The 72,089-nt window shown below is 42.6% G+C and overlaps 3 protein-coding genes across 5 annotated transcripts; 2 read left to right on the forward strand and 1 right to left on the reverse strand.

Annotated features, from left to right (window-relative positions):
* Positions 1-15,859: 15,859 nt before the first annotated feature.
* On the forward strand, positions 15,860-18,191 carry LOC127774932 (LRR receptor-like serine/threonine-protein kinase ERECTA). Of its 2 annotated transcripts, none has more exons than XM_052301221.1 (2): positions 15,860-16,488; positions 16,592-18,191. In XM_052301221.1, the coding sequence occupies exon 2, from the start codon at positions 16,626-16,628 to the stop codon at positions 17,808-17,810; it is 1,185 nt and encodes a 394-aa protein (XP_052157181.1). In that variant the 5' UTR covers positions 15,860-16,488; positions 16,592-16,625; the 3' UTR covers positions 17,811-18,191. The 2 variants fall into 2 exon arrangements, with proteins under 2 accessions (XP_052157181.1, XP_052157182.1); XM_052301222.1 differs by having other exon boundaries at positions 15,860-16,372.
* A 7,647-nt stretch (positions 18,192-25,838) lies between these two features.
* Positions 25,839-33,979, reverse strand: LOC127773855 (LEC14B protein-like). 2 transcript variants are annotated; one of them, XM_052300058.1, is made up of 10 exons: positions 33,821-33,979; positions 32,382-32,844; positions 32,152-32,271; positions 30,500-30,577; positions 29,975-30,151; positions 29,775-29,852; positions 28,316-28,488; positions 28,075-28,230; positions 27,903-27,963; positions 25,839-26,328 (listed from the first exon to the last, which is right to left on the reverse strand). In XM_052300058.1, exons 2-10 carry the CDS (start codon positions 32,760-32,762, stop codon positions 26,161-26,163), a joined length of 1,392 nt encoding a protein of 463 aa, XP_052156018.1. In that variant the 5' UTR covers positions 32,763-32,844; positions 33,821-33,979; the 3' UTR covers positions 25,839-26,160. The 2 variants fall into 2 exon arrangements, with proteins under 2 accessions (XP_052156018.1, XP_052156019.1); XM_052300059.1 differs by lacking the exon at positions 33,821-33,979 and having other exon boundaries at positions 32,382-32,473; positions 32,563-32,711.
* A 14,687-nt stretch (positions 33,980-48,666) lies between these two features.
* Positions 48,667-51,450, forward strand: LOC127774104 (gibberellin receptor GID1). The gene is made up of 2 exons (XM_052300383.1): positions 48,667-49,142; positions 49,789-51,450. Exons 1-2 carry the CDS (start codon positions 49,104-49,106, stop codon positions 50,812-50,814), a joined length of 1,065 nt encoding a protein of 354 aa, XP_052156343.1. The 5' UTR covers positions 48,667-49,103; the 3' UTR covers positions 50,815-51,450.
* The last annotated feature ends 20,639 nt before the right edge of the window (positions 51,451-72,089 follow it).

Raw genomic sequence — 72,089 nt, forward strand, 5'->3', positions numbered from 1 at the left:
GCGGTTTTGGTTGACGTGGCGCGTATGTGGCTAGTTTGACTCGGTCTTGATCTGACGTGGTGCTTACGTGGTAAATTGATCCAGAAAAATAATAAAACCCGTGGGACCCACATGTCAGTTTCACACAAATGATAATAATAAAATGGTGGGACCCACGTGGCCCCCATGTCATCCTCAATCCCGGGTGGGCGGCGAGCTCCAAGCTGACGGCGCCCGGAGCGAGGCCGCCACCGCCGTCGAGGCGGAGAGGACGTGGCCCCCATGTCATCCTCAATCCCGGGTGGGTGGCGAGCTCCAAGCTGACGGCGCCCGGAGCGAGGCCGCCACCGCCGTCGAGGCGGAGAGGACGTGGCCCCCATGTCATCCTCAATCCCGGGTGGGTGGCGAGCTCCAAGCTGACGGCGCCCGGAGCGAGGCCGCCACCGCCGTCGAGGCGGAGAGGGCGTCAGCGGGAGGAGATCGCGACGGCGTCGGAGCAGCCGGCGAGGAGGTTGGCGTAGACGTGGTCGAACCCGAGGAGCGCCTGGAGCATGCACCGCCTGCCGAGGCGTGTCGCCACTTCTGCGACACGGTTGAGCGTGTCGAGCTTCTCGGCGAGCGTGAGCGCCAGGAGCCACGAGTCGTCGCCTGGCACGAGCGCACGCACGGCCTGGGAGCCGAGGCAGAGCAGGTGAGCAGCCGCGCCGCCTCGGTGTCCGACAGCGAGCGGATACAAGTTGGCGGCGCGCGACATGGCGTTGGCCACATCGAATGACAGGATGTCGACCTTCCTGTCATCCACCCCCTCCGCCGCCGCCGCCGCGCCGCGCCGCCCTTGCCGCTACTCGTCACTGGCTTCACCTTCCTAGACGACGACGTCGCCATGGACAACACCTTGTGCACCAGCGACCGGCCTCTATGGCGATTTCTTGATTTTCTTCTTGGATCAAACAAAGACTAACCAAAAGGAGGCTAAAAAGTAGTAAGAAAAATATCTCCGCTTTTGCACCAAATCCAGCTAAACAAGAAACCAACCACGAGCAGTCAAAACAGACACACCGATTTTTTTCAAATCCCGTCGATTTGAAATTCAAACCTAAATCCTCTAATTTCTTCGTTGTCTCGCTAGTAGCAAGCAGCAGGAGCAATTAATGGCGGGGAGCAGAGCTAAAGCAAACAAACAAATTAAACAACCAAGTAACGAGAAATGGAAAAACAATGGAGAAAGGTGACCACGAAGACGATCATGGCCTCTCCTGCCGCCGCCGCGATCTCCTCCCGCTGGCGCCCTCTCTGCCTCGACGGCGGCAGCAGCCTCGCTCCGGGCACCGTCATTGCAGCGCTCACTGTCCACCTGGGCCCAACCGCCTCGGTGCGCCTCGCCTCCGCGCACCTGGCCTCCGTAGATCCTAACGTGGCCGGAGAGGGGAGAGGAAAGAGAGAGGAGCGAGGATGAGGGGAGAGAGAGGAAGAAAATGAGGGGATTGGGGATGACATGTGGGCTAAACTGACACGTGGGTCCCACGGGTTTTATTATTTTTCCAGATCAAATTGCCACGTAAACATCACGTTAGATGAAGACCGAGTCAATCTAGCCACATAGGCGCCACGTCAGCCAAAACCGCCAAGGGACCTTCTTTGCACCGATTTTGATAGTTGAGGGACATGTTGTATCTGATTTTTCTGTTAAAAGATAAAAATCGGATTCGTTGACAAGTTAAGGGACCTAGATGAACTTTTCCGAGTATTGATTGCCACATTAAGCCTGCCACTCCAAGCGGCAGTATGGTCGGTGCCATTGGCTGGCCCATCATCGTACCAGCCAGTCCAGCCATATACGAGCAAGGAAAAAGTACAATGAAGATCACTGAACTTGCCATCAAGTTAAAAAAACTTCCTCAAACCGCAAAACCAGATATCTGACGTCTCTTAACTAATCAAAACCGGTCACAATAGGTCCTATGACAGTATTGCACCTGATTTTGTTCTACGTGGCAGCTGACTCAGCGTGGGTCCTACATGTAAGCCTCTTCTTCCTTCCTCTCTCCTCCCCTTTCCACGGGCGACGGGCGTGCGCGGGCGGCGGGGACGGAGAGGTTGGGCATGGTGAGGTTGGCGCGGCCGGTGGGGGAGGAGCTGAGCGCAGCCGGCGGTCAGCGGGGCGGGAGAGGAGGAGGGCGTCGGCGGCCGAAGACGGGCAACGCGGCGGCGGTGACGGCTGCGACGCAGCGCCGGTGATGGCGGCGACGGGCAACGCAGTCGGGTGCGTCGCGAGGAGGGAGGGGACGAGGCGGGACAAGCAAGCCGCCGGGACATCCTCTTCGCCGCCGCCGGGGGGCCGCCTCGTCGCCACCACGGCCAGCGGCAGCAGGATGGGAGGAGGCACAAGTGCAAGGTGGCGCCGGCTGCGACGGGGTGCGTGGCGACCGACAGCGGGGGAGAGGAGCTGGGCGCAGCAGGCGAAGATGGGCGGCCGGCTCATCCCCGCTGCCGCCGCCCACGCCCGCGGCGAACGGTGAAGGTGAAAGGGGTAGAGCTTGTGGCGACGGAACTTAGGGAAGCAAGAGCGGAGGGCGACGTCCTCGGCGGCGGAGGAGGAGAGGCTGGCATCCCCACCCGCGACATCCCCGTCGACCTCGTCGGCGCCAAGCTCCTCCCCCACCAGCCGCGCACGCCCGTTGCCCGTCGATGTAGAGCACCAAGTTCATCTCCGCCTGGCACGGCCCGCCGCAGAACGCCTCCGCCGCCTCCGAATCTCCGATGGCACACCGCACACCTAGCGCGCCCTCCGGACAAGCCTGTACTGCCCCTGGCACCCGCTGTAGATCTTTACCCGGCCACCAATGCAAGAACACACACATCCAAGATTGCAGAACGTCAAAAACAGAGTCTATTTTCTACTTGAACTCTTTTTTCTTTCTTTTTTGGCTGAAATTGTTTCAATTACTGCTCAAGTTTGATTACGAACTATCAATGATGTGCTTACATATCGATCGTTGAAGCAGATGATGGCCCTGGCAATGATGTCTTCAGTGTTTCTTTTCTGACCATGGAAGGGTGTTGCTGCCTCGTCTGCGACGGCGATGGCGACATGCATCTAGATGGGGCTGCGAGCAGCACGATGGGCAGAGCCCGGTCGGGAGGAGGAGGACGGCGCCGGAGACGGCGAGCGTGAGGAAGCCGACGACTTGGGTGGAGTTGGGCGCGTGCGTTTGCACCGCCGGAGCGTCGATGACAAGTCCGCCGGCGCGGGCGCTTACCTTACCCATGGCGTTGCGTCGGACGTGCGCGTGCTGCTGCCGATGGGAAGAAAAAAAAGAGAGGCTGACATATGGGACCCACATGGTCCCACGCTGAGTCAGCTGCCACATAGGATAAAACCGTGTGCAATAATGCCCTAGGAGCTATTGTAACCGGTTTTGATTAGTTAAGAGACGCTGGATATCTGGTTTTGTGAATTGAGAATATTTTTTTAACTCGATGACAAGTTCAGGGATCTTCGGTGTACTTTTTCCTACGAGCAATTTACTCCTCGTGATAGGCCTTCAATGGTGACACTGTGACAGGCCAGACCAACCGCCGCAATCTAATCCATCCCACCCAAACCATTCGGGCCCGTGTAGCAAAGCCACCGCGCTTTTTCACTCGTATAGGTGGATCATCATCCCGCTTTATGCATTGCTATTAGCAATGGCGGAGCTAGAAAACTTTTCAAACATAGACAAACTTAAATATACCTAATATTCGCTATAATTTTATAACTTTATTTAAAAAATAAAATTTCAATGGTGTATAGTGGCGAGCCCAGGCGGCTACCTGGCTTGCGGTGGCTCCGCCCCTAGCTACTAAAGTACCTCACAATTAGTAACCATATATAGTCTCTCGCTAGTGATAAAAAGACACAATACATGTCTATACTACTTAAAGGTAATAGTAATAGTGTCACCATTAAATCACGGCGCCAATGTCACTGGCGCCCCACTCCTGCCACGTCAGCTTGGCTCACCAACGCAGTGCCACGGTGGCGCGAGGACGGTGCCAAAGGTGTTGGCGCCACCATGTTAGACGATGGCGCCAGTCTTTCTGTTGTAAAAAAGGATCATTTTTAGAATAAGTTTTTCCAAGGGTTTATTTATAAAATAAGTTTTTCAAAATAACTAAAATGTAAAAAAATATTAGCTTTCTGTTGCAGTGCTTTTGTTAGAGTGCGCAGCCCAGCCCACCCAGGTCACATTGGGCCTGCTCTACTACACAGACCTAACTGGAGCCACAACTTTAGGTCTTGAGCCTACACAACCAAAAAGACTAGTCTGATGGGTAAGGACCGCTCTCACCTTTTAAGTCGTACTCACACATCATCAATTATCGATGTGGGACTAAACCCAACAGCTTTATCTCGATTAGAAAAACCATAAACTTGCAAGCTTTTGTAGTAATTTTAAATGAGATACACAATACAAATTATCACGAGCCATTGACCGAATTTTTTATTTATAATAATTAATAATGTTTAAATTAAATAATTAGTAATTCCTTGTGAGTATTTACCAAAATAAGAAGGACGCTATTCTAAATAGCTTCCGCATCAGGACGCTCCTGTAAACCGCGTCCGCGGATGGACGCTAATCCAAACGACGTCCAGACCGGTGTAGCCACTTCAAATGCAACGAACCGAGCGAAAGAAAAAAAAGGAAGAAAAATTATGGCGGCGCTAGGGTAGGTTGTCGCCGCCGCCGTTGCCTCCTTCCACCGTTTGCCTCAACATCGGGAGGCTGTAGCAGACGCCCGCCCCCGGGAGGCCCTCACGACCGCCCGGGTCGATTCCAGAGGACGCTGCCATTGGCAGCTTCCAATTTGGGAGGCCGAAGGTTGTTGTCCTCCCCGGAGGCTGCTGCTGCTATCTGCTCGACTCCTGGGAGACCGTTGAATTCCATTATCCTGATAAAATCGTATGAACACAATGTATATAGCAGCTGATCAATGGTAATTAGCTAAACGTATGCATGGGCACCTGTTGCCTCCCACCGAAAGACATAAGTAGATCAATGTGAAAGACATGCATGTCTTGCAGTTCATCTGTCGCCGGCGAGCAGCCAACGAACTTGCCGCTCAAGACGCAGTGACTGGATTGATGGCGCTGAGTAATGGACAAATCCAAGGCGCCGGCGTCGACAAGGACAGTAACAGTGGCAACGTGGTTTGCAGGGTGAAGCGTACGGAATACAGCCCCCCGACCGATGGCGAATACGACGACACCGGTGATCCCTGACCCTAGCTAGGTTGAACAACTTTTGTTTCAACTAGAAAGATAGCCCACGCACATGCGCGGGCACCTTCTTATATAATGAGTGAAATTTTATTATGAATATTTATGTGTGAGTGTTTTTTATTAAAATATTTTTTATTATATTATAAAGTTAAATGTATTTTGTGTGATTTGAGCCCTGATTATTTTCTTATAATTACCCTTGTAACATTTAAATTCTAAAAAAAAATTACTCGAGAACATGCGTTTTTGAATTGATGAGAAAATATTGTATCGAAACAAAGGAGGTGGTTCCTATAAGAAAATTCAGGATATTTAACTCCCCAGTAGGATATCTTACAACCAAAAAAATCCAATAATATCAATTTTTTGATTGATTGTATTTTACTTTTTATATATTTTTTCATTCAAACAGAACTCGTAAAATGTTTGAATTTTTCTATTTACAGTGGGTTTTAAATCTAGCAACATTTGCTCAATTTCTAATTGTAAAGGTTGCCTCGAGGTTGTTTCACTGTTAAGTTTCCTAGGTGCAACCCACATGCTTATTGGTATGATGTTCAACTGGCCACACATTTATTTTTAACCTATTGTCTATATTGCTAGATGAATACCTATTATGATTAGTGACTTCATAGATCATATGTGTAATTGGGATGCTATGATCATCTTTCTTATGAATATTTATTTATCTCCTAATAAGATCGTTTTAAAAGTATCAAGGTCAATTTGTATGTACATAGCCCTCATAGGCATGTTAAGAGAAATTAATTAAGTTAGTAGAGAGTCGTTAGACGCCTGACAGGATATAAGTAAGAGATGGAGGTCCATTTGTGTCTTTTTTACATATAGATAATTTTAATTTCAGTTGATAAGGAGATAAAAAATAGAGAGAAAATAATGGCGCACGCTGTACGCGAGCCGGGAGGAAGGGAGATTTCAGATGTTCTTTTTTTAAATGATTAATCTAACAAACTAAAATTATGTGTCAGATGTTTAAGTCGAAGCTGATGGTTGAATGTTTTGTTTCTTGTCAGAATTTTTACGATTTTCTCTTATTTAAGAGAACGACATAATATCTTAAGAGTGTATTTTCTCCGATTTAAGAGAACGACATAATATCTTAGAAGCATTTATAAGATGCGTACTTTTTACTGTGTTACAATGTGGTGGCTATTTTTTTAATATTACTCATAGATCTGTTCATTTTACTTTTATTAGATATAATTTAATTATTATCAAGTTATATACGATGAAAAAAATATATATCATTAATTTTTATAGTTTTAAAATTGCTTAAATGACACGCAAAAGTCAGAAAATGTAGCCCCAATTAATGTGATATTTCTCTCTTTACAATTGAATTAAAGAGGACATGAGTTTTAAAATGTAAAATATCTAAAGACATCAGCAGATCAAATATTAGCATTATAATTTAGATGCTGCATTTGCTTAATTGTTTGGCATACAATTTTTGCTTTTCTAAAAGAATGAAAAGAGGAGAAAAAATAGGTGAAAAAAGGGGTGAAAGAATTGGGGGGGGGGGGGGGTTGAGCAGACGTAAGTACGTACGTACATGCAATTGCCAAACAGGCCAAGGTGGGCCTAGGGATAAGGATATGTTTTTTTCTAATAAATCTAATGGTTACAAATAATGGTCCACAAAATTTAATAAAAATCAACAGTTATACGTTGTGTCCTTTTAAGAATTTCTCTAATTTATAGGATGCCACGTGGCGGCTTAGGAGCATTTATAGGATGCCATGTGGAGGCTAAGGAGCGTTTGTAGGAAGTTTAGTGTTGATTAATTTTTTTATTATAAATCCTTATGTGGAAGACTTTTAAGGAAAAAGTCTGAATTACACCCTTAAACAATAAGAACGGTACGAATTGTCCCGGTTATATATAATCTGATCTCTCACCACCATCGTTCGCAAACATATAAACTAATATATTTTTTGTTTTGTTTTTTTCTTTTATTATACATCTGATTTACCTATGTATGTTCATGGGTAATATACGATGGAATAATCTATATTGTCAAAATTATTTGTCCTAATTATTAACATTATATAGATAAGAATGACATAATTAAAAAGATATAATGTGGTTCTATGCGGCATTTTCGATGATATGTGTATATGTTTTTTCTAGCAAATACTAAGCACATACTTTTTCCTTTTTTTGGAGACAAATATTTTTTCTCTTAGGGTAGGTGTGTGTATGTGTATTTATATGATGGGTGAGCACACGTTTATATATGCGCTCGTGATTGCTTTTTTTAAGGAAACATGATTGCCTTATACATCATTAGTAAAAAAAATACTTTCAAAAAATTTAGCGAGATGGCGTGAAGCGGTGCTGCGGCCGCGTGAATTCTTTGACAAACTCGCCAAGGGTGGTTGCTACTCATATGCACAATTTGAGGAAAATCTTAGAGCTACAAAGAAAGAAAGAAAAAACTACTCGATGGAGCTGATCTTGTACACATTCTTCTTTTTTTTTCCTTTATGACATCTCTTGCGTAGATATAGATATAAAATAATGGTTGAAAATAATATATCCACGGGTTATGTATAAATAAGTAGCTAGATTTTGTTTTTTATATATATGATGACCCTTATATATATACAGTACGTACTCCTGGGTGTATATAACCATTTTTCTATATATTTTTTCTTAGATAAGCACGGGATATGCAATAATTGATACTTAATTAATCTTACGTTGATGGCATGCTTTGTTTCGTGTGTCCTAGATAAGCTCATCCAATGAGATAGACCGAATGAAGCTTAAGAGATAAAAGGGCATCCATATGGTGTAAAAAATATATATGGTTGTTAATTTTCCAATATATATATATATATATATATATATATATATATATATATATATATATATATATATATATATATATATATATATGAATACAGAAACATAGAATATATGAAAATACATTCTTGATAAATTTAATAATGTCATTTGGATATATCAGTATTACACAATAGGGAGTGAGTAAATTTTTAAAATGCTACTCAAAATTTAAATTTTTTTTAATTATAAGTCCAATTTAATTGTGATATACAATCATATAGTCTATAATGTTAATTATTAATATTTTTTATGGATGTTTCAATGAGATGCGCTATTTAGAATAAAACTTAAAATAACATATATTTTTACAACTTAAAACATATGGTTAACATGAACTTTTTAGTTTTTCATCTAATCTAAGTATATAAGAAGGAAAAAGAAAAGGACATAGAGGGGATATGTACGTACATAGGACATACGAACGTACAGGTTCAGGGGACACGGCCGAGTAACGTGGGATTTTTTTTTAAATAGATTGATTTGTTTTTTCTTAAAATAAAGATCTAGTGGTTAAAAATAATGGGTCCACCAGATTAAATGAAAACCGATGGTTGGATGTTAAAGCTCCACGTGCCGATCTAGGAGCGTTTGTAGGAGCGCCACGTGGCGGCTTAAGAGCGTTTGTAGAAAGTTTAATGGACTTTTAGTATATAATAGATAGATAGATAGATACTTCTGTTAGCGTATTGGTGGCGTAGTAATGGTCTGACTGCACCAGGAAGGTGGACGTTGTTTCTAGTAGCGTCCATGTCTGGACGCTGTTTCTACCCGCGTCCATCCTATTTTGGTTAATCCTCCTAGAGAATTACTAATTATTTAATTTAAATATTACTTATTATTATAAATAAAAAATTCGGAGCCATTGATCTATACTTAAGTATTGGAAGCTATATGTGTTTGCCTCACATTGAGAATTGCAATTTTAAGCATGACATTTTTCATTTTACTTTTGAAGGCAAACGACACCCCCCCCCCCCCCCCCCCCCCAAAAAAAAACTCAATTTTTGGTTTTCTCAATAATCCGTTGTAATTATATAGTATGTAAAAAGGTAAGACGCATCACGTTGGACCACTCCTGTAGGTAGATCGAGCCGTATTGTCATTCCTTTTGCCTTAGCTCGTCTTGATTCAAACATCCAGGGCACCGGCTTGCACGGCCTCGCCCAGCCCTTGTCATTGCCACATCACCACGCTCAGCGCGCAAATGACACGGATAAGGTGGGTCTCTCCTCCACCGGATCGATCGTCCTTGCATGTCCACGCTGCTTGTCGGTCCACATGGCGACACACCGACGGCGCGGTAGCCTCTCGACCCCGGTGACCTGGACGGCCAAGCGGCACACGTGCAAAGGCGTGACCGAGTCGAATTGATTTCGCGCCGGTTCGACGGAGATCATCCGGGGACCCGATCACCCAAAGGTGGCCGTGCTCGTGATCGGAGCGTGGATTTTAGCCGGGCGGGTACGGCAAGCGAGCAGCGGATTTGCGCGGAGTTGGGTGGTGCCGGGTTCACAATTCCAACGAAATTCAGTCCCATTTTGCCAAAAAAAAAACGATATTTCGACGTGGCTAGACAGCAGTTCTCCTTAGAAATTTTGATAGGTTTTATTCAAATTCAAATTTGAATTGGTAATATATATATTTTTTTTACAAAAAAGTACGATATTAGTAGAACCTATTAGTATATCATTTTTTTTAAAAAAAATATTGAATTCCGCATGTGTGAACCTTGTTCAAAAAATGTTTCAAGAAAAACCATGGAGGTGTTAGCATGCTGGGGGCAAGAATAACCTAGTGTTAACCTTTATATCTTATGTCCCATATTCTAATCTTGTACGGAGTACTAATGGACTTCAATTTAGGTGGTGGGCATTTTATTTTGCCAATGTTCGGTGAGTGATGCCGAGATGCATATTGAATTGTGCGTGATATGTCATATGTGTTCTAAATTATTGCCTTTTATGAATAATATTGCATATCGTGTGTATCTCAATGTGAAGTTATCAAAATTATAGGAGAAGGGATTATCCAATTTTTTTAGCATTTTTTGACTACTTTCTACATTTTTAGGAAACACAAATAAATTGGAAATTTCTCATCGGTTTCTCGACATAATCGATTGGTTTTCGATACGAACCAATTGATATTTTCACTTTGCTTGCACTTTCAATTGCCGATCGGAATTTCAATGTTTATGTTTGACATTTGGATAGAGTCGATAGAATTTCGACACATGACCGATCCACTTTGCTTGCACTTTCAATTGCTGATCGGAATTTTAATGTTTATGTTCGATATCTCGGTAGAGTCGATAGGATTTCGACACATGACCGAACGAAACCGATAATTTGAATTTAAATTTTTGGCTACAAAATTTGTTCGGAATCTGTCTCGATCGGATCTGGCAGCATACTGCTAGCGTCCGGTATGGAAGGTGTTTCTGAATTGTGAACCCTGGTGGCGGTGGCCTCGCGAGGCGAGAAAGGCCGGGTCTCTAGTCTCTACGAGCTTGTGTTTTGGGTGGATCCACACAGGAGTAGATAGGTTCTTCCGGCCTGAGTTCGCAGCGGGCGCGGGGGCGCACCGCATGCCCCGCGGGAAAACTACTTACTGTCTGACGTCCGATACAATCACAAATATCGAACGCCTCCACTCAATGTTAGTAGTACATGTGTTACACTGTGATTTTTTTTCTTGTGCTCAGGTGCACCTACGGGTGATGTATACGCTTATAACAACTTTATTTTTAAACTTTAAACAACTTTTTTTTCTGTTTTACTTATCTGGTCAATAATTTGATCGTACTATTGGATTCTTTACAATTAAATCTTTACAACAAGATCTCACTCGATTATATTCTGATTATTTTTTAAAACTTATTTTTTAATGTTGCGCATAGTTTTACTCAGTTGTTTCAATAAGTATTTCTTAGTATTTCACTATTCCATTTATAAATGTTACACATATTTTTCCCACAGTCTAAAAAATGTTTTAGCAAATTAATTATTCTTGTGAATATATTATGTTTCACATGACTTTTTTAATGTTTCATTAGTTAGGACTAAATGTTTCATGCAGTAATTGTCGATGTTGCAGTCAGTATTATCGAAATGTTGCATCTCTTTGAAACACATTTAATTACATGATGAAACAATTTTTCTATAACGGGTGAAACGACACTCGATTTTTTATCAAAATATAACCATATGAGATCTTGTTGCTAAGATTTAATCTATTATATTATTAAAATAGCTTTGAAAGGTGGCACCACGTTCGCTGTGGGAGCTAGAAATTCCCACATTAATAGGATAAAAAGAAAAAAAAGAAAAGAAGAGTCCAAGTAGAAGTACAATTTAAAAATAGCTGAAATTCGGAATTAAAAATAAGTAATATTGAAAGAAGTTTCCATATGAGAACCCAATACGAGATCAATCAAAATTCGAAATAAAACTAAAATAAAATCCAAAATTATAAAAGGAAAGAAGAGTCCAAGTAAAAATATAATTTAAAAATAGCTGAAATTCGGAATTAAAAATAAGCAATATTGAAAGAAGTTTCCATATAAGAACCCAATACGAGATTAATCAAAATTCAAAAAATAAAATAAAATCCAAAATTAGAAAAGGAAATGGGAGTCCAAGTAGAAATACAATTTAAAATAGCTAAAATTCGGAATTAAAAATAAAGAATATTAAAAGAAGAGTCCATATAAGAACCCAATACGAGATTAATTAAAATTCGAAATAAAAATAAATAAATCCGAAATTAGCAAAAGAAAATAAAAGAAGAGTTCAAGTAGGAATTCAATTTAAAATTAGCTGAAATTCGGAATTAAAAATAAGCAATATTGAAATAAAAATCCATATAAAAATCCAATACGAGATAATTAAAATTTAGAATAAAAAATAAAATAATATCCAAAATTAGAAAAATTAAAAAAGAGTTCAAGTAGGAATACAATTTTGAAACAACTGAAATTAAAAATAAAAAATAAAAACATTACAAGAACACAATACAATATTAACTAATTTTTTTTAAAAAAAAATCTGAGATTAGAAAAAGAAAAATAAGATTTCAATTAGGAATACAATTTATTGATAACTAAAATTTTTGATAAAAATAAAAATTACTGAAAGAAAAAACCATCTAAAACACATGACGAGATAAATTAAGTAACATGCCTATAAAAGGAGTAGAGTGGTGCAGGCGGTTGATACAACATATAAAAATTGTTAATAAAACACCAAATAAAATCCTAATGACAATTAAAAGGAGGGACATTAGACAGGCCGTGAAGCAAACGAGTAAGGCAGTTGCCGGGACTTCTAGAAAGTAAAAAAAAACAAACCCCATTGATAATCATATTCGATTTTTAAAATCCCAATGACAATAAAAAGGATAAGCAGCGGACGGGGTGTATAAGAGTATAGTTGCAGAGCCGCCGACGGTTGAGGGGACTTCTAGAAAATAAAAAATGAATTCCAACGATAGTTATGTTCGATTTTTATAATCACAATGACAATAAAGAGTAGGCGGCGGACGGACTATAGAGGGGTATAGTGGCATCATTTGATGGGGCTTTTAAAAATTATAAAAAATAAAAGTACAAGTCTAATTTTAAAGGTTTAAAACTTCTAAAAAGTAAAAAAAAAACAATGATAATCATATTCAATTGTAAAATCTCAATGACAATAAGGAGGGAGGCAGCGGGCGAGCCGTAGAGGAGTACATTGGCAAAGCCGTGTTAACGACCAAATTTGGTAATCTAAGAATCGGAGATGGAGAAGAAATCGAGAAGAAGTCGAGATGAAAATCGTCCCTGAAACAGAGTGAAGATCGGCTGGAGTCCGAATCGGCTACGGCTAAAATCAGCAGAGTTCGAGTCGGACGGGGTTAGCCGATTAAGCCGAATCCGACAGTATGACACAGCATACGTTGTCGGTTTAGGTTGATGTGCTTCATGATGATTGCCACGCATGGATAGAGTCCTCAGAAGGCAATTGTATCTATTAATTAGGATATTTTATGTAATTTTCTTAGAGATATGTTTGGGCAAAAGTCTGCCGCAAAAACTTATGATATCTTAAAGTTTGTTAGAGATAAGAGTCATGTCCGATATGGACATATCTTGTTATAATGATTACAATGATATAATTATACCGTAGATTGGATTGATAAATTATTAGATAAAACTATTTATAACTTGGTAAATAAGTATGTATACATGCATATAAGAGGTAGTGAGAGAGCGCTGTTAGAGAGACGTCCGATTTTAGTGCATCTATCGGACGTCCGATGCGTAGGCGTCCCCGGGGAAAAGGCTAGGGAAAATGGTAGTATGATCAAGTATATAGGAACTACGTAGAACCTTCTGAATGGAATGAAGTACTAGCACTAGATTCTAAGCACAATTGTGCAAAGGCTAAATGGCTAATGCACGACTGTTACAAAATGTTTATGTGTGCCCAGTTGCCAGCCTGGCGACATGCTTGAGAACCCACCTTTTAGTTAGACTAACCGAACGTCAATTTAAGTATATAGTCATCTCTTGCCTTCTAAGGTTTAGGCACCATTATTGTGTCTCCCTTAAGCCCTCGCTTGTTCGGCTCATGATGGAAATGGAATTGAAATTGACGCTCCTAATTTCCTATATGAGGTTTCTGATTAATTAAGTTCAGACATCATGCAACCAGACAGCCGTGCAAACTTAATTAGCACCACGGCTATCGTCCCAATCCATCCGATTATTAATTAATTAATTAATTAATGAACGTAACGAGCAGCTACATTTTCTTATTATTCTCGCTGGGCCTAATCACTCTCTGTAGTACTCCCTCCAGTTTCATTTTAATTGACGTTTTGGACAATAACATAGTCTATAAAATATATTTTTGACCTTATTTTTCTATTATAATATATACAATAAATAAATGCATGCTTACTTTTATTATAGTGATTTGAATAATAAATCTATATATGTTGTTCTAGTATCTTTAAACTAAATATTTTAAAAGTTATTGATGGTCAAAGTTATAAAGTTTGACTTCAACCTTATCCAAAACGTCAATTATTACTACCTCCGTTTTTTAATAGATGACGCCGTTGACTTTTTCTCGCATGTTTGACCATTCGTCTTATTCAAAAATTTTATGCAAATGTATAAGATATAAATCACACTTAAAATACTATGAGTGATAAAACAACTCATAACAAAATAAATTATAATTACATAAATTTTTTAAATAAGACGAATGGTTAAAAATATGAGAAAAAATTAACGGCGTCATCTATTATAAAACGGAGGGGTATATAACAGGAGGGAGTATACTTACTTCAAAGTCAAACCGCGGGTATTATTACATTTATGTCCACCTCCATGCGTGGACGCATTTCAAGAAATGTAATTACAGTGATTCTCTGCGAGCGTTTGGTACTTAAGCTAAGCTGACCGAGTTCGTGCTAGCGTGTGCGCGGCGAGCGGCCTCATCGTGGCCGGAAAAACAACTCGTCGCACGAAGCAGCGACCGGACACCGTGCTGCTCACAAGCCGGCAATGCCCCAACACGCCCACTTGTTTCTTACCGTTGGCTTCGAGGCCCCACGGTCTGACAAGTCCTCCACATTCTGTCCAGGTCAATCAGTCCAACTGTTTATCCAACAAGACAATAATAATGGAACTATGGAAGATGAAATTTTGATCTTTTTTAGATGGGTGAAAAATGATCCAGACCACCAACCAAAGTCCAAACTACTTCAGGCTCTAGAAAAAAGAGAACCACTGTAACACCAAAAGCCACTTTCCTTTTTGCTTGCTCGGCGACTCACCGCCGCTGACAGGTGGGCCTGGTGATTCGGTGCCAGTCTCCTCGTCCATGTTTGCCACTTTCGCCGACGTGGGTGGGTGGGCCTTTGGGTGAAGTTGAAGGAAGCACAAACAGAGCCGACGATACGGACTGTAACTTTTTCGCATGTGCTTCCCGCGAATTATTCAGGATCTCTCTCTGTCATCCGGTCGAAAGCGACCTCCCATGTCATACTGTCTCCGGATAAACTGCCCATGTTTATCACAGAGGATACCGAACGGATTGCGTAGTTTTCTCGCCATGAACCCGTGCAGGTAGATTCAGTTGCTCGCGCTCGATGGTTTGTACGAGCCAATACTCGTCCCCTATCCGTTGTACTGCCACCGTTGCATACGCTACAAAACGCCGTGCGTCCCATCAGCTGCTGTTGCGTATCCTACTCTCGTTTCGTCACGGAGTGGGTAAAAGGACTAAATTAACAGCAAGGTAATCCAGGATTACGCGAGTTCCATACCGCATCAGTGCCCTTTTTTACCTAGTAGGCGGAGCACCCACCACGCTGGCCGATGTGGGCTGTGCAGCTAACCATGTCACCAGGTCACTAGCCCGTTACGCCCGCGTCGTGTTCCGGCCCACCTTACGCCTCCCGGTAGATCCACGAGCCCCACACGGGCGGATCCACTGTCACACGGGCCCAACGGTTCGCTGGCCCCACTGGCAGCCTAACGATGGTTTCTCGGTTTTACATGGGGGGAAAGCCGGTGGCTCGGCACCCGAGGTCAGTGGAATTGATGGCGCCCAACTGCCACGTGAGACCGTGACCCCACATGTCATCCTCCCGTAGGACGGCCTCGGACCCACACCGAGCCTCAGGGACGAACTAGCCGTTTGCGGGTCGGCACTAAAAAAATCGGAGACCCATCGGTTCAACGGGAGGGATGCGCGAGCGCCGCCAATGAGGCGAGGGGAGGGTGGCCGCGTCGTGCTTCAGTAGTAGTGGGGGCAGTGGGCGAGTTCTTGCTGCGAGTTCGTCGCGAGAGAGGAAGCAGCAGAGAGAGAGAGCAAAAGCAGCGAGAGGTTGTGGGGAGAGAGAGGAGCGAATTGATTAGTGTCGCCACATCGTCTCCACCACCACCACCTCCGTCCTTCCTCGCCAAGCCACCATCATTGCGCCACCGCCGCAAGATCTGAGCTCGACTCCTCCTCTCCTCGCCCCCGCACGGGCGCACGACGCTAGCTTCTTAAGTATTTTTCTTCTTCCCGCGCAGCGCGCGGCGGCTGGCTGGCTAGCTAGCTTCTCGGCAAAGGCTTGTTGCGGTTGCGGTTGCAGTACAGGGGCGTGTGTGCGCGCGAGCGGCGGTGGTACGGTGCCCGCACCCACCCACCACCACCCCCGCCATTAAAGGCGCTCACGCACCGCCTCCAGCTTCTTCGTCCACGAGAAAGCGAGGTGATCAGAGAGAGAGAGAGAGAGAGAGAGTGAAGCGGAGCTCACTTCCTCCCCTCACGGGAGCAGCCAACGCCCAGCGCCGCCACCACCCACGCCGTTCGCGCGCTTTAAAGAAGGCGCGCCACCTTCGCATAAGCTTAAAAGATTCCCCACACCACCTCCTCTCACCTCGCGCCACGAGCGTTGATCGGTGCTTTTCATTGTTCTTCCTTGCTGCAGAAGAGACAGAGAGAGGGAGAGGCAGAGGACGAGGATGATGGCGGTGCTCGCGCGGCTGGGCGTCATTGTGGTGTTGTGGGCGGTGGTGGCGGAGGGGATTCTTGACCCCGTCGACTTCCTGGCGCTGCAGGCGGTGCGGCGGTCGCTCGACGATATGCCTGGCTCGTCGTTCTTCGAAGCGTGGGACTTCACGGCCGACCCGTGCGGGTTCCCCGGGGTGTTCTGCGACGGCAACAAGGTGTCGGCGCTGGCGCTCGGCGACCCGAGGGCGGGGTCGCCGGGGCTGTCCGGGCGGCTCGACCAGGCGCTGGGGCGGCTGTCCGCGCTCACCGAGCTGTCGCTCGTGCCCGGGCGCGTCGAAGGCGAGCTCCCGGAGTCGCTCAGCTCGTGCCGGAACCTCCGATTCTTGGCCGTCAGCAAGAACCTCATCTCCGGCCAGATACCGGACGGCCTCGGCGGGCTGTCCAACCTCCGGACGCTCGACGTCAGCTTCAACCAAATCTCCGGCACCATCCCGGCGTCGATCGCCACGCTGCCGTCGATCACCAACCTCATCCTCTGCCACAACCATCTCACCGGCGGCATCCCGTCGTTCCCGGACTCGTCGCCGCTCATCCGGCTCGACCTCAAGCACAACGACCTCTCCGGCGGCGTGCCGAACCTGCCGAGCACGCTCCAGTACCTCTCGCTCTCGGCGAACCGGCTCACCGGCACCGTCGACTCCGTGCTCCCCCGGCTCACTCGGCTCAACTACCTCGACCTCAGCATGAACCAGCTCGACGGCCCAATCCCGGCGTCCGTCTTCACATTGCCGCTGTCCGTGCTCCAGCTGCAGCGCAACTTCTTCTCCGGCCTCCTCCAGCCGGCGAACGACGTGACGATCCAGGTGGTGGACCTGAGCTACAACCGCTTCTGGGGCCCCGTGTCGCCGCTCCTCGCCGGCGTCGGGCAGCTGTACCTGAACAACAACCGGTTCACCGGCGAGGTGCCGGCGCGGTTGGTGCAGGAGCTGGTCGGCTCCGGCGGGCTCCAGGTGCTGTACCTGCAGCACAACTTCCTCACCGGCATCGAGATTTCGCCGGCGTCGTCGCTCCCCTCCAGCGTCTCGCTCTGCCTCATGTACAACTGCATGGTGCCGCCGGTGTACGCGCCGTGCCCGCTCAAGGCCGGCTCGACGAACACCCGGCCGGCCGACCAGTGCCCGGAGTGGAGGGGCTAATCAAAGCTGGCAACACAACGCCGACGCCATTGCCGGATCGCCTCGGATCGTCCAAGCTCAAGAAAACCGGAAAAGAATGGAGGAGATTGCAAATGGCGGTCTCCGATTCTTTGATTAATTTGTCCAGTTACTAGCGTTCCAATGTGGATTACTATTCTTTTTGGTTGGGGGGAGATGGATGGAGATAGTCACAGACAAGAAGTAAGTTCCTTAATAATCTTGGGTTTATAGGCGTAATTTCTTTCTCCTTTTTTTGTGTTTAGGTGGTGTATGTTCTTTTGTGTCCCCTGCTGTATAGTTGCGTGAGTAGTAAAACATTGGCTCTTGATGTTATGTGAGGTGGCGACGATCGATTGATGTATCTGATGATGATCATGATGATGGTGGTGTTAGAAATCTGTGATGTTATTTATATATCGCATTGCCATTGGGCAAGCATAGTATCACAAGCATTCGCTGTGCTTCATTTTAGTTACAGTTACTCGTCACAGTTCATTCTTGTCAGAGAAACAATGGCTATATTATGGATGAGCATATTTTTATGATTATTTCAGGGGGAAAAAAAAGCATAACGGTAGATGATGAATAACACGCTTGTAGAATGATTGCTCAGGGCGCAATCACAAAAACAGAAGCAAAGCCAAGAATTAGCAATGCAACTCCCCACACTGAACAATCATTACGTAAAGCAGAGAACTAACTAATCAATCTATCTGCTGGCCTTCTGAAGTCTGAACAATCATCCTATCTGCATTTGCAAGACTGGCAGGACCAGAGTACTTGCATACAACCGATCATTAGGCCATGTTGTTCCTTCTTGATTGGAGTTCTTTTTTTTTAACAACTACTCTACGTGATATGATTTCCATGCAGCTGATCCTTCGTATGTCCTTCACATTCTCTCATTCGTCCTCCTCCTCCCCTGTTCATCTCCCTGTCCTAACCCTGGCTTAAAACCCTCTCGCGTGTACAGTACTCGTCTTGCACAGTGAAACATAACTCTCGTCTCGCCTTAATTTCGCTGTCAGTACGCGATACGAGCGATCCTTGTGCGTGCGTCCTTGCGTACTCGGTTTGTGGCGAGTTGGTAGCGCTGGTTTTTAATGGAGCTGCAACCGCACGCAACAGTTGGAAAAATCGCGCGAGATCAGCAAATTCGCGACGCAGAGGGGGAGGACGTCGCACGGCGAGGCGGAAGCCGTCCTCTGCTCGGCTTCCGGTGGTTTCGAGTTGGAGACAAGCGGGTTGTTCACTTTGTTGCAAAAATCATATTTTGATGTTATCGAATTTCGATAACGTTGAATGTATCTAGTTTACGATTTTATCAAAGTTTGATAGTGTTTTCGTGAGTTTTTTTTTGTCGGAATTGTAAGATCATGTTTTGCCACGTGTACCGGCCGGGCTGTCGGTGTAACTCGTACGCGATACGTATCCCCTCGAGGCCTTGAAGGCTTGGATGGTACACGTACTGGTACGTACGAGAAATAAAAGGGCTCATCGTGACACGGGCGCGATGGTAAAGTCTCTCTCTCTCTCTCTCTCTTCATTAGCCGTGGTGCGGCGAGCGTGACTGCGCGATGGCCATTTAATTCTCTGTTTCACTTTCTTTTTTTCCTCTCTTCTTTTCACATCGTCATGTTTCATGTTAGTGATGCTTTCTTTACCTTGCCACCCCAACACGCATGTAACGAATGACTACTCGGCCGGAGTACTCGCTATAAACTGTAAAGAGGTGATAACAACTCAACATGATCCAAAGCACTCTTCTTCCCCTACATCCTGTGGGGGCCCCGTTTCACCGCCATGTGGGCCATGGCACATGCAAAGCGGATAATTGTACATGTTTGGCAGCGGCATGTCAGTTTGTCCCCACATGACAGTGACGCAGCACGGCGAAAGGCGGTGAGTGTCGCTGCAATTAGCTTGGGCAAAAATGTGGTACTACTACTACAAACTGCCATCGAGATCATTCATCACGCCGCCCCGACGAGCGAGCGAGCGACCTTACCTCGGCTTTCCTCTTTTCTGCCTGTGAAGTGCGTGGTTGTTCCGAAAGCGTGACGCCCACTGGTCTTTCCATTCCTGGCTCTTTTGAGTTTTGACTGTTTGTTCGGTTTCTAGCTTTGCAAATTGCAATCCCTTCTTCCGCGCCAGTGACTGAGAGACAGAATAATAATACAGCCAGCTGCTTACTGTATAGATTTTTATAGCCTATCTCTCAGCTCACTTATACAGTGGTTAACTCTTCACTATAAATATATGGTCCACATGTCTGTCTCATAGATTTTCTTGGTTATAGTGTCTAAGCCGGCTGTAAACTTACAGCCGGCTTCTCATCTATCTCCTCTCCTTTCTCATCCACCTCAACATTCAAACCCTGTTTAGATGGGACTAAAACTTTTTAGTCCCTATCACATCAGATGTTTGGACACTAATTATAAATATTAAGCGTAGACTATTAATAAAACCCATTCTATAACCCTGGACTAATTCGCGAGACGAATCTATTGAGCCTAATTAATCCATGATTAGCCTATGTGATGCTATAGTAAACATGCGCTAATTATGAATTAATTAGGCTTAAAAAATTTATCACGCGAATTAGCTCTCATTTATGTAATTAGTTTTATAAGTAGCCTATGTTTAATACTCTAAATTCGCCCGATATAATAGGGACTAAAGTTTAGTCCTGCATCCAAACACCATATCAGTCTTCTTATATCCCTCTATTATACTCGCTGACGGATGATAGAATTTTAGAATTGAGCGGTATGTGCAAAAGCAGGTTTTGTCGTCGGAGAAGAGGACGTGGCTGTGGCTCATGTGAAAAGAAAGGCAATTTGGCTGGTAGCTTTTGCTTTGTACGGAGTAGTACTACTAGACTTCTAGAGCTGAACTAGCAGTAATAGTTTCCAAACCTCAGTAGTCTGTTGATCCGTCGGCCATGGCCTACCGATCGCATGGGCAAGGCCCAAGCCCAGCACCCGCTATCCAGGTTCTTTCTGGCGCACCCACCGATCCAATCGAGAGGCCTCCGTATAGGAATAAGTTCACTTTGGGTCCCTCTATTTGTCGCTCAGTCTGATTTTCGTCACTTGATCGCAAAACCGGGTACGATAGGTCCCTCAACTTACGAAACCGTTTAAATAGAATCCATCGGCAGTATTTAACCTGGTTTTGGCTGAGGTGGCCCCTACGTGGCTAATTTGACTTGGCCTTCATCTCACGTGGCATTGATGTGGCGCTTAGATGGCAAATTGAACCGAAAAATAATAAAACCTATGGGACCCATATGTCAGTTTCACACACACAATAATAAAAAAAATGGTGGGGCCCACATGGACCCCACCTGTCATCATCACTACCATCTCTCTATCCCCTCTCTCTCCATCATCTCTCCTTCCTCTTATCTCTATCCCCCTCTCTCTCCCCTGACAATGGTGAGCGGCGGGGGGCGGTGCAGAGGGGCGGCGAGCGGCGGGTGGAGCGGAGGGGTGGCGGGTGGAGCACGACGACGACCACTGCGGTGTCTCCGAAGATAACGATGACGACGACGACGACGCTCTGCCCAGAATTCGCGTCCGTCCTGTCCTCGCCCGTCCGCGCTGCTCGTCATGAGCTTGCAGGTAGGGGTGTCCATGGCCGCACGGAGGGTGCCCGCGCTGCTGAAGAGCCACGTCGGCGACGAGATCTCCTACCACAGTGGCGCCGTGCTCCGGGGCGACATTCTCGTCACCGTCGTGTGGTACGGGAAGTTCAAGCTGGCACAGAAGGCCATCGTCGTTAACTTCCTCCTCTCCCTCACGGCCACGCCGCCGCCTCCGAACGCGACGACGCCCTCCGCCGAGAAGTTGTGGAGCACCATCGCCGCCGTGGTTCTTGCGAGTGGTTCTCGCGCGCGCCGACCGATGGGAGGGAGGGAGAGGAGTGGGGGTCGGCAGTCGGCGGGAGTCGGCGGTGCGCGGGAGGAGGTCACTGGCGAGCATGGGCTCCACGCCGTCGGCCGCTTCGCCCGCGATGCCCAGCAGAATAGCGCCGCCCCTCCTCGCCCGGTTGCCGAGCGCCGCCTCCCTCCTCGCCCGGCCGCTGTGCCGCTCCGCCCACCGCCTCCCTCCTCGCCCGGCTGCCGCGAGCGGCCCCTCCTCTCGCCCGGCCACCGCCGCCGCCTCTCTCCTCGCCCGGCCGCTGCGTGCCGCTCCGCCCACCGCCCCCCTCTGCGCTGCCACTCGCCGTTTTGTAAGGGAGAGATAGGGGGATAGAGATAAGAGGGGGCTGACATGTGGGACCACATGGGCCCCACCTTTTCTTATTATTTTTGTGTAGCTGACATGTGGGTCCCATGTCTTATTATTATTTTCCCGGGATCCAATTGCCACGTAAGCACCACATCAATACCATGTGGGATAAGGACCTAGTCAAAGGGAGCCACGTCTTTCAAAACCGAGCATAATACTGCCGAGGGATATCTTTTGCACGGTTTTGTAAGTTAGGGGACCCGTCATACCCGGTTTTGCGACCGAGGGACGAAAATCGGACTGGGCGACAAATAGAGGGACCCAATGTGAACTTATTCCCTCCGTATAAGGCCTCGGAGCTGACAGGCCGAACAGCCCAACCCACCATTCTTCGCGCGACCCGTGAGGGAATAAGTCCACTTTGACTCCCTTAAAAGTGACTCGAATCTAATCCGTAACCCTCAACCGCAAAACCGGATAAGATGACTCCCTGAATTATTGAAACCAGCACAATTTGACTCCCTCAGCGGTTTTGGAGGGCGGTTTTGCTGATGTGGCAATGTTGACCTAGTCTTCGTCCCACGTGGAGCTTACGTGGCATTAGACTTAAAAAATATATCTATGGGACCCGCATGTCATCCCCTCTCTCTCTCTTCTTCTTTCTCCTTTCTCTCTCTTTCTCTCCCCTTTTCTTTTCACATTCTCTCTCGTGTCGCAATCAATGGGCAGGGGCGGCGACAGCGGCAACGGCGGCGGCGGCGGGCGGGCGAGCGCTGGAGTGTGCGGCATGGAAGCTGCCCCCTGTGACGGTGGGGTGCGCGGGGAGGCGTGTGACGAAGGGGAGGAGGCCGTGGCGGCGGAGGGCGAGGCGGCGGGCTCGACGAAGTAGGACTTGAGGAGGCGCGAGCACCGGGTCACGCACAAAGATGAGCACCCTGACGGCGGCGACGATGTAGCCGACATATATATGGCAAAAGTATTTGCGGTTAGTTTTGGTTCTCATCGGCGAGCGTGGTTGCCATCGCTGGGTGTCATGAACAACATGTCACCATCGATGATGGCTGGACCTCGTGTTTGCTCTGTTGTGTCGTACGTCTCAAGTGAATAGTTTCTAGGTTTTTGTCCCTCGCCTTCCTCTCTATGGCACTGAGTTCGTTGAGCTCCCATGTGAGCGAGTGTCCGAGCGAGCATCGGTGGCAGGCTGGTAGCAGCCACAGCCAGCAGGCGCACAACTTGAGGTCGACCTCGCCGTCGGGGGTCGTGCTGCTCGACGCATCACTGTTAGAGTACGCAGCTCGGCCCATCAACCATGGGCCACCTAGGTCATATTGGGCCTGCTCCACCACAGGTTCAACCGGAGCCACAACTTTAGGTCCTGGGCCTACACAACCCAAAAGACTAGTCTGATGGGTAAGGACCGCCCCCACCTTTTAAGTCGTGTTCCCCCACCCTCAATTACCGATGTGGGGCTAAACCCAACAATCTCCCCCATCACATCAACCCATGTGACCCCGAAGACTTGTCCTGAGCCTACACAACCCAAAAGACTAGTCTGATGGGTGAGGACCGCCCCCACCTTTTAAGTCGTGTTCCCCCACCATCAATTACCAATGTGGGGCTAAACCCAACAATCTCCCCCGTCACATCAACCCATGTGACCCCGAAGACTTGTTACCTGGCCTCAGGCCCAACAATCTCCCCCGTCACATCAACCAACAATCTCCCCCGTCACATCAACCCATGTGACATCGAAGACTTGTTACCTGGCCTCTCCACCATATGACCCATGGAAATTGTTCCGGGTTTCAAACCTTGGGCTCTGATACCACTTGTTAGAGTACGTAGTCCGACCCATCAACTATGGGCCACCCAGGTCACATTGGGCCTGCTCCACCACAGGCCCAACCGGAGCCACAACTTTAGGTCCTGAGCCTACACAACCCAAAAGACTAGTCTGATGGGTGAGGACCGTCCCCACCTTTTAAGTCGTGCTCCCCCACCATCAATTACCGATGTGGGACTAAACCCAACAATCACCACCCGACTCGACCAACTCCATCGCCGTTGACTCGTCTTCCGGTTCGCCCTCCATCACCTCTCCTTGTCTTCCCCGCCGCCTTCCTCGGTACGTTACTCTGTCGTGTGCACGTCAGGCTCGTAGCTCGAGCTCGAGTAGTTTTGCCGGTCCCCATCTCACCGCCGCCTTCCTCCCTTTCCACGGACGGGCAGCTGACATCGAGCTCGATGGGGTTCACCGGCCGCGCCGCTGCCGTCGGGAGCTCAAGTTTGACTCGTGAGCTAGTTGTTGTCGAGGTGGAGCAAGCTGAGCTTCCGCATTGCGCCGATCTGGGAAGGTATCTCGCCAGAGAGCTGCACGTAGCCGCCGCCGCTTCAGCTCCCGCCGGCCGCCACCACTCTGGCCCCCGCCTGCCGCCGCTCCAGCCCATGCTCCCCGCGGTCGGCCGAAGGGGAGAGAAGAGAAAGAGAAAGAAAGAGAGAAGGGACGAAGAGAGGAGGAAGAAGAAAGAGAGAGAGGTCAGTGGGCCCCACATTTTTTTATGTGTGTGAATAACAAACGGGTCCCACGTATACTTTTTAATTCAAATGCCACATAAGCGCCACGTCAATCACACAGATTAGGTCAACACCGCCACGTCAACACCATGTCAGTGAAACCACCCTCCAAAACCACCCAGAGAGTCAAATTGCACCGGTTTCAATAGTTCGGGGGTCGAGATATCCGGTTTTGCGGTTTAGGATCATGGATTAGATTCGGGTCACTTTTAAGGGAGTCAAAGTGGACTTATTCCACCCGTGAGGCCGTGACGCTACTGCGCGGCCCGACAGCGGCGCCGCCCCGGATTCTTCCATGCTTCCGGCGGGATCGCGTCGCGCGCACGCTGGAACGGACGGTGCCAGCCGGTCCCGTTTCCGTTTTTTCCTTTTTTTTTTTTTCTTTTTCTCTTTTACGGTGTTGGGAAGGTTCCAGAACGGGTGGACGCTTCTGGAAACAGACTCGGCCGCGGATCTCTCCCCTGCATAAATCCCGGGCACCCGAGCGCTCCGCCCGTCTCGGCCTCACGACACAAAAGTTTGTCAACAGCAGCCGCCCGCTGCTTCTAGATACTTCTTCCTCCATTTCTTTCCTCCTTGCCACCGTCTCGTCCCCCACGCTCTTGCGACCTCTTATAATTTCACCGCTATGACTCATATCCTTCGCCACAACAAAATGTTTTTTTTTCTCACTATTTTTCTATTTTAAGGAGTTATTATGTTCCTTCTTTGGTCTGTAGTAGAGTTTAAGGAATTTATTTTTCATTTCTTTTCTGTTTTTTTACCGCGCGTGTTCGTGTGATGTTTTTTTGGATCTGTGGATTGCACTGCTCGTACTGTGTTGTCCTTGACCTGAGGAGGGTGCGCACGCGGCGACCAGAGGGAGCGGGACAGGCAGAGGGCGCAGGCGCGGAAGCCGGTTGTGAAGGGGCGCGACGACGGGCTCACGCCGGAGCAGCGCCGCGAGAGGGACGCGAAGGCGCTGCAGGAGAAGGCGGCCAGGAAGGCGGCGCAGGCCACCGGGCAGGGCGGCAACGGCGGCGCCGGCGCCAAGGGAAAGAGCGGCGGGAAGAAGTAGGCATCGGCATATGCCGGCATTTGATCTGTTCTCACCTCACGTCTGGTTGCGTGTGACAACACCGTTCTTTCGATCGTCATCTGCTCCTGATCCTGCCCATGTTGGCAGATCTGTACTGCTATTTCTTGGATCTTTGGAAATTGCATTACAAATTTATGTAGATTGTGAAAGCAAATTTACTCCGCTCCTGCACGGATCAAATTAACTCCCAGCTCATGCTCCATAAATCAGTGACATATACAGATTGACATGTATACGGACCACATGTAAAGTTCCACCAAGGGAAACGCTGTACAGACAACCAAAGAAAACTCTGTGTATTCCCGGACGAGCGCATGACTCTGACTACGAGTATCCATTTTTTACGACGCGCCATCTTCTTCACAATATATCTAATATCTAGCCAAACTGTGTAATCTGTTTAAACCCATTTGTTTCGTGCCATTATCTGCATATATGCTAATGGAAGATCGCAAGCACCGAATCAATCGAGATCAGTAGTCTCTTCTTGCTGACAGGAAGACCTGGACCACTTGGCAACCCGGCCGTCCCAGGATGAGCTGACAAGCATAGGGACGAAGGGATGCCAACTGCAGTCTCGAATTGCCAGCTGATGATATCCTTTGAGTTTTGCAACTTGTGATCCGCTCACCTGAACATGGAACAAGATAGTGCAATATGAGCCTTTCGAAATACTAATTGAAGTAACAAGATGAAAGAAATTGTCTGAAGAATCCTTATGTTACTGAAGTAACAATATGGACAAAGAAATTGTCAAAAGAATACTTATGGTGAAGGGAGGACAACGGTACACTTTTTGTCGCCTATTCTGTGGTAGAATAGGTTTTCAGTGTACGGAATGAATTTAATTTTTTTGCACTGTCACAGATCCAACTACTCTTTAAAAGATGGCATGTAATTGGGAGCATCACCAGTTGTCCATATTCTCTAATAAATCAAAACAGTTTATTTGCAAATAAATATTAATTTATCGATAAAACTTTTACATATTTGTTCGTAGCGACTTAAAAGTTAGTGTAAAAAATTACGTTGAAAATATCTTAAAATCAATTTCAAATTCAAGTTAGAAAATTTAAATTTTGGCTTTTGTTTTGACTTATGAGGCCAACCAATGAGGCTCCCAATATCTTTCCCATCTTCCCCTACTCTAACGCTGCTGCATGCCAGCCATCAGGGACTTTGCCCTACCAAAGGCTGTTGTAACAGCTGTTTAAAAACCCTTCTTTTCCCTTAATAAACTTCGGCCGGTTTCCACCGGCCTGGCGAAAAAACCTAGGCTGTTTGAGCAAAACGCATTGCAAAGCAAAACAATTGGGCTGGCATTTTGTAACATCATGGATTTGTAACCCATACCATTTCCTTTTTGCATAACATGATTAATCAAATTACATGCAATTCTCTTGCGTGTTCGAGAAAAAAAGGAATGATCTAATTCGGTATTGGAGGTTATCCAAAGATCATATACAACTCTCAAGCTAGCATAAGTGCACAACAACTGCCTGCTGGTACTAGACTAATTACATTGCTAAAAGAACGAATAGGCCAATTGGTCATGGTATTACATTTGTCCACTAGAGGAACGAGTCAGCGTATATGTGGTCAGTCATATGAACCGATGCTGTATACAATCTATGACATAAATACAAGGTTTGTTTCCTATAGCCCGAACACCCAAAATAGTTATATTATTTTTCGCTTTGATTGAAGGCACTAGCCAGAACAGATCATGCAGTGAGATATGCAAGTCAAGGATACCAGTACCACCATGTGAACTATTACAAGCCTGGAATTGGCCAAACTGGCTGAGATCTTACATATTTGGATGCAGTCTTCAGGTTCTGGGAAAGGCAAAAGAGTCATTTTGGCTTTGGCGGAAAAAAAAACACCTTGTTGGAGTGATGTTTTTAGGGGGAGAAATATATGTGGCACAAATGCACAATGCAGAATCTGGTTGATAGTTTTATTTACATATTCAGACAATGGTGTTTGCCTATTGCCATTTCAGATTTTCCCAATTTGCATGTAGAAAAAATCACACACATATACAAGTACGCAACTACGCAAGCATTAAAAAAATAGAATCAGACTTCCTTGAAGAAGATCGAAAAAAAATCAACAGGAAAATTCATCCAAGAAAGGTGCTTGAGTATAGCAAGCGCAGTGCAATCTGTAGATTGCTGTCATGAAAGTTGAAAAGAGACATACCACATCGTAGATACAAACACTAGAATCATAGGATCCTGTATATATGTACTTCTGTCCTGTGCTGTAGAAACAAAAAAAAACATAAAGGGACATTAGCACTTACTACTTTACATAGTTTGACTAATACAAAATCCTTCATATGACATATCAGAACCGAGAATCATGAAGTTACCTATATGCAGGAGAAAAATAGCAACGGATCAATGTACGAAGAACTGAATGGCCCCGGTATGTAGCTATTGACTGATCATGGGGATGCTTTAGTTGCTTATACTGTTGTGGATATCTTGAATATCTATAGTCCCAATTTGAGGTTCTGTCTTCATAACTGCATGAAACAATAAGATTGGTAAAATTCCTGTCTTCATAACTAAAATTTTATTTACGTTTTATGTTGATAGCTCAACACCTACCTATCAGCATTGGATGTCATTTTCCTGATGTCCCACATTTTGATAGCTTGGTCTTTTCCATTTGATATGAAACACCGACCATCTCCACGGCTATCAATATGAGTAATGCCATGCAAATGCCCAGTCAAAACTCCAGCAGGTTCTTCTGTGGATAAACATCGCCTATCCCAGACCTGCAGAAAACCAAGATCATTAACACAGTACCAGATTAAAAAAAGATAATTAACACAATACCTCTAAATGATTTTTTTTAAAAGTACTTTCTCAAAACTATCAAGCTACATGAACAGGCAGAGTAATCCAAACCATGCATTAATTATTCAGCCATCCTCACGGCGTTTGTGAATGTTGGATACCTTTTACTTTTGTCCCTGAGAAACATTTTGTAACAGCCTGTCTACTATTCGAGACAATACAAAGAAGGATAGAAGGCGTGTATATAAATACAGTTGATTAACTTACAGGAATAGTCCATTTCTCACAGTAATGAGGATGTAGAACTATTATGGTTTTATGGCTGACTATATAGGCTCGTTTTGCAAACAATGATAGGGAAATGATATCCCACCCATCAAAATGTAAAATTGCATCCTAGCCATCCATTCTTTCCACCTCATTTCAGACAATGGTGTTTGCCTAATGCCCTTTTACCCATTTCACTATCCCAATCCTGCCTCTCATAACCCATGTGCTAAACAGGCCCTATAAGTTTACCCAACGAAAGAAGAGAGAAGACAGGGTAATACTTAAAGAGACTCCATCTGAAACTTGTGTGCATCGTTCCAGGCTCTCTTTTTTTGTTGTGTCCAAAGTTTCAAATTTGGAAATTCCTCTACATATATTCCTGTTTTCCTGGTCCTTGTCATACAACCTAGACAGCAAACATATTATGTGATTGTCATATGCCAATATTAGCAACATCTTGTGTCGGGTGGTAAAACCTCTTTTGCAGGTGAAATTTTGGTAACTAACAACAGGAGAATGATATGCATTTGTATCAGTGCACAGGAGGATTACCAGCAAAAAGAAGAGATATCAAGGATTTAACTTAATCCTATTATTGCACCTTGCAATCTGGGAACACTCTGGGATTTGGTCAAAAGTTAGAACAGCAGCAATATGAAAAAATGGTTTTTATTAGCAACTTTTTCTTTTGTCCTTTTGACATCTAACCCAACCTAAACTCATTTTATTTAGGTATATTTTTTGAGAGCAACAATGAAAGTAAGTAGTACAGATACTGAAACCAACCAGCACTATGGCATATACTTTGCTACTCTGGATGAAACAAAAATCATCTAGAACCAGAAATTTCAGTCTTTCAGATATATGGAGGTTGCAAGTTGCAGCTAAAGATAACATAAAAAAGGCACATGCTCAGATTTGCTGTGAAAATATGAGAACAGTTCAATGAATATGTTATTGTAGAAAGAATAAATAATTTACAACATCAAGATACCTTGCATAAATTATCATCACTTCCAGAATATATGAGATGGCCAGTTTCGTCAGCAAATGCTACTGTGTTGACATCAGACTGGAAAAGTAGGGGGGAATACATTAGAGATCAAATATGGAAAGAGCCCATAACCAACTTAAGAAATAGATTAAGAAGATTAAATAAAGATACAAGCCATGAAAACAACCAAATTATCATACATGATGAGCAGGCAAACGCAACGTTAGTTTGTTTGCCACAAGGTCATAAACATATATTGAATCATCGTTACTGCCAGCAACAAGCTCTCGGCCATCAGAAGAGAATTTAACAGAAAATATTCCAAATGTATATCGGACATCTTCATGCTGTGAAAAATCTAGTCCATCGTGGATGTCCTGCAGAAAATGAAAGAACAAAGAATTTATAAGAAAATAATACAAATGTATAGTGGACATGTTTATACTGCAACAAATCTAATCGATCAAGAATGTCCCAAAGGAAGATGTATGAAGTATAAATCAACTGTGGATCTTTAAATTGGAGTGTGAGTATAAGATGGCCTTAGTGGTATTAGTGATTGCTCATTACACAGGATGGTCATATGTCATAAAATTAGGCATAGGAAAGTACAAAACAGACAGCTCTGCATCTCCTTTTTTTCTTTTGAAGGCCACTATGCATCTATGCATGTTCGAATGAATGCATCTGCTGGTAATGAAGTGCAAATCCTGATGATCACTCACAGTGATATTAGCATATGATTGTTTTGCAGCAGTCCCAACATTGACGATATGGATAATCGGTGCTAGACTGGAGTAGACCTGCAGTTTAAAAGAATGATAGGTCAAAAATAACAACCTTACACATCAATGTAAACAGAGAATGATAAGCGGAAGGCTAGATAAATAAATACAGCAGAAAGAATTGACTAGCATGTATTTTCTATAGATCTGTAAGAGATGCAGAAACCATCATACAGAATTATGTGATCTAATGTCCTGAAAGGACCAAGGATTGAATGAAAACTATAACATATCTCGCTGGTTAGTTGTTCACAGTCCCCACTGGATTATAATCGAGGAAAAGACAAGGTGTAGCAAGCAAAGACATAAAGAAATACCGTAATAACAACATTTGAGGCAGCAGCTCAGCTACCCAGTAAACTAAACTGAACTTCATATAAAGTGCACATTCATATGAGGAAAATATTGCGACAGGGCATTGCTCGAGACTCTAAAAGCTAAAAATGTCTTCTCTATCTCTGTAAAAAGGGTTCTTCTAATGGGTGTGAGGATACAGCAAGTAGCTGCAAATACCACAAACACCAGCACTTCTTTGCAGCACCTTACAGAGTTATAGTCATACCAAATGCCACAAAAAATATTTTAACATGTACCCAATTTTTCCTTATCAAATGGATTTTACTAATCATTTGATGTCAAAATTGGCTACAAGACAGTGTTGCTATTGACCATTTGTTTGGATACACACCAAAAGGGTGGCCAGTTGTCACAACACACCCGGCCCATCAAAAGAACACTATCTTATGTTTCACAGAGAATATCTCAGATCCCACGTATGCCCAAAAATCCAAAAAATCCCATCTGTTTTTAATAGTTAAAGATACGAATTTAACTAAAAAAATGGAGAAAAATAAATTTTCCAAACAATACCTTGAATTTAAACAGAATATTTTAGAGTGTTGATTAAATATTATTGGTCACTACTTCTAACGTTAAGGAAATTGAAAAACGTTTTTAAAATCTGAAAAAATATAGAATATTCTCAAAACGTCAGAAATGGAATTTTGAACATATTATACCCAGAAAACGGGAACTTTTGGGCATGCTACAAGGGGAAGGACAGAGGAGGCATATGGAATTTTTCTCTCAACAATATTGTACCAAGAGAAAATAAACACGGTGCACTCCTTCTTTGCTATTCCCTCCGTCCCAAAATATAGCAAGTTTTAGCTATGCATCTGGACACACTTGCTATATTTTGGGACTGACGCAGTACTTGCTATGATTATACTGTTTATGTCAGAACGAGCTCTGGCAGATAGCTACAGTTTTATAACGCCTTCCAGACCAACCAAAACTTTGGAATACCGCACGGAAATGTCAAATTTTCCTTTACATCATCTCCCAGTAGCATCATGTTTCCATTCCCAATACCCAGAAGTTAATGATCAACCCCACTAGTGCTGTTGTAAATGGGTAAACACATCTAAATCCATATATCAATCAGGAAAAACAGTGGAAGAGATTGACATCAGCTGAAAAAGAACTGCATTACAGTGTAACACATGTTTGAAGACTGAACTAAGTTAGGACAATCTATAGAGAGACTAAAGAGAAATGAAGAGCTCATTGTTTAAGTGCCAGAAACTTACAAGAAACTGTTGATCAGGGGAAAGTGATGCGTCACTAATGGTCCATCTCAAACTTCTAGCATGAATGTCCCTATGTACTTTCCAACCTTTATCAACATCATATATTCTTATGTGGCTTCCCTGATAATGGAAATAAAAGAAAAAATATTAGAAGCAAGTAAAACTAATTAACACTCTACTTACTTGAGCCTAATAAAGCCTTCACTTTTGTTGGTTGAAGGACAGCATACCTGAAAACCAGCAACAAAAAGAGATCCATCAGCAGAAAACTGTGAAACATAAGCTCGGGAATCCATCCTGTCCACTATTTCAGGGCCATCAACTGGAAGATAACGACCAAGAAGAAACACACGATCAACTGAAGAGAACTTCCCATTTCCTGAAGAATTAATTTCCCTTCCAGACAATAACCTGGTTGTCGATATCACATCTTTGCTTGTACCAATAGACTTGCGAAGACTTTCACTAGGTCCTGATCTTATTTGAGTCATATGGAAAATATCATTATGTGTGTTTAAGAACTCATTATTCACTTGTGAATTAGATCCACCATTATTCTGATCTTCATGCTCGCTGTATTCCTCCTCCATCCTACTCATGCCATAACCCATCCTTCTCAGAGTTTCATATGTATATTAATTCTCCCTTGGAATGAAAATCGATATTAGAAACTCAAAATCTCAGTTCTGGGCACTGAAAAGATTCCAAAAGCAAAATAAACATATTAGCAATATGTGAGCATAGAACAACATATGATGGGCATTTATGCCTGTCAAATGCAGAATATTGTTTGCCATGATTCTGAAAGGCACCACGAGTAACTGAAAGCAATAAATTCCTAATCAAAGTTCTTCTCCACTTTCCCCAATGTATAACAGAGCAGTTAATTGCGAAGGACTGAAGGTTTTAATATAGTATAAACCGAGAGGTGTAGCAACAGTTCAGCTTATATTGCACAACACGAAGGATCAGTTTGACAATGTTACCATCAAGCCATGGAAACATAATAAACCCTAAAGTTGCAGCTAAAGTGATTGGTTAGTGCCCTGTTACTATGGCAAATAGATTACACATGGAAGCATTCGTTAAGACATTATCTAACTAGTAAAAGTTGGGACCAAATAGCCAGCAAGAGTGATCTGATATTGACTGATTCATCATTCATGCAGCCTTCTTGCCTACCTCATAGCAGGCAGCTTAGACCTTTCCTAATTCAACCAGTCACCTCAGTGCAAAATCACTAACAACTGACATCATATATTCTTCCAAAAGCAACAAAAGATTCGGCATAGACTCTACAAAGTGCTGATAATATTGATTCCATGACCACGTTTTTTTATATATAAAAAAAGCCTTGAATACGTGATTCCACTGAAAACCACCCTGCACCTATCCCCAGCCAACACAGAACAATGCTACCACGCCGCACCAAGCTGTTGATTCCGCCGCAACGCGATTCAACCGCCCCCGCCACAGCATCCTCCGACCCTCAGCACCGCATCTCCACTAAACCCTGGGACTACTAACCCCCGCGCCCCCTCGAAACCCCCAATCCCACCATTCCTGCGAGTTCAAGCGGGGGAACCAACAGACCGGAATCCGAAGCAGAAATCGGGGTGAAATGGAATCGATCGGAGCGATTTTGCGCCGGGGGGGGGGCGCGACCAACCTCTTCGGCGATCCTCTCGTCGCGCGCCCGCCGGAGCCGCAACTCCCCTTAGAGAAGGGAGAAGAAGAAGAGCTAAGGCGAGTGTTCTCCTCTCGATCTCTCTCGTCACCGGACTTCTCGGAGTCAGTCGGATGTGAGAGATTTTTTTTTCCCATTTCCCATTCGACTTGCAAGTGGGTCCCACCGTGACAACCGCCGGCTGCCGAACAAACGCCAACCGTCTTGACGGAGAGGAGAGCGGCGGAGTGGGCCCACGAGGGACGAGCTGGGCTTTTTCGGCCCGGAGAGCGGCGGCACGAGGGACGAACTGGGCTTTTTCGGCCCGTACATTCTTATAGTAAGTAGCGGCCCATTTTGTGCTGCGAGACTTATAAGGCTACCGATTGGGCCTCCGCCGGTTCTTCTCTTCCTTTTTTTTTTCTGTGAGAACATCGGCTGCTGCCTCACACCGTCAGATGTGTTTCTTCTTCCTTAAAAACAAAAAACAACCTAATGTAAAAAAAACAACCTAGAATGAGATTATAATGTTACACCTTATTCTAGATTGGGCTTTTTAACCAGAGAGTAGTCAAACTAGCAATCTTGTATTACCTCCGTCCTAAAAAATAAAAAATAAGGTGGTGTTTGGATTCAGGGACTTAACTTTAGCCTCTATATTTAGACACTAATTTAGAGTATTAAATATAGACTACTTACAAAACTAATTACATAAATTAAAGCTAATTTACGAGACAAATTTTTAAGCCTAATTAATCCATAGTTAGAGAATATTTACTGTAGCATCACATATGCTAATCATGGATTAATTAGGCTTAATAGATTTGTCTCGTGAATTAGTCCAAGATTATGGATGTGTTTTATTAATAGTCTACGTTTAATATTTATAATTAGTGTCCAAACATCCAATGTGATAGAGAATTAAAAGTTTTAGTCCCATCTAAACAGGGTCTAAAGCTATTTTTAGTACCTTTGTCTTGAAACAAATTTATTTTTTTATTTACCCCTTTCCTCAACTAATCATAATTATTATTCATTTAATTTCTTCACTTAATTTTTTTCCTTAACATCATAATATCTCTCAATCATTTTCACATACTTTCTTGATACATGTGCACACCTTATATTTTGGGATGGATGAAGTAGGAAAGTCCATCCTTTGTTTCAAAATAAAGCTATTTATAAATGGATAATTACAAGCAATTCACTTCTAATGATTAGAAAAATAGCATTCATGTTACAATGTACAATCTACCCTACGGGATGCAATGTAAATATATCTCTGGGTTTTAATAAATTATATAACTTTTTATCACATGTTTGATCATTTATCTTATTTAAAACATTGTATCATTATTATTTTCTATAACTTGGTTTATTATTAAAGTTACTTTACATTTTCACACATTTACACAAAATTTTTAAATAAAATGAATGCTCAAACATCTTTCGAAAAGTTAACATCTTCGTCTATTAAAAGCCCAAGATGGCGTGTAGTTCATATAAAAGAATAGCAAATGGCATATGAAAAATCACGCATCTTCTAAAGCATTAAAGACTGAAATATTTTTTTTCTAGAAACAACAAATAGTATAATTTGTAAAAAATTATTTTAAATGAAAAAACAATTTGTTTCTCATTAGACCCAATATATGCATGTTTGCATTACTATACTTTGTTAAAAAATAATGAAGTTGCTAACTTTCAAAATTGAAGACAACTGACGTATAAAAATGCATTTGAATTTTCAAAATGTATAATGTTTAGCAAAGCTAGGAAAAAAATCTAGTTGCGCATTTGTGTAGATTAAACCGAAATAATCTGACCCACACAAAACTGAAGGCTATTCAAAGCTTAGAGCAAGGATAATAGTGGGCTATAAGCAAGTTATATGCTTATGTGGAAGAGAGAGATAAACAAAAGTGGGGTGTATTGGCTCTCATGCAAGAGCTAACTACACACAAGCTCCAAGAAATATGCATTAAATTCATAGTGAGAGAAAGAGAGAGGATGAAGAAAATAAAGATGATCTTATAGCTAATCTAGTATACATATTAGCTTTAATATTGACTAATAATAAGCAGTGAGCTATACTATTAAACTTGCTTTTAGGAAACATAATGTGCATGAAAACTGACTTTAAGAAATAAAGTATTTTTTTCTACCTTTAGGTATCGGGAGAGGTGTCAAGAAGGAATATTGCTATGGGCAATCTTAACGCCTATTCGGTTTGAAGAAAAAATAAAGGAGTATGTAGGAATGTCGTACAAGAAAATCAAAGGGATTTTTTTTTCTTTTCTATAAATTGTAGAGAGAAAACATATGAAAGTTTTTGTCCACTCAAACCTCTCGGAAAAATTCCAATAGATTGATGTGTGCATTCATTTATATTTCTTTACGTTTCCTATTTCTATGTATTAAAATTCCTCCAAACAGAATAAGCCCTATAGCTAGAGCATAGGAAATAAAAGAATATATTTATGCTTTTGCAACATGCATGTGTTATCTGAACCCAAGTGAGTAGAGTTTTTTTTTTCTCCGTGTGCCCCAGATTAAGGTCGACTGGTCGAGAGAAGAGACTATAATGTATATGTGATATAGATGAAAGAACATAAATTGTGGGTTCCATCATTTGACTTTATTATCTTAAACAATATCCTCAAAAATCTTATAATCCCCCGTTTGGAAATGTAATTATTACTAACTATGAACCTGGACAACAAAATAATAACATTTTGCGATGGAGAGAATGAAACTGTATTCTACAAACCAATGTTTTTATATAGCTAAACAAATCTCGGTTGTACATTTCATATAATAAGTGGTTTCTAAAAGATTTTTTTAGTTTACAAACATTTTTTTAAATGGAAGATATCTCCAATCTTAATAAATCACAATGTCATGTAAAAAACACATGCTGTACAGGGATTTTTTAGAAGAGCACTTAGAAAAATATCTCTAATTCTGCCTGGATATCCAGGATGCATCCCCACCTGCTTTTCTTATGTGAATGTTTCCAACCTCTCGTCACTCATTTTACATACACACACTTTTCAAATTATATCAAATTATATAAACGATATGTTTTACTTAAAAAAACCTTCTACGGAAAAGTTGATTTAAAACCCATATTAATTTATTATTTAAGTTGTTTACTAATATTAATATATCCCTCCATTTACGTGTGCGGTCATGTTGTGCTATTGAGGTTGGGAGTTAATCCCTCGTACACCTAATACCAGACAGAACAAGTCATTAGTGAATGGTTAATATTATTTTAAAGCAATGTTTCTATAATTATTTTAAAATAAAATCGTATCGTTTAGGAAAAAAAACGAGAGATGTGGGTGGGAAAGAATGGCCGTCGAACACAGCCAATCCACCCCGTATTTTCCTTCTCGTGCCAGAGCTTCAGCGTTTGTACTACTGCGTGTCATGTTCTGAGTGGCGACCACCAAAAGCCAGCAGATGGGGGGTGGGTATACGACCGGATCGGATGAGATCATGAGAGCGGCACGAGCCCAGAATTGACAACTCCCTTCAGAATTCATCAGAGGATTGACACTATGGCCGCAGCAATGCAGGATTCAGAGGACTAGTAGAGGCTAGGGAAGGAGTACTATAGTATTTCTGCTGGTATCTTGATATACGTACGACCTAGCCACGATTTGTGTCTAATCGAGTCATACAACCAATCACTAAACTTGTTTACTACCATGTGGGTCCAGACAAACAGGATATATGCTTATACATACATTAGTCGGATGGATAGGTCGGACGTATAAGTATATATGCTGTTTGTCTGGACCCACATGGTAGTAAACAAGTCCAGTGATTGGTTGCATGACTCGGTCTATACGTCCGATCCATCCATCCGTCTAGTGTATGTATAACCATATATATTGTTTGTTTGGACCCACATAATAGTACACAAGTTCAGTGATTGGTTGCACGACTCGGTCGGACACAAAACGTACGGCTCGGTCGTACAAGATTCATTTCTGCTGTGTGCCTTGTGTATGCGTAGGTGGGAAGAGAGAGAGAGAGAGAGGTGCTGGAAGGAAAAGGCGCCGTGTCGCGTGGGTGGACGAGTACTTTGTTTAGGTGGGGGAATAGGCTGGACACGTTTCGAGCTCCCGGTGGCGCGCGCGTCCCTCTCCGTCCAAAGCCGCCACGTTTTAATCCACCTGCCACGCGAGAACATAGGCCACGTTCTTTTTCTGAGAGTTTTTAGCTCGTTAGCATTTGTGTATAAGAATTTTGCATGTATAAGCTACTTTAAATATCAAATAAATATATTCTCAAATTTAAAATAATTAAAATTTAATTAATCACGTACTAATATATTTCTTATTTTCCATTACTTAAACTTCACCTTCGTTACAACCAAACGGGGCTAATATGGACTACGGCCAATTTTCTTTTGGTTTTCTCAAAAGTTCAGTCTAATATTAAAACCTAGCTGCGTGGTCCGTGCAATTGCGCGGCTAGCACCCATACAAAATTATATAATTTTTAATATAAATTTACTTAAAATTTATTAAATAGTTATCTCGTTGTCTTCAAATTTTGAAAGACCAAACCTTATCATCATCGTGTTTTTAATTTTATAGTTTTTAAAAGTCGCACCAGTTGTTACCCCTTAATTTTGTCATATCCTTCTTTATTTGCTTGCTCAATCTACCGTTGTTTCTATTCATTCTCCTTTGAACTTTTAAAAATTGGGTCATATAGTTTTTAGAGTTTATTGTCCCGTTACATTTCTTTTTTATAATTTCTAGAAATCCCATCAAACGCTGCCATTATACTCCTCTACAGCCGTCCACTGCCTCTTCTCTTTATTGTCATTGGTATTTTAAAAATCGAACATAATTATCGTTTAGGTTCTTTTTTTTACTTTCTAGAAGTTTCGCCAAAACATCGGCGACTTTGTCACTGTTTTTTTTACTTTTTAGAAGCCCGAATCTTTAAAAATTGGACCTTATGGTTTTTAGAGTTTATTGTCTTATTAGGTTTCATTTTTTATAATTTTTAGAAATCCCGTCAAACGCTGCCACTATACTCCTCTACGACCCGTCTGTCGCCTACTCTTTATTGTTATTGGGATTGTAAAATCGAACATAACTAACGTTGGAATTCATTTTTTTACTTTCTAGAAGTCTCACTAATCATCGGCGGCTCTGCCATTATATTCATGTACGGCCCGCCGCTGCCTCTCATTTTTATTGCCACTGAGATTCTAAAAATCAATTATGATTATCATTGGGGTTTTTCTTTTTACTTTCTAGAAGTCCCGCCAACCATCTTTACCGTGTCCTTCCTTTTAATCGTCATTAGGATTCTATTTGGTGTTTTATCAATAGTTCTTAGATGTCCCATCAACCACTACTACTCTACTCCTTTATAGATATGTTACTTAATTAATCTTCTCATGTGTTTTAGATGGTCTTTTATTTCAATAGTCTTTATTTTTTATCGCCAAATTTAGTTATTTAGAAATTGCATTCCTAGTTGAAATCTTATTTTTCTTTTTCTAATTTTAGAATTTATTTTATTTTTTGTTTCAAATTTTAACTAATATCGTATTGTTTTCTTTTAATATTTTTATTTTTTATTTTTAATTTTATTTGTTTCAAAATTGTATTTCTACTTGAACTCTCTTTTTAATTTGTCTAATTTCAGATTTTTGTTTTAATTTTTTATTCCAAATTTTAATTAGTCTACTATTGGGTTTTTATATGTACTCTTATTTCAATATTGCTTATATTTAATTCCGAATTTCAGTTAATTATAAATTGTATTCCTACTTGAACTCGTCTTTTATTTTATTTTTTTCTAATTTCTAATCTTTTTACTTTTTTATTACGAATTTTAATAATCTCGTATTGGATTATTATATGGACTCTTCTTTCAATATTGCTTAATTTTAGTTCCGAATTTTAGTTATTTTTAAATTTTATTTCTACTCGAACTCTACCTTTTTTCTTGCTAATTTCATATTTTGATTTATTTTTTATTCCAAATGTTAATTTATCTCGTATTGGCGTATCCTTTTCTCTCTTTTTTTCAGTTAATATGGTAATGCTAGATATTCAAAGTGAACACTCGTGCTTTGGTTTTCCCATATATCTATTTAATTTTTAATCCAAATTTTAGTTATTTCTACATTATATTATTACTTGTTCTAAATTTCATATTGTTTAAAGTTTATTAGAATTAGTATTGAAAACAAATTCTAGAATTAATTTTATTTTTATTCAGAATTTTAGTTACTCTTACTTATGAACATTTATATATTGCATTTTGCTATGGACTATTCTTCGTGTGTGGTAATTTTTATTTCATTATACTAATTTTAATGATACTTTTAAGTTTATTTGGACTTAGTATTAAAAATCTAGTTTTAGAATTTGTTTGTTTTAATTATGAATTTTAGTAATCTTGTGGTGGGTTCTATGTGCAATCTTCTTCCAATATTTCTTATATTTTATTCCTGACTTCTGTTATTTCTAATTGTATTCCTACTTGAACACTCATTTTTATTTTTCTAATTTCTATATTTTTTATTTTAAATTTTAATTAATCTTGTTGTGTGATGGATTCCACTTTCAATATTCCTTTTGTGAATTCCGAATTTGAGTTATTTCTAAATTGTAATCCTACTTGTAATCTCATTTTTATTTTTTTATTTTCAGAATTTATTTTATTTTTCATTCCAAATTTTAATTAATCATGTGTTATGTATTGAATGGCCTCTTCTTTCAATGTCCTAATTTATTATTCCAAATTGATAATTTCTAGTCTTCTAGAGCTCTGAACTGCATGTTTTCAAAATGTATGGTTCATGGATTATTGATTTAGTTTAGGACATGGTATTTCTTAGTATCCTCTATTTTTTTTAACTAACCAATATCATATAAAAAATAGGATTATCAAAAAAAACAAAAATTGACATATATAGGCTCTGTAGCATTTATGATTAGAAATTAACTTGAGAGAAAAGAGAACCCATCTACATATGTGTATTTGAAAATTAGCATGTGCTAGTCAATAAAAACTTATTGTAATTATATTATAGAATAGGATTACTGCTAAAAGTTTTCACTTTTCAATTGAATCTGGCTGGTGTCACGGAGGACTTGTCCTGTCCTGTTGTGAATAGAACTAGCGCTTAAGGAAGAGTAGGATCTGTTAGCAAGTCATATTTAATCACCCGGTCTTCTCCTTCCTAGCTTTTAGATAGCCCTGATTCTTTCTTGGATTTTAATACACTTAGCCGTGTACGTATCTTGGCTAAACTCGAACCTATAGTTGATTTAATACTGATGTACTCGGTAAAGAATCAAAAAGGTACTTGAAGACAACTTTGAATGGGAGGAGGTTTTCTTTTTATCCCCCCCTAACCTACCTTCTCAGCTAGGATTCTAAAAAAAGGTGTCCCGTTGTTGTGCGGCTTTGCTCGGCTGGGAGTCCGACTGTTGTGCGGCTTTGCTCGGCTGGGAGTCCGACTGCAAACATGACTCTGAGAAGTACATGTATACTGCGTAGTATTTTATTTTTAATTTCGAATTTCAGTTATTTTTAGATTATATTCCTACTTGGACTCTTTTTTTCTTTTTCTCCGACTAATGTGGGAATTTCTAGCCCTCACGGTAAACGTGGTGCCTTCTTTCAAGGCTGTTTTAATAATATAATAGATAGATAAAACATGTAAGTCTACGAAAACGTATTGCGATCCGCGCATCAACAATGGTTAAAAACAGAGTCTTCTCTAAAACATCTAGAGACCATCACAACAGTAGCTATATCATCAAGTTACATTCTTGGTATCATCAACATCAACCGTAACAACTAACCAAAAGTATAACAACAACAAGTAGTAGAAGTAGCAAATTTTGTCCTATTCAGTTTTCAGCAAATATCTCCTAAACTACAAAAGCAAATTGCACAAAACTTGGCATAAATGATGATCTATGAGTTCCTCCAAGTAGTCCAAAAACAGTCCAGTCAGACACCGTTTCACCCCTTAAATTGACATTCTACCAAATGTTGCACAAGCTGAAACTGCAGTCACTCGAGCTGACAAACTCCTACTAAAATCGAGTGCTCTACTCAACCAATCTTCACACAATTTGATCAGATTAAAATGCTCTAAGTGAGGAAAAAACTCACCAAGCTTAGTGCTAATCCTACCACATTTGAAACTCCAACCAATGACTTGATAAAAATCAAGTAAGAGCCACCAAGCTGAATAAGCTGCAACTCTTCTCCACTCTCCTCTCCCTCTCATTTGTTTCGTTGGTTTCTTCTCCTCTTCAATGACTGCTTCTCTCTCTCTCTCTCAATGAAGCCTATGGTTTTTCTTCCCACCAAAAAAGACGAGGCAATCTTCACAATTAAAAATCAATGGCTCACATTTGTCGGACTTCTAGGCTGTAATGGGCTAAAAGCAAAGGTTCAATGTGGAGGGAATTTTAGCCCACCAAACTATACTCCTTTTTTTTGGAATTAAAATAAGAGTCGAAAAACCTGGATATGAAGATGGAATCGTATACTATCGAATACATATATGAAACGGAACGAATAAGTTAAAGAATATTTGTGGAATATAAAACCTCATCAAATTAACCTTTCTGAATTAACGAAGAAATATCATTTGTTATTTCCTAAAAATAATATTTCAATATTTCTTAATTCTATACCGTTATTTTTATCCGTACCACAACTATTTATAAAATTTGATTCTTCGTGTTGTTTCTTAAGAGATTCACATGTGAAAATGATATTTCACTTTAGTCCCTTGATTGAACCCATGACCTTCCCTTCAAGCATAACTCACTTATCAAGCTCTTGTAATCTAGATTGAAGATACTTCCTCGGTTTCATAATGTAAGACTTTCTAGTATTATTTATATTCATATAGATATTAATGAATCTAGCCATATATGTGTATAGATTCATTAATATCTATATAAATGTGGGCAATGCTAGAAAGTCTTACATTGTGAAACGGAGTAATACTATTCATTTTATTTCACATATATGAGACTTATAATGTTTGTTTTGCACTTCACATAATTTTAAATAAAAAGGTCGTAAACTACAACATAGATCCTATCAAACTCTACAACGAGCATGTTTCCACCTAAGGTCTTTTCAATCGTTGGATTGTATACGTGAGTATGTAATCAGAAAGAATAATAATGAATAGAAACGGTCTCGTGAGATGTCATCTACACTTTTAATATAAAAATTTGTCATTATCTGGCTTTACATGATAACGTTATGTATATGTATAAGTGTTTTTCTAAAAATTGATTGCTACCTACGTATATCCGGAAAAAAATTCCGATCATGTTCAATTTTTATCAGATATTGGTATTACCGTACTCATTTCCGTTTCCAAAAAAAGAAAACCATATGTATTCATTTCCATATTTGATAAGTAAAAAATTATTTGTCCAAAACTATTTGTTGCTGAAAATATGTTTGAATATAAAAACTATCCGAACCGATTTTGTCCTAATGGCTTCCATGTCTCCGAACATTTTTTTTTATGTGGCTACGCATTGCGGTAGCACCAAGATCATTCCACTACTACTCTAGGTGCTACCACTGTTATTTATGTAGTGCCACATGATACATTCGGAATGATTATCTTTTTGTTGAGAATTCACGAAATGTCAAGCAATCATGATATTTGCGGCACATTTTTTTTTCTTGTTCGAGTGGACTAATGTATTGTTATTCACTTAATCTTGTACTAGTGTACTAGTAGTACATATCCTCTCCGTTTCTATAAATCGTTTGACTTTTTTTATTTAAACTACTTTATGTTTGATCAAGTTTATAGGAAAATATAGTAATATTTTCAATACAAAACAAACATATTATCAAACTATATTCAATGTTTAATTTAATGAAATTAATTTAGCGTTGTAAATGTTGCTAGTTTTTTCTATAAGCCTGATTAAACCTACAGAATTTTAACTAAGAAAAGAATCAAAAGACTTGTAATATGCAAAAGACTTGTAATATGGAACAGAGAGAGTATTATTTTTGCTAGGCGTGATGATATAACCATATTTGCGCGTAGACTAAGTATAGCCTCTGGTCGACATGAGAAAGTGATGCACTACATGTTGTCACGAGAATCCTTCTACGGAACGCATATCAAAAGAGTATGTAAAATTCGTCTCCCAAACGGGTCCTGGCGCAGGTACGACGAGCACCTAAGCTCTGGCCTAACAAAAATTCGCGATCGATGACGCTAGCATCCCAATGGGATTCTTGCTTAATTGCTCTCAGCACTCATTGATCAACAAAAGATCCCCTTTTTTTTAATAACACATCCAATCAATCCTTACAAACGATAGACCACCCATAAGAGAACAATTTACAAATTTACCGCACTAGGAAATTCTAAACTTGATACCGTCTGTCTCATCATTATTATTCTTTTCGATTATATACTCACGTATACAAACCACGAACCCACGAGACCATCTTTCTTACACATACTCTTTTAATACTCTTTTAATAGATGATACCATTTACTTTTATACACATATTTAATCATTGTTTTATTTAAAAAATATGTAAATATATAAAATATAAATTATACTTAAAGTATTTTTTATGTAATAAAATAACACATAACAAAATAAATAATGATTACACAAAATTTTTGATAAGTCATACGGTCAAACTTATATGTAAAAAATCAATTGTATCATCTAATATTGAAAAACGGAAGTGATATAGAAGTAGTAAATATGATACGGAGGCCAAGAGTAGATCCATACTCAATCATGTCACCCAGTTAAAATGATCAGTCTGCATCTACATGCATAGATCTCTAGCCAGATGCTTTTACACCACTAACAATTTAATTAAACTGTTAGCGTAGAACCATAGACCCCAGATGGAATCAAGATTTTTCCATTTCCGACACCAATGGCGATTGCCATTTAGGCTTTGTTCCGACCAATTGCGGCAGTTGGAGATTCCGCGGTCACTCCCTCGCACTCCAAAGTGGCCTCTAAAGTGGATTACATGTCTAATTCTATTGAGAGTGTCACTAACCAAATTGATGGTTGTCTTTAGTGGTAATCTAGTCCAAACCGGCCGGCCCCCACGCGTTAACGGCAGGTAAGAAAACGGGCTCGATCGATTTGACACCTTAGTGCGTAGATGCATGCATCCGAGACCCACACAAAATTGATATGAACCCCAACTTGCTAATTACTTGAAGGCTAAAGGAAACTCTTGCTAATTTTATCAAACTGAACATTTTTCCTATATTTTATTCATTAAGAAACAACTTACTGATCGAACAACAATATGCATGACAGCATGATGTTTTTCTCCTCAAAAGTTGATTTTTTTTTTCTTTTGTTACTGGCATGTTACAATCTGGAATTAATTGTACTTGATCATAGCATTGCGAGTAGCACTTTTTTTCCTGGTCCATTTATAGGTGGCACTGCCAGCAATATGTGGCTCAAAATTATCACTTCATGAGATATTTTGACTATCATCGGATGCTTAATACCCACTAGTTCATAAACTTCTTCTATCAATAGTCTCCTGTAGGCCCGGGTTAGGGCCAGCGTGTGGGCTTCAAACTTTAGCCCACCTTATATTAACTTGGGATGGGCTTGGACTTCAAACCTATTAAGCTAAAAAAAATAATTAGCCTTTTATTGTTGCTTCCTTAATTTGGGCACCAAAGAGTGATGTTTTTTTGACTTCTAAAAGGTCAAACAAAACAAAATTTTGACCACGATGTTATTGTCATGTACTAGTACATAAGAAGTTATAAACTTAAAACACGAAAAGTTTATCTGTGCAACATTACGTAAAAAAAAAAACTGCTCAATATTCAATGTTTTGATATATCAAATTTTGTTTGGTTTTACCACACAGGTTACTTTTCCAATCATAAGTATTTACAGTGCTTAGGATAAGATTATGTCAAACTTTTGAAATTTTGATCATTAATAATTTCTCAAATGCTTAGTTAAAAAAATGCATATGCATTTTTGTCTTGAAAGGTATACAATCTTGGAGGAGTTTACTTTGTTATCAAAATTAATCCTACCAAGTTTTGGCAAGGTAATTAGTAATCTAAACATGGTCAAAATTTATCTCCACTACCAAAGTTTGTTAATCTAGAATGTTTAGCAAAGGTAACAAACTAAACACAACTTACACTTCTCAACTAACCAAACATTGGTGATGCCAAAATTTGACACAACCAAAATTTAATAAGATTGATTTAGGCATCAAAGTGAATAGCTCCTTAATATCATAAACTTATTAGATCCTGTAAACTTATTAATATAAAATTAATATTCAAAGTTTTAAAAGTTTGTCCGAATATTATCTAAAACATAAAATATTTATGACGAGGTACATTACCACTATTTTATTTACCTATGAACAGTAACTACCAAAGAACTGCACACAGTGATACTCCCAATGAAGTCAAAAAAGACTCATGATAGAAAATTCCAGCAGCATATTTTCCATCTAAAAAACAGCTGTTGTGTTCCCAATCCAAACAACGTATACAACTATACATACAGTTGTAGCAAAAAAATAAAATAAAATAGTGCGAGTTGATTCAGCTTCAAGACTCATCCGGGCATGCATGTGCCTGTAGCACAATAATTGCAGTAGTTTTGTTTCATTTCGAGTACTCACCAATCCATCAGTGTGATTTCAAATAGAAAAATACCAGTGCGTACAAATTTGTATACCTTCCAGGAGTTGTATCCAAGACAAGTAGACAAGATACTTCTTTTCTCATCATCTTGATGCTATTCTACCAAGCTAACTAGCCAATCATTTCTCAGATAAGAAGTTATGAAATCAGATCAGAAGCAGCAGAGGTTAGAACCGGTTAGGCCGTTGTGAGGGCGCCGGCCGGACAGGAGGTTGCCGCTGCCGGCCGGCAATCAGAGCGAGAATATTGGATTAGGCCGGCTGCAGCCATGTGAAGTGAGCAGAGCCGGATTAATTAGTAGTAGATTAGTTAGTTTAAGCGAAAATTCTAAGCTCTGTTGCTTAGGGATGAGCTGAAATTTAGTGCGATATGATGATGATGATGATGATGATGATGTGCTTCGATAGATGCTTAGATGGAAAAGAAAAACACACAGTGGCCCAGGTCATGTGATTACATTTATCCCCCATACTATTATATATAGGCTTTTTCTCTGAGCAAATGCTGGTGATTAGATCCTTAATTTGTACTTTGGGGAAATGTCAAAGCGAGACTTTTTGATGAGCTGAGCGCGAGCTAGCGTAATTTCCACACGTTTTATGTTCACTTTGGACAGGAGGAGCAAATGGAGAGATGAGTCACTGAAAAGCCTAACTGGTTGCATCAAGGACAAGTCAGGTTCATAGATTCAGGACAAGCCTAATGTGTGCCAGTTAAGATGAGATGTTTTCTCGGTGCTGGCCCATGTTTAGAATACCACCACTGGGACTAGGAAAATCTTGGTTTGCTATAGCTGCAAACCTACGGTCAATTCAACTACTAACTCGTACTACTAGTTTTTAGTCTCTTTCAGAGTTGGCAAAGTTTTGTTTAGGACTGCATCCTCAGCATTTGGTTAATCATTTAATCTTAGTAAAGAGTATTTTGAAATTTCTAGTAGTAGGTTGAGTAGGAGTACTTGAGTATGTCCTAATCGTCATTAGGCGACTAACTGAAGCTGAAAGTGGGTATGTGTCTCCCCAAGTCACGGTAATAAGGTAATTAAACCACCATGTAGGAATTTCATTCAGATAATGGCTTCTTACCACAACAGAAAGCAGAGCGTGTTGAGAGGGATGCCCGGCCAAACAGGGGTTTTTATCTGGCGCAACATGCCACTGAACCAGCCACTAAATTGATTTAAGCCACATATAAAAAGTTTTAGTAATAAATTTCTTTGAACGTTATATTGTAATCGCCACTTAAATTGATACATATGGGCTGTATTTAGATCTAAAGTTTGGATCCAAACTTTAGTTCTTTTCCATCACATCAACCTGTCATACACACATAACTTTTCAGTCACATCATCTCTAATTTCAATTAAAATTTAAACTTTGCGCTGAACTATTGATTCGAGAATTGTTCCCTGGATATTTATTTCACGGTCTATGCGTAGCTCATCACATTCTCGGCAGCCAAATGATGAACCCAAAACGGATAGAGATTACCCCTCCCGATCCATGCTCATCATCACCCGTACCATATGCCCACCTCCTGACAGAGGCGCCAATCAACTTGACAACACTTATCTGTTCCCCTTACCTCACCTGTTTAATTAGTGAGCATGATGCAGATCAGCAGACACATGGAGTACACACACATCCATTAGCAGCAAACAGTTAATCATCATCAGTCAGCTGCTGCGCTCGTCCAATGCCGTGCCCCAGCGTCGTCCACGTACATCTATACTCTTATCATTTGGTGTACCTAATAAGAGTAGGAGGAGAAGGAGGAGGAGAAGAAAGGACTCGCGAGAAGAAAACAAAAGAAAAGGCGAGGAAAAGAGAGAAAGGAACTCTCACAAATGGGGCAGGGGGCGCGCGGTGCAGATCCATCCAAGCGAGAGTACGTATAAAAACAAACAAAAAAACACAGGAGAGAGAGAGAAAGGAGGAGTAGTAGTAGAGGGGAGAGAGAGAGAGAGGGAGAAAAATATTGGAGGGGAAGTGGGGGAGAAGGGAGGGGTGGGGGCCCACCTCCACAAGTTTTACTTTTTCAGCCGCCCGGTTTTGTCGTCTCCTCCGTCCTCTCCTCCTCTTCCTCCTCGCTATTACCCCCCACCTCTTCCCCCTTCTTCCCCCCCCCCCCCCCCTCTCCCTGTTCGTTGCCTTCTCCGTGCCGAACACCACAGCGCGCGCGCGCGGGGGCGGGCTCGGCTCTCTCGCGAGCTCTGCTCTCTGTCCCTCTCTCTCTCTCGCCGCCTCCTGCCTCGCACACTCGAGATTGGTGGGGTGGATTTGGGGGAGGAGGAGGTGGGGTGGGGTGGGGTGGTTGCTGAGGAGGAGGTGGTGGTGAGAGATCGGGCGGCGGGTTGCCGCCGGAGGAGGTAGGGGGATCCTCGGGGGAGGGCGGTTCTTGGGTCGGGGGACCCCCCCATGGCGTGAGGAGAGGGTGCCCTCCGGGAGATCTTGCGGGGCGGGTGTGTGGTGTTGCTAGCTGAGGCTGTTGGGTGGGTACCCCCGAGCGGCCGGGGAATCTCCTCCCTTCTCGAGCGACCGCCCGCGTCGCTCCGCCATGGCCGGCAGCGACGAGGTCAACCGCAACGAGTGCAAGGTGCGTGTGCTCTTCCTTCTTGAACCCCTTCCGCTCTCTCTCCCGCGGTGGCGTGTGTGTCCGTGTCTGTCGCCTCCGGATTAGGCCGCGGCCGAGGCGGTCGCGGTTGGGGTTCTTGATTTGCGCCGCCGCGCGCGCCCCGCTCGCTTTATGGTTTGCGGGGGGAAGGATCGATTGGGGCCGGCCTGGCCTGCGATTTGGCGGTCAATCGCTGCCTTTTCTTTCCCCTTTGGGCTCAGCCCCAATTTTATCCCCCCTCGTGCTTGCCTAGGCCGTTTTAGGGCGGGTGGTGAACTGTGGTGGTGGTAATACTGCCTGCCTGCTGCCGGCCGCAGCGGCAGCTACCCAACAAAGCCGGAAGAAACCCCCATTCACAATCACCGCGGCCGCCCGTGTTGGTTGGGAGCGTTCGCGCGCGCCAAAGCTTGCATCTTTGTGGCAAGCGCCTCTCGCATTGGGTTTTTTTTTTTTTTTGGGGGGGGGGGGGGGGGGGGTTGTTTCTTTTTTGTCCGAGCAGGAAACAGCAAAGAAAAACATACGCATATGCACACCGATTGATTGATTGCTCTGGTTTCGCTTCCGCGATTGCGAGATAGTAGTAGTAGTAGAGGGTCGCTCACTGTGGTTGTGGTTGGTTGTGGTGCAGACGGTGGTGCCGCTCCACACATGGGTGCTCATCTCCAACTTCAAGCTGTCGTACAACATTCTGCGGCGGGCGGACGGGACGTTCGAGCGGGACCTCGGGGAGTACCTGGACAGGAGGGTGCCGGCGAACGCGCGGCCGCTGGAGGGGGTGTCGTCGTTCGACCACATCATCGACCAGTCGGTGGGGCTGGAGGTGCGCATCTACCGGGCGGCGGCGGAGGGTGACGCGGAGGAGGGGGCGGCGGCGGTGACGCGGCCCATCCTGGAGTTCCTGACGGACGCGCCAGCGGCGGAGCCGTTCCCGGTGATCATATTCTTCCACGGCGGCAGCTTCGTGCACTCGTCGGCCAGCTCGACCATCTACGACAGCCTGTGCCGCCGGTTCGTGAAGCTGAGCAAGGGCGTCGTGGTGTCCGTCAACTACCGGCGCGCGCCGGAGCACCGCTACCCGTGCGCGTACGACGACGGGTGGACCGCGCTCAAGTGGGTCATGTCGCAGCCGTTCATGCGCAGCGGCGGCGACGCGCAGGCCCGCGTGTTCCTCTCCGGCGACAGCTCCGGCGGCAACATCGCCCACCACGTCGCCGTCCGCGCCGCCGACGAGGGCGTCAAGGTCTGCGGCAACATCCTGCTCAACGCCATGTTCGGCGGCACCGAGCGCACGGAGTCGGAGCGGCGGCTCGACGGCAAGTACTTCGTGACGCTCCAGGACAGGGACTGGTACTGGAAGGCGTACCTGCCGGAGGACGCCGACCGGGACCATCCGGCGTGCAACCCGTTCGGCCCGAACGGCCGGCGGCTCGGGGGCCTCCCCTTCGCCAAGAGCCTCATCATCGTGTCGGGCCTGGACCTCACCTGCGACCGGCAGCTCGCCTACGCCGACGCCCTCCGGGAGGACGGCCACCACGTCAAGGTTGTCCAATGCGAGAACGCCACGGTGGGGTTCTACCTGTTGCCCAACACCGTCCACTACCACGAGGTCATGGAGGAGATCTCCGACTTCCTCAACGCTAACCTCTACTACTAGTACATATACAGCCCCTCTCCCTCTCCCTCTCCCTCTCCCTCTCCCCCCTCGCTGATCGTCGTCTCCAACACAAATACTCCTTATAGGGAAGATGGTAATTCAGCTTGACTTTGTTATAGTACCTACTACTACTACTACTACTACTACCTCCTATACTACTGCTGCTGCTTGGGATCGCAATGCCGTCGTCTGCTCGTGTGTGGCGAAGGAGAAGCTAGCTCCATGCTGTCTGATCAGCTCTAATCAAATGGTGACTCGGTTGCGTCGAGGAAGAAGAAGAAAGTCGTCCGTCGTCGTCGTCCTTGTTCCACTAATCATCGTTCATCCTTTTCTTTTTTTGTGGTTTGGATCGTTCTTTGATCCATGTTTTCCATGTTTTGCCTGGGGTCAGTGTAGTCAAGACAAGTTGAGGGTAGTTCCATGTCTGTCATGCATGCCTCCATTAGTACTACTACTGTTGTGACTTTGGTTGATGGAGAGAAGAAGCATGTTTTTTTTTCTTTTAATCTCGCATTCCATCCATCTTCTCCATGTACTCCAAAGAGAGGAAAGTTGCTATCTAACGTTATGTGTACAGTGATCGATCAACAAGGAGATTTGAGGAGGCATGCCCCTTTTGTTGCTGTTGATGTTCTAGTTTTATCTTCGTTCTTGTTAACAGGATTGGATGGTGCTCTCTTGCTCACTCTCAATCCATGCTTGCTGACTCTCTTGCTCACTCGTACTAGTCCTTTCAGGGTATAAAGCATTTGCACGCTGGGTCGTCGTCGTCGTCTCCCTTCTGATCTTTTTACTGTATCTCCGTTTTGAAAAGTTTAACGCCGTTGACTTTTTAGCATATGTTTGACTGTTTGTCTTATTCAAAAAATTTAAGTAATTATTAATTCTTTTTCTATCATTTGATTTATTGTTAAATATATTTTTATGTAGACATAATTTTACATATTTTATAAAAGTTTTTGAATAAGACGAATGATCAAATATGTGCTTAAAAAATTAACGATGTTAAATATTTCGAAAGGGAGGGAGGGAGTATATTGTGGTTGTAATGCGTGAACTATGAATGCCCTCTGCTTCACTCCACATGGGTGTCGGTGAGTGTAAACAAGAAGAGGAGAGGAGAGGATGGGGCTCATGCATATGTGAGATTTGTAGTAGCGCTTTGAGGTGATAACTGTTTGTCCTTTCTCTCCCCAATGCCATGTGTCATTCTTTCTGTATGCGAAAATTGGATGGACAGCCAATTCTGTGACGGGCGTACTTGGATCCTGCCAGTATTACGGCGGTGTCTGTCGGTGGTAAAAAAAAGGCGCTAGGAAAAAGCGCTACGCAAAGGAAGGGGTGACAGCAAGCCCACACCACTACCCCGTGGAAGTGACGTCGTCTCGTCTGTGTTATTTTCGTCCCTGGTACGGCCATGTGTTGGCTGCCAGCCTCTGATAACCGTGCCAAACGTTAGTCGTGTCACAGTCGTGTTATTAGCTGCAACCATGATAAGCTTCACATCATTTAACGTACTTATTGTCCGGTAAAACGTGTGCTAGTAGTGCACGTAGCACCATGTTTAGGAAGGGAATGCAATGGAGTTTGTGGGGGTTTTGCCTCTTCTCTTCGATCCTGGTTGTCCTGAGCGCATCGGACGCTGGCTGCCTCGCGGTCGCGGGCTGGTATGGATGTGACATTATTCCGCTCCGTGCATGCATGTCACCGTTGCGCCGGGCCACGCTTTGGCTAGTCGTACCACTAGCATGTACTCCATCATCCTTATGATTCAAGTTATAAGTTGTTTTTTTTGGTCTCGCAACAAGACGTCGCACCAGAGCTAGCGCCGGCGAGATCCGTTGAATCACAGCGTGGCACGAGCGGCTAGCTACATGGTCACCGTCGTAGTTCCACCACTAGCCCGTTGTTTGATTGATGCCTTGATGGGTGGCTCCTCCGCTCCCCGCGCGCTTAGCTTAGCCATCACAACGGTCGAGCGCACCTCTCTCCACAGCCGGGGTAGTAGGTTAGTTCATGTGAACGTCCAAAAAAGAACAACTCGGATTGTGTAGGGGCTCAACGGTGAGATACTCCTACTTTGTGTCCAAAAACAGCTCGGATCGTGAATTCATGTACGTTACATCAAACCGGAGCTTACTGTTTTTAGTTTCTCTCCCATCTCCATTTTCATTTAGATTGTGCTCAAAGCAGGTACTTACTACTAGAGAGTAGAGACCAACCAATATTTACTTGAAGCCATCCAAGAAGAGTACGTATGAATATGGTCCTGTTCTTCTAATAAGAGTTAGATGGAAGATCAAGATTTTCGTGGCACGTTTTTTAAACTTCTAAATGGTACGTTTTACGTGAAAACTTTCTAAAATATCATATTAATCTATTTTTTAAGTTTGTAATGATTAAAGCTTAATTAATTATATGTTAATACAATCTCGTTTTACGTAAAAAAGTTTCATCTTTGTCTTAAGAAGGAAAGAACACCGCCTATGTTGATCGTCGCACGGTTGTAAAGCGGGGAAGAAAGCTACTAGCATGGCAGGTATCATCAAAAGGCCGAGACTTTCTCGTGCACTTAAAGTCACGGAGTAGTGCAGCTAGCGGCCGTTGAAAATATTGACGCTTTGGAAAGGTGGCAGAAGTCTCCCGATAAAAGACAAACGACGCCTGCCTGCAGCTACCCTCGCTTTCGACTATTATTACGTGCACTGTCCCGGCTGCGCTCGAGCTGAGGCTGAGCTGAGCTAGCGTGGTGGCATCACGCGGACCAGACAGATGCCATATGCCACTCCATTTAATTATGCGTGTAAACCCTAGTAGTAACATTTCTATTTCTATGGCGTTTGTTTCTTGGTGTTTCTCCTCCTCTCGCCGACTAGCCGAGCCTATTTGGAGCGTCTGTCAACTACATTGACAGTTTCTTTTAAAATCTTCAGCCGCTAAAAACTCTTCTATACAATTCAGATTTTAGGCTTTTAAAATTTAATTTAGAATATAACAACTTTTCTATATGTTCCCTTATCTAAAAATCACAATCATTTTTATTTAACTTCTTCGTCTATTTATCTTAGCTAATTACAGTAATTTTCTATTTAAGCTTACAATAATTTTAACTTAACAATTTTGTCGAAGTTTTTATATTTCCGGACAAAAATACGAGGAAACTGGAACTCTTGTTTTCTCTCTCTACATTTTTAGCCTTGTTTAGATTCCAAAAACTTTTGACAAAAAAGTCACATCAAATATTTAGACACATGTATGGAGCATTAAATATGGACGGAAAAAAAATTGCACAGTTTGCATGTAAATTGTGAGACGAATCTTTTGAGCCTAATTACGCCATGATTTGACAATGTGATGCTACAGTAAACATTTACTAATGACGGATTAATTATATTTAATAAATTTGTCTCGCAGTTTATAGGCGGAATCTGTAATTCGTTTTATTATTATTCTACATATAATACTTTGAATGTGTGTCCGTATATTTTAAATTTTTTAAAAAAACTAAACACATCCTTTATGGCATATTTTGTTGCGCTCCCTTCGCTGCCGGTCGGTGTCACTCGACGAGTAATTTTCCGTTTCTTGTAGGGACAGCGCGCCGGAGATTAAAGTTGGACCCCGCGAAACCTCGCAAAACTTGGTGTTTCGCTATAAGGAAAGCAATCTTGCCACGCAGGCGACGGCATGCCCCCCCCCCCCCCCCCCCCCCTGCCTGCCGTACATGCCAGAGAAAATATCGCCCCCAATCCCCCATACCATGCATGATAAGTTTATCAGTTTATGTACTGGTTTATTTAATGATATAATTTGTACACCTCGTTACTGATATTTTATGCTATTTTATGTACCTGCTGAATTAGGGCAAGGTGTGGCAAGCTGTCAACAAGGAACCAAGCTTCATACTCCCTCCCATCCGATCTACTATGTTTATATTTTTAGGATGGAGACGGTAGGTTTTGTCCTTTTCATATTTGGAAATTAGAACAAAAGAATTGTACGTTGAGCTTCATACAGGTATACAGTACAGTAGTGCTGTAGTTCATTTCCCAGCGAAATTCCAACATTTTAAACGAGTCCTTCCTATTATTTCTTCTCCGACAAGACTTATTAGTAGCTTTCGTTGCTCTTTAATAAGTTTGTTTTTTTAGGGTTAATCCGTGTTTCAGCGTGGAGGCAAGTCTGAACTCTGAACGCAGTTTATCCTCTTCCATCTCATCTTTTTGGTGTGTTTAATTCCTGAAAAAAGTTGTAAGTTGGAAGAAAGTTAGGAGTTTGAAAAAAAGTTAAAAGTTTATACGTATAGAAAGTTTTTGATGTGATATAATGTGATGGAAAGTTGGGAATAGTGGAAAACTAAACACGGCCTTTGTGGGATGTACTACTAGTGTAAAGGAAGTGCAGCTAGCTGCTATGGCAGTATGGGGCGTTGATGGAAAAATGAGATTTTCAGAGGGTAATCGTACTAGAGGTTTCAGACCCAAACAGTACCTAAACAGTATTTGCAAGTGTACCATTCGGCGCGGTACAATTATGCATGGGAATTGAAGGTACCGAATCGAAATCTTTGCGGGAGAAAAATTCAGGCAAAATGTTCAATTTCCGGGTGGTTGGTGTGCAGTGCGCTCATGCTTTTTGGTTGGGCATGTGTAAAACGATGTCCCGTTCCCAAACCTAACACTCTTGCCCGGCCGGCTCATTTATTTTCGTAATGTACACACCGGACAGGGAGCTCAATTAAGATGGCCCATGTAGCGATCCCAGTATTTTTTTGAGGCTAGCGAGTACTAAACAGACGGTGCAGATGAACACCAAGCCAAAAACAGTCTCCTAGTATAGGGATAGTCACTTTGCCTCAAAATAATTAATTTTTATATATAAGAAGGATGGTAGCCCACGTATTCACGCGGGCATGTATATCATAAGCCTGTATTTGAAAAACTTAAGGATTAAAAATCAACCATATAACACTTGCCAAGCTTCAGAAGTACGTTTTCTTCATAAATTTATTTGCTAGCTTTGCTTAAATAATTTTTATTAGGTATTTGTTATCTTCATACTACGTAATATTTAATTCATCTCTATAAGTAATTACTATTTTATTCTTCATCATTTAAAAAGGAGGTAGACTTAGTTTATTTAGAAAACATGTCTAAAAGTTCAAATTAAAAATAAGGTGCTTTTTTTTAAATTGAATGTTTTGGGACTTTTTTTTAACAAATCTTAAAAAATATTATTGTTAATAATGGACCATTAAGGTAGCCCTTTTTTAATTGGTTCATATTAACATAATTTGTTATACATATATTTATATACGGATCAACAAAGATAGATTAGATATATGTATATATCGTGATCTTGCTTCCAGGAGACGTGCACCTGTACGTCTGACATTAGGAGGAGAGGAGTTTTGCTTCCTTTAAGATAGATTTAATGGTTTCACCAACTTGAGTTATCTATACCCAAAGTTATGTACTTATTAAATATCTATTTTGCAATTAAAACTGTTTATTATTGCATATTGTTCTATTAAAATATATGTTGTTAAATAGATTGTTAAAATATCTATATGAGTTTCCGTATAAATGTGTTTTATTTCTTTTACTAAATATAGTTAGTTTAGGTCTTGAACTATAAATTTTGTGGTAAATAATCTAATAATCTAATGATGTATTATGTATTTTCTACCTAATATAGCATGAAGAGCAGTAGAGAAACGTATAATATATTATATGTGGCGTACGTACGTGCACAACGTGCACTGTGATACACAATACGGATTTAAAGTGGGCCCACTTTATGGTTTTCCTTTTTAAGAATTATTAGATATTCCTTAAATTTATTAAAACGCCATGTGGCGACTTAGGAGTATTTGTAGGAGTTATACATGACGGTTTGAGAGTGTTTGTAGTAAGTTTAATGGACTTTTAGAATATAATAGATAGATTGTAGATATAGGCTATGTATTCATGCATGAAAATTACTCCTGTATGGTAAGTGTACGTGCGTTGTGAGTGTTTGTGTTGTACTGTATAATTTTTTTTTAAAAAAAACTCTTGTATATGGTCATTTCTAGGACAAGGGATAGTCTATAGTTGCTGAGAAAGTAATATTCTTAATGTCATTATGTACTATACCTATACTTTTTTTAACGACTAGCACAAGACAGTGCGAAGTTCATATTGATATATTAGAAAAAAAATATAAGATTACAACCCAGGGATGCCGTAACTAGGAAAACGAAAAAAAAATATACCACAATCCACACACCAACAGCATGAAACACAGACCTAGAAAAAAGGCTAGCATCATATCGGCCATCGCTAGTCCAACCGGGATCGTCTAAAACCCAACCCTTACAACCGACACGAAACCCCGCTTTATCCACATCTTAGGGATTTAGGGAGAGAGGGTGCAAGAGAAGAATGGAACAACTCTCCCCTGTAGGCCGTCCAACGTGGTCAACTTGTATAAACTAGGGCATCGATACAAGAGAATGTGACTGTAGAGCGTGTTTGCACCAGTTGTTTGGGTGGTTTCGGCAAGGGCGTTGTGTAGATGGCGTCCCCACGGAAAGAAACGACGAAAGCACCGCTGTCGCCATCCGTCGTGGTCTCAAGAATCTTGATTGGGCTTTCACTTGGCAGCCCTACTAGAGGGGTGAGACGGTATGATAACGCCCTTAGGAGGGGTAGTGACGCTCGAGCGCCACCGTTGCTAGCTCGACCAAGGTCAGGCAGGGTTTTCACACGACGTTCACTGCCTGCCTATCCACCGTTGACGCACCAATGCTCCACCGCCATCTAAGCCTCCGCCGGCACATGGGCACCATTGCACCGGCGCCCCCCACCGGCCAGCCTTTGCACGCCGCCACTAGCCGCGCCTCACTGGCATCTGCCGCTCTCGCCTCTCGCTGTGCTTGCCAGTGCCTCCGCCGACCACACCGTAATGGCACATGCCTCTCCGGCCTCGTCTCTCGCTGCATCGACCTCTGCTACCGCTGGCCGAGCCTCCTCGCGCCGCAACCAACCCCGCCGCCGCTGGCTGCACCTCCTCGGACGTCCTCGCGCCACGGTCACCTCGCCGGTCACCGCCATTGCCGGCCGCGCCTCCGCGCGCGCGCCAGGCCAGCCTCTACTGTTGTCGGCCAGCTGGCCAACTGCTGCCGTTCCTTCCACTGGCAACCTATTGTCACCGCCATCGCTGCGAGCTCCATGTCGCCGTAGAGTCACATCGCGGCGACCACCGGCCATAGCCATCGTGCCTCCGCGAGTCTCGTCCGGGCTTACACCCCCTAGGCCACACCACCGCCACCGCGATGGGCTCTCCTGCCGCGAGCTCGCCCTTTCCCGATCTGGCCCCAATCTGGCCGCCGCGGGGGGGGGGGGGGGGGGGGGGGGGGGGGGCAGATCCACCTCTGGCGTGACCGGATCCGACCCATCGGCCACTCCAGTCGCCGCCACCCGCCATGCGCGTGGTGCTTCTCCTCCTGCACCGAGAAGAAAGCTCTGCCGCCTACGTGTTTTTCTTGTTACCTCTTTCCTAGTCGGGCGTGCGGTTTCCGGCAGCGAGCTCCAGCGGTGGCAAGATGGCTAGGGCTGGGGAGGGTGGCGGTGCGGGCAGCTAGCTAGGGTCCGCCCTAGAGCCATCCGCGTGAGAGCGACACGAGGACTTGGCAGTGTATACAATCGTTATCGATTCTCACTGTACCTATATCAAGGCATTATACACTATATATAGTACACGTCCTTTTTGTTTTTTGACATTGTTGGCTGGAGCATGTGCAAAAATGTAAGCTAAATGATGATTACCCCAGCGCGTGTGTACTAGTAAATCCAACGTCTTAACGACGTTGCCGCGGGAGTAGGTTGACACGACGGCCGGGCGCGTGGTGTGTGTGCTTCGTGTCGTCACGGCAACTCGATCGATCGTCCGCACCAAACGACCCACACCCGCACCCAAAATCGAGCCGTAATCACGGCGCCGCGTGTGGGCAAAAACAAACCTCACCGCCGGCCGGAATGATTCCGGGCTAGTGCGCCCAATCATCCGCGTGGCCGACGATGACGCGACGCGCGCGACGACACATGGGGGCGTGGCACGGGACAGAGGCAGCAGCTAGCGCAGCGTCGCGCGCGCAGGTGAAACGCGCGCGTGCCCCACGTGAAGCGGCCGCCGGTTACACGGCTCGCGCGGACGCCACGGCGATGCCTCGCGCGTGGTGGAATGGTGGAAACCGCGGCTGGCACGTTGGCTTGGCTCCCGGCCGGCGCGGGGGTTTGGTATGGTTTTGTGCTGGGTGGCCACCTGCCGCTCCAGACACGTACACGTACTACTCGTACGTATGGCTCGGCTTGTCTCGGTGTGTACTAGTAGTATTGTTGTCTCATCCTACGCCAGATAGCTATTCTCTTCGTCCACTTGATATAAAAGATTTTTTTTCTTAAACTAGCAAAGTATTCTCTCCTTCCTATAATACAAAGTGCTGTGTTGTGTTTTAGAGCGATTTGACACGTCGTAATATTATAAATTTGAAAAACAATCTACTTATATTTGTAGATACGTCACATCTCTCTAAGCTCCAAAATCCTTTATGTTCTGGACGGAGAGAGTTGCAGATATAAAGAAAATGATGTAAAAGGTGATAGGAGACGTAATAAACTAGTAAAAAAATGGATATATAGGGATTAAACCCGTATAAAAGTGAGTAGGTAAAAAAATAATCTATGGCTGTGTTCAAATCCAGGGGTAAATATTTTTACCATATCACATTGGATATACGAACACACATTTGAAGTATTAAATATGGTCTAATAACAAAACAAATTACATAATCCGCCTGTAAACTGCAAGACGAATTTATTAAGCCTAATTAATATATCATTAGCAAATATTTACTGTAGCATCACATTGTCAAATCATGGAGCAATTAGGCTTAAAAGATTCGTCTCGTAAATTAGTCGCAATCTATGTAATTAATTATTTTTTAGCCAATATTTAATACTTCATACAGGTATTCAAATGTTCGATGTGACTGGCTGAAAAATTTTAGGGTAGGATCTAAATAAGGCCCCTATAAAAGTTGGTATACGAGGAATAAAGAAATGTCTCGAGATATCGCAGAAAATCTTTTATTTTAAAACAAATTTAAACACCAAAATTTCTTATGTTATGCCTCTGAGAAAGTCTATTTTAAGATATCGGTAATAGTTGAGATCTGCCTAGATTGGTAGTATATAATTTCTTACTTTTCCGTCCCGTAATATACTCTCTCTGTCCTATAATATAGCAAACTATGATCAGATAGGACACTTAAGAGTACAACGAATCTGAATAGAAAGTATGTCCAAATTCAATGTATTATAAAGTGTCCCATCCGGTACTAGGTTGCTATATTATGGGACGGGTAGAGTATTAAACTAAGACTGGATGAGATATTTCATTGTATAACGAATTTATATATCCACTCATACAGATTTGTTATGTAGGATCGAATCACAAGAAATAAGCCAACCAGAGGGGGGTGAATGGTTGGTATACCCAAAAACCGAAAACTTTTAGCGGAAATAAAAGTTACCCTCGAAATCGACAGAGATCGGTCTGACCGAAGTTGCCCTGCCGGTCTGACAGCTCAAATGCCGTCGGTCTGACTGGTATAGATCAATCGGTCTGACCGCCGAAGCTCGCCGCGCCTATCGCCGCAGCCGGTCTGACCACCGTGTTCTTGCCGATCTGACCGCCGCTTGCCGCCAGTCTGACCGCTGAAACCCGGTGAAACACAAATCAAAAAACTCTTAAAGTAGATGACAACTTTATTGATTCTCTCTGTGTTTACAAAGTGCAACAACAGCACTTCTTACAAAAATCTCGACTAAACTCGAAACCCTAACTCAAAACTCAACTCAATTGCTCTCAAAAGCGATACCGGGAAGCCTCACGCTCCCCCCTCTATTTATACATGAGGTAGGCAGCCTAAAGCCACGAACCAAACTCATACTAGGAGTCCTAAATACCTTAGGAAACTCTCTAGTACAAGAAAGAAACTTTACATAACCAATCGTACCAAATTTGGACTCCTTCCAAATTCGACTCTGCATCCCATACGCACACAATACCTCCATCGTATGCCATATGGAATCTCCATCAACCACGTGCATCAACTCTAGCCTAAGTATCCCGCATGATCTCTGACCACCACAGACGTCGTCTTATCCCCAAGCCGACTCCCGGTCCATCACCGCAAATACTCTCCCGAGGCATCGAGTCACCTACACATGAAATAAACAAAGAAACCATATTGAACCAAAAACATGCTGTTCTCAACAACTCTCCAAAAATTCACCTTACTTCTCCAAAAATCCAAAAATTTTCACATTACTTCTCCCCCTTTTGACAATGATTTTATCAAGTATAGGAATTATGTTTATTACTGTTCAAGAGCTTAGCATACATATAGCATATCAAGTCATGTGTTGCAATAAAAAGAAGATAAACCCATCTATAATATAACAAGCATGCATTAAAGTATAACCATGAACCACAGATTTTACAATTAAGCTTGAATCAACAATCAAAATTCATGATTTCATACGATTTATAATGCAACATCTTAACAAGCACATAGGTTGAAAAATAAACACTAAACACATATACCTACTGCATTTATCACTCTTTCTCAAATAACCTTTAGCACAAAACAACTAAGAGAATTTTTTGAACCTTTTCTTTTTCTTGAGCCTTTTTGCTCATATTTTTCTATTTTATTCCGGGTACGTCCCTGTCGTCAAGACTGTTTCAAGGAATTCGACACCCATTATTTTGCTCACATCGAATACGTCCTTGTCATCAAGACTGTTTCCAAGGATTCGGTATTCATTTTTTCATATTTTTTATTCTCTTTTCACAATGAGCAATTAAAGCTATTTGAGGGATAACAAGTCAATAAAGCATATATATAGAGCATTTATAGATCAAACCATATGCTAGCATCAACATTGCATATTTGCTTAATTCAAGTATAGAATTTAAGTGTCATGCATCATCTCCCTTAAAAGCAAAATCTAAATCTCATGAAAAGACTAGAATACATACAGCTATGCTAGAGACAAATAAACCTTCAAAGTATTGCTAGCATGTACAAGAAAATACCATATGTATAAACAAAGCTCTCTTTTCTCAATTTTTCTCATTGTCATATTATTGCTCGATAAAACCATGAGGTACAAACTCCCCCTCAAACCATGCCAAAAGGATGAATTATACCCAATTCACCACGAAGAAAAGCAAAGCGATTAGAATCCAAAGGTTTAGTGAAAATATCAGCAATTTGCAATTTTGTGTCCAAAAACTGTAATTCAACATCTCCCTTCTCAACATGATCCCTCAAAAAGTGAAAACGAATATCAATGTGCTTTGTGCGTGAGTGTTGAACAGGATTCTTAGCAATATTGATAGCACCAGTATTATCACAAAAGAGAGGTACTTTCTCAAAAGTAAGACCATAATCTTTCAAAGTAGATAAAAGCCAAAGAATCTGTGAACAACAACTAGCAGCAGCAACATATTCAGATTCAGCAGTTGACTGAGCAACACTAGATTGTTTTCCTAGAAGACCATGCAATCAATGATGTACCAAGAAAATGACATGTTCCACTACTACTTTTCCTATCAATTCTACAACCTCCAAAATCAGCATCAGAATATCCACTTAAGCATATAGAAGATGAAATAGAATACCAAATTCCAAACTGAAGTGTATGATTCAAATACCTCATTATTCGCTTGACCGCTTGACGATGTGAAGCACGAGGAGAAGCTTGAAAGCGTGCACACAAACACACAGCAAATTGTATGTCTGGCATAGAAGCAGTTAGATACAACAAAGATCCAATCATACTTCTATATTCCTTTTGATCAACAGCTTCACTATCTTCACCAGGATCCAATACAGCTGTAAAACCAATTGCTGTTGAAATTGGCTTGCAATTCTCCATCTTGAACCGTCTTAAAAGATCCTTCGTACATTTCATTTGATGCACAAAAGTACCTTGAGGTGTTTGCTTAATTTGCAATCCCAAAAAGTACGATAACTCACCCATCATGCTCATCTCAAATTCCCTGCGCATAATCTCAGCAAAATCTACAACCAAAGCGTGAGTCGAACAACCAAAGATGATATCATCCACATAAATCTGAACAAAAAGTTGATTATCACCATGCTTAAGAACAAAAAACGTTTTGTCAACCTTTCCCATTGTAAAACCTTTCGCAAGCAAAAAGTTCTTAAGCCTATCATACCATGCTCTAGGAGCTTGTTTCAAGCCATACAAAGCTGTAGACAATTTAAAAACATGGTTGGGAAAATCTGGATTTTCAAAACCTGGTGGTTGTTTGACATAAACTTCTTCCTGTATAAAACCATTTAGAAAAGCACTTTTCACATCCATTTGATACAATTTAAAAACCTTTTGAAGCAGCAAAAGCCAACAAAAGTCTAATTGCCTCAATTCTAGTAACAGGAGCAAAAGTTTCATCAAAATCCAAACCCTCAACTTGAGTAAAACCTTGAGCAACAAGTCTAGTTTTATTTCTCACAATCAAACCATCCTCGTTTTGTTTATTTTTGAAAACCCACTTGGTTCAAATAATATTATGTCCAGAAGGTGGTTCAACTAAAGTCCAAACTTTGTTTCTCTCAAAATTTTCAAGTTCTTTATACATGGCATTAATCCACGATTCATCAGTTAATGCATGCGACACATCTTTGGGTTCAAAAGAAGCAACAAAAGCAGAATTTGCACAAACATCATGAGCCGTTACCTTAGACCTTGTAGTCCGCTCACCTATATTACTAATGATTTGTTCCGGCGGATGTCGTCGCTGAATGTGCAAAGGAGCAGCGACTTCTGAAATTGATCCACGTTCTGTATCAGTACTGGTCGAAGTTGTAATCTCCGGACGACCATGTCGAACAGCATCAACAGTACCCGAACCCGACGACCCTGGCCGGTCTGACCGCTCCTCATGGGTCGGTCAGACCGGAGGTGTGCTGGCGGTCTGACCGGCCTGGCGCCTGGTCTGACCGGCCGAGCCGACCTCGTCGTCGTCGTTGTCGTCGCTCTCGTCTTCAAAAATACGACCATCCTCCCCCTAAACCTGTGACAGTGTACCTGCAATATCAGGTCTAGTACCTGGACTAGCCTCATCAAAAGAAACTTTGCAAGTCTCAACAATTTTGTTAGTCTCTAAAACAAGTACACGATAGCCACGAGTATGTATGGGGTAACCAAGAAACAATCCATCGGTAGAACGTGCCTCAAACTTATCCAAATTTCCAGATTTCAAGACAAAGCACTTGCAATCAAAAACACGCAAATGTGAAACTTTGGGTTGATGTCCAAATCGAAGTTCATAAGAAGTTTTTCCAAGTTTAGATCTCAAGAAAACCCGATTTGAAATATAACAAGCAGTGTTAATAGGCTCAGCCCAAAATTTTCTAGGAGTTTTATACTCATCCAACATCGTTCTAGCCATCTCAACCAAAACATGATTTTTCCTTTCAACAACACCGTTTTGTTGAGGAACACGATGTCACACCCCAAAGTTCTTTCCCAAGCCTAAATTGAAAGTTATAAATGGTCTCAAGAAAATACTTGTGTAAATCAAGAGAAAACCCTAAGAAAGTAATACAAATAATAATCGAATTTGACATGTGGAATTTTTCTTGAGTTCTACATGTCGAAATTCACTAACAGGATTTTTAGTGGAATTTTCAGAGCCCTAGAAATAATTTTAATCAATTTAAATTGAGCAGAAGCAATATTTTAATTCCAGGGAAAATCCTTTTCTTCCTTTTTCTTTTTCTTTTTCCCCCTTTTTCTTTTCGGATGGGCCGCCGGCCCATTCTCCTTCTTTCTCTCTCTTCCGCTGGGCCGGCCGAAGGCTAAGGCCTAGCTAGGCAGGCCGCCCCGCCTCCCTCCTCTCCTGGGGTCGCCGACAGGTGGGGCCCACCTATCGGGTCCTCCCCCAACCTCCCGCCGCCCGCGCCGGTCACCACCCCGCCGCAATCGCCGCCACGCCCACGCCTCCACCTCCTCCGGGCCACGTCGACCACGCCGCGCATGCGGCGCACCTCCCGCTCCCACTCCCCTCTCTCTCCCGCCCACGCCAGCGCTCGAGATGGCCGTCGGTCCCGTGGACCGGCGGTGGACCACCCACGTGGTCCCGGTCCACGGTGGACCGCCCCCCCTTTGAGCCGCTGCCGAGTGGGGCCCGCGTGCCGGCGCCCCTTTTCCCTCTCTCTCGAGCCGCTGACCGGTGGGCCCCGCATGTCGGCGCCGCCCCCCCCCCTGATGACGTCAGCCCTGGGAATTATTGCGCAATAAATGATTTAAGGACTTTTTGTTATAGTAACAAACACAGTGAATCTTCTAAAATTCATAACTAATTCATCCGTGCTCCGTTTAAGCCCATTCAAGTCTCTGTAAATCAAGAAAAATGTGTAGAATCCATTAAAAATGGTTTTGTTCTCTGTTTCAGTACTCTTATAGCCTGTTTGCAATGTTTGCCTTGTATGTCGCTAGATTCCGGTTCTTCCGACGCTCCGGTGTACTTCGAGATAGTCGCCGAGATTTCTCCAGCAGCAGAGCAAGGCAAGTCATGCTTGTCACTTGAACATGTTGATCCTATATTGCAAATGCTCTATTGTTTTTCTTCAAATATTGCATTGTTTTATAATGTTACTATGGGGTGTTTACCTATTGTTACAGCCATGCCATTTTTGATACCATGCTCCTTTGTTAGCTTGGGTTATAACATGAATAGATTTTGGACTAGGAATTGCTTAGCCATGCTTAGTTCCACTAGCACACAATGGGGAAAGCTCACTAAAATATAGACTTTAGGTTCAATTGGTAAGGTTGGTTTAGTACCACCGTTTTGGTGTTGGTTAATTAAAATGAATCACATGGTGGGCTGTGGGTGCATGGTTTTGCTAGTCGCACCCGTGGCAGTTAAGGACCGGTTCGCGGGATGCCCTGGAAGAACTTATCGTACTTACCACAAGCCAGCGTGGGCAACGGCTAGGCTTGTAGTGTAGCTTTCCTGTAGTCGACGCATCCAGGCAAGGGTGGGCGTGATGGAGCGGGGCGGGCCCTGCGACGGCCTCTGTCGCTTCCGGATTCACCTAGGCACGAGAGGGGACTGCCCGTTGCCCGCTGGGGACGGGGGTGAAACCTGAGGAGTGGTGTGCTTGGCTAGAGGGGGTTATGCGAAGGGTCCTGTCACGGCCTCTTTCCGGTATGTCGTGGTGGCATGTCGACACACGGAAACGTGTCGTGGGGCTGTGTCTTGTGGGTACAGTTGTACACCTCTGATCAGAGTAAAACTATTCGAATAGCCGTGCCCGCGGTTATGGGCGGTCAACCAGATTCACCGTGATTAGTCTCACCCTAGTTTAGTCTTTTGAAATTGGATAGTATAGGTGGATGGTTGGGCCTGTTGCAATGTGGGATAGCGTTGGAGAGCGAATGATCAATATTACTTAATTATTGTAACTGTTTAAATCTTCCAACTTCTGTTTATAAATGCTCGCTTTATGCAAATGAACCACTCTAGCTCTCCTTTGATAATTCCTTGCATCATACCCCTATTCCGGTATGACTTGCTAAGTACAGTGGGTAGTACTCAGTCTTGCTCTATTTTTCCCAACCCCAGAGTACGAGTATGTGTCAGATGGAGGTTTCTCCGAGGAGTAGGCTTCGTCCGTGCCGTCGAGGATGCCTGTGGAGTGGTGTTCCCGCTGTAGTTCTAGTCAAGGCTTAGCTCCTGTTGTTTTTCGTTTTTCCGCTGCATCTATGTAAGACTTTTATGATGTTTGTAAGACGTGGATCTGAATGTCAACATTGTCGTTTGTGTACCCCGGCCGGTCCTGGACGAGGATTTTAATGCACATTCTGCTTGGAATTCTATTCGGGAATTTCTGGGCGTGACACACGAGGAGAAGAAAATTCATGTTCAAGACCTCTTTCGTTGCAAAATTGTTCAAATGAAGCATTTTTAAACTCACCACCATTATCACTTCGAATTCTTTTCAAAGAACCAGAAAATTCAAGATGCAATCGAAGAAACAAACCACGAATGTGTTGAAAATCTTCGTCCTTAGTTGCCATAAAGAAAACCCAAGAATATCGAGAAAAATCGTCAACAATAACCAACACATACCACTTTCCTCCAACAGATTGCACTGTAGCTGGACCAACAGTGTCCATATGTAATAGCTGTCCCGGTGCATCCGTCATCACAGAAACAATAGGAGCATGTGATGTAGAAACCATCTTAGCATGACGACACGGTGTACAAACCAAATCAAGATCTTTCTTAAGTTTAGGCAAACCACGAACAAGATCCATACCACTTAACCTAGTGAGATGATCAAACCAACATGTCCAAGTCTACGATGCCAAAACATCACATCTTTATCAAACTTAGCAACCAAACATATTATCACGGGTAAAACAGGATTTTCAAAATCAGCTTTAAACACTCTTCCATAGCGAGAAATATTCAACATAGAATCACCACAAGAATCAAAAACTTTACTTCCAGTTTTCTTAAAGTGAACCTCAAAATTTTCATCAACAATTTGTGAAACTGAAAGCAAATTATACTTTAAGTCCTCAACCAAAGCTACATTCTTCAATTCAAATTTTTCATTTACCTTACTCAAACCTGTAGCGAGAACGGCACTTGTAGCAGCATCACCAAAGATAATCGATTCAGTCTTGGATGCCTTCTTGAGTGAGGAGAACTAATTTTTATCACCGGTCATGTGCCGCGAACAACCGGAATCCACGATCCACACATTCTCCTTCCTTGCCACCAAAGCCTACACATAAGCAGAAGTCGAAGCCTCAGTACTGGGGTTAGATGATAATAAAAACATAGGAATCCAGTACTGAGACACACGACCAGAAGATCCAATAGGAAAATCAATTTTGGAATTTTCAGAAAAATTCCTCCGAGGCCGGTCTGACCGAGTTACAGTGGCCGGCCTGACCGGGGGCCGGTCTGACCGAGGCTTCACCGCCGGTCTGACCGGTGGTCGGTCTGACCAGTCGCCGGTCCGACCGCGGGACCCACTACAGTCTGACCGATTTCCTCGAGGGAAAACCCGATTTTTGCAACTTTGATTTTGCAAAAGCAATCTCTCTCTCCTTTTTCTGTTTTTGAGCTAATCTGAAACAAAAACCAACAATATGTCCATCTTTTCCACAAAAAGAACAAGTATATTTTTCACGATGATTAGACACATTGGTAGCATTAGAAGATTTAGCAATACAAACAACAACATGAGATTTTGCATGCACAACATTGGATTTTGAAGAAAATGCATTCATAGTAGACATGATGCCAGCAGATTTAAACACAGTTTTATTCGTATCAGGTTTAACCAAAATCTCACCACTTCTAGCACCAACACCTAACATAACAGGAGGATGTCTAAAATTATGAGCATAAGGATTAAAACCTAAACCACGGTTATGTGTGCTAACCTTTGATTGATCCAAAATCATGTTGAGATTCTTTTTACCATCAGAAAATCTTAGCAAAGAATTTTTCAAATAAGAAATCTCTTTTTCCAAATTAGCACAATTTTCACAATCTACCATGACACCTTTTCTTTTATGATATTTAGGGCAAGAAAGCACTTCATTGTTTTTCACAACATCTTCCATGTACTCAACACGACCTAAAGCATCTTTCAATTTCAACTTATTCAAATTACATGTTGAGCAATCCAAAACATCATGTGGTTGTTTTAACTTTTTAGCAGAAATCATGTTAAACATCAAACTAGCATGAAAAGCAATTTGATATTTTTGCAACAACTTTTTAGTTAAAAACAACTCATCCAAAGTGCGTGTGTGCAAAGCAAAACTACAAGCAAGAGAAGATCTATTTTTTCAAATCATGTGCAGCATTAACATCTCTAATTTTTGAAATCTCATTCGTTAAAACCTCACAATTTGAACAATCATCATCATTAGGAATAATAGATTTTAATCTATCAATTTCAGATTGAAGAGATTCAATGATAAATTCCTGTTTTGTATACATCTTCTCACACTTCTTATTTTTTGCACTCAAAATATTAATAGCTTCCTCAAAAGCACTCACCTCATTATCTTCATACTCTATGTCAGATTCACCACGCGCCATGAAGCAAACATCGGAGATGTTCTTTCCCTTATCATCATCTCCACTTTCACCATCTACATCACTTAGTGGCTCAAAGGCGGCGCAAACTTGTTGAAAAGCCTTCCTAAGATTCTCCATCTTCCTCCCTTGGTATGAACCCTTCGGCTTGTTGTTGTTGGGCTTGTTGTTGTTGATCTTCTCACCATCTTTGTCTTCTCTTTTGCCTCTCCCAAGCTTAGGACAATGCGAACGAAGATGATCAATTGAACCACATTCAAAGCAACGATTTGGACCACCTCTTTTCCTGTTCCTGGCATTATTTATAGCTCGAGCAATTCTGTTAGCAACCAAAGCCAAATCCTCCTCCTCGATTTGTTCGAGTTGATCATCGGATGTGGCATTAAAAACAGCAAGAAAAGAAGACTTAGTTGAAGAAGCATCAACATCCAAAGAGGAAACCAAAGCACTCGACTTAGAATCAACTTTTCGAGAAAGAACATTCATCTCATATGTTTTCAATTTTGTATAAAGTGAATCCAAAGTCAAAGTAGACATGTTAACAAACTCCTGAATAGATGTAACTTTCATCTCCCAAATAGACATGTCAAGACCATTCAAAAAGTGGCGAGAAATCTCAGATTGTGGATAATTAGCATCATAAGAAGAATCAACAGTTCAAAGATCACTCAAAATTTTATTAAACCGAGAAAGATATTCATCCAAAGCTTCTCCAGGTTTCATCTCAAATTTAATATACTCCTTTTTGAAAAGATCACGACGAAATTCTTTAATATTATTTGTTCCTTGATGAAAATTACTCAAAGCAGTCCAAATCTCAATAGCAGTTTGAAGATGAGCAACACGATCATAATCCAAACGAGAAATACCACTCAAAAGAATATTGCGAGCTTTGCAATTTTGTTCAAAAGCAGTTTTTTCAGCCGCAGTATTAATAGCTTCAGGAATCACATAAGGATGAGAAACTTTTCTCCAAATATCATAATCTTCAGCCATAATATAAGATTGCATCCTACTACACCAATGAGAAAAATCCGTTCCATCGAAAACATGAGGCTTAGTTGAGAACCTAGCGGGAGTAGCCATGGCAAAAACTCTAGATCAATAAAAATCCAAAGAGGAAAATAAGGCTCTGATACCACTTGTAGGATTGAATCATAAGAACTAAGCCAACTAGAGGGGGGGTGAATGGTTGGTATACCCAAAAACTGAAAACTTTTAGCGGAAATAAAAGTTACCCTCGAAATCGACGGAGAGCAGTCTGACCGAAGTTGCCCTGCCGGTCTGACCGCTCAGATGCCGTCGGTCTGACCGGTATAGACCAACCGGTCTGACCGCCGAAGCTCGCCGCGCCTGTCGCCGCCGCCGGTCTGACCACCGTGTTCTCGCCTGTTTGACCGCCGCTTGCCGCCGGTCTGACCGTCGAAACCCGGTGAAACACAAATCAAAAAACTCTTAGAGTAGATGACGACTTTATTGATTCTCTCTATGTTTACAAAGTGCAACAACAGCACTTCTTACAAAAATCTCGACTAAACTCGAAACCCTAACTCAAAACTCAACTCAATTGCTCTCAAAAGCGATACCGGGAAGCCTCACGCTCCCCCCTCTATTTATACATGAGGTAGGCAGCCTAAAGCCACGAACCAAACTCATACTAGGAGTCCTAAATACCTTAGGAAACTCTCTAGTACAAGAAAGAAACTTTACGTAACCAATCGTACCAAATTTGGACTCCTTCCAAATTCGACTCCGCATCCCATACGCACACAATACCTCCATCGTATGCCATATGGAATCTCCATCAACCACGTGCATCAACTCTAGCCTAAGTATCCCGCATGATCTCTGACCACCACAGACGTCGTCTTATCCCCAAGCCGACTCCCGGTCCATCACCGCAAATACTCTCCCGAGGCATCGAGTCACCTACACATGAAATAAACAAAGAAACCATATTCCGAGACCAAGCTATCTCCAACTTGACTCATTAGTAGCAAACAACAGTATTACATACGTATAGTATCCATCTAGAAGTCATAATCATGAAATAATCACGGATATCCAAACAAACAACCTAAAACCGAAACCGACACAGTATCGGCCGGTCAGACCGCGGGCTGGCCGGTCTGACCGCGCGCATACCGCCGGTCCGACTGGCTACCGGAGCCCGGTCTGACCGGTCACATGAAATAATGAATCCTGCGATCACCTGTGAATCCAATCATCTCCAAAACCACTTCGTCAATAAATTCCAAATACATAACCAATAATCTTCAATGCCCAATTGTTTATCACAGAATAATAATAAAAAACATCTTTGATTTTGCATGTTATACTATGAAATGTTTTATTGGTTCTAGATTGTTATATTATGGGATAGAGGAAGTATATAATATAACTATACAGGGTGTTGAATTGGCGTGTCGTGGCGTGGCTCGCGTTTTGTTTTTGGTTTTGTTCGCTAGTGGTGGTGGGGGAATCCACTCCAGGCCAGCTGAGCTTGTTGCTTGCTGCTTCCCACGGCCAGGGCCCGGGCCCCCTCTCCTTTTGGCGCGTTGCGCCTGGTCGCTGCTGCTTCTACTCCCTCCGTCCAAAAAAACAAATCCTAAATATCTATGCCAATATTTAACTGTCTATTTTATATGAACTTTTTTATAATTAGTATTTTTATTATTTAGATGATAAAACATGATTAATACTTTATGTGTGACTTATCTTTTTAATTTTTTTATAATTTTTTTAAATAAAACAGATGATCAAACGTTAGATATGAAAACCAGGGTTTGTTTTTTTAACAGAGGGAGTAAGTTTTTGCTTGCTCGCCCCTCTCTCTCGCCTCGTGTGTTTTTTCTTTTCCTTTCTCTTTCGGTTGGCTCTCGCGCATCGCGTATGGCGTCCGTTTTTATCATCCCTTCCCTTGTGGATGGACGGACGCGGGACAAACAAAGTCGGCACTGCCTTTACATGCCAATTAATGGGCGCCACCCCCCACACACACACACCTCGTTCTTTCCTCCTGCTTTGACTTGCCTCCGCCCCGGCTGTGCTGCTGCTCT

The sequence above is a fragment of the Oryza glaberrima genome, chromosome 5 (assembly GCF_000147395.1).
Source record: "Oryza glaberrima chromosome 5, OglaRS2, whole genome shotgun sequence".
Taxonomy (NCBI): Eukaryota; Viridiplantae; Streptophyta; class Magnoliopsida; order Poales; family Poaceae; genus Oryza; species Oryza glaberrima.

What these genes read in the sequence shown, in the direction of transcription:
- LOC127773855 (XM_052300058.1), bottom strand. Translation starts at nt 32,762, where the DNA reads ATGGGTTATGGCATGAGTAGGATGGAGGAGGAATACAGCGAGCATGAA. An exon ending in CCCCTGATCAACAGTTTCTT is followed by an intron (nt 30,578 to 32,151) that starts GTAAGTTTCTGG and finishes TTTAAACTGCAG; the next exon opens with GTCTACTCCAGTCTAGCACC. An exon ending in TATTTTTCTCCTGCATATAG is followed by an intron (nt 27,964 to 28,074) that starts GTAACTTCATGA and finishes TTGTTTCTACAG; the next exon opens with CACAGGACAGAAGTACATAT.
- LOC127774104 (XM_052300383.1), top strand. Translation starts at nt 49,104, where the DNA reads ATGGCCGGCAGCGACGAGGTCAACCGCAACGAGTGCAAG. An exon ending in TCAACCGCAACGAGTGCAAG is followed by an intron (nt 49,143 to 49,788) that starts GTGCGTGTGCTC and finishes GTTGTGGTGCAG; the next exon opens with ACGGTGGTGCCGCTCCACAC.
- LOC127774932 (XM_052301221.1), top strand. Translation starts at nt 16,626, where the DNA reads ATGATGGCGGTGCTCGCGCGGCTGGGCGTCATTGTGGTGTTGTGGGCG.